Raw genomic sequence first — 72,089 nt, 5'->3', positions numbered from 1 at the left:
TGTAGGAGTCCCATCCAGTATGATGGCCCGATTGCCATTAACTTAGAGATCTTCCTTGGCTCTAGCTATCAGCACATGAGAGTGTTACATTGGTATCTTTAAAAAACAAGGAAAGTGTGCCTGGTGAGTGCGTAATGTAACTCATGTCTAGGTTGTCTTACTGCAAAGGCGGAGAGTAAATTGAGCCTCTAAATGAGAGGTAGTAGTACCACCCAAGAAGAGACACGCGAACCAAAAAGGGTCTTTCCAGCATCTAGGGGAATAGTCCACAGTAGATGCGACAGTCGTTCAAATCGAATTTCAAGGGAAAACATGTACACCATCTAGCAGAGTAGTCCACATTGATTTGATGATCATTATAACTAGAAATAAAAGATGTTCTGCAAGTATCTTGTGGAGTAGTCCACAAGGATGTGACAGCGGTGATAACCAATACAAAAAGGTGGTTTTTCTAGTACCCTGCGGAGTAGTTCATAGCGATGAGACAGTGGTGATAACCAATACAACAAATTGCCAACAATGTAAGTACTAGAAACTCGAAGTAGTTCAACTATCTTAGTACAGGTGAAACAAACATGCATTACAAATGCTGAAATAATAGTCTTACAAAGATCTACAGAACATGCATGAAAATGTGTTGGCCTCAATAGGCTTATGAATTAAGGAAAAGTCCCAAGACACATTTGTACACCATACATCACTAGTCCTAGTAGTGGGACATTGGAGCCACTCCTCGCTCCTTGAAGAACTCACTGTCTACTCTCAAGGCTATGTGGGAGGAGCCAAGGTGAAAATTCTTTTCTCATACAATGGGAGGGGCATATATAGGCAAGGGTGATGCTTGACCCTTGTGAATATTGGACTACCCTCATGAACGTTCAACTTATTATGAATTTTCAACTGAAATGACTATTCAACTTCTCGTATGCATCGATTCATCTTTCACTTTACATTAAGTTCAGTTACAATAGATTTGGCCCATGGTGGTGAAGTGGCCTTGACAACTCATGACACAACTCAACACAACACTACTGACATGTACTCACTAGTTGTGGTGTCCATGTCAAGTTGTTACATTGTTAAGTGATGGATGTAGTCTCAGGTGTGCTTTATCTTCTCCTGTGCATGGCTTGATGTAGTGGGGTCTTCGATGGTCTTCGTATTGCAAGATGATTTTGTGCATGTGTTCATTTCACTTGCTATGTTTTTTGTCCATATAGTTGCAAATAAGTCTTCTATCATCTACGCTCCTTCTTCATATTGTTTGTCATCTCGCCATGATATATTAGTATACCTATTCCTGTAATTCACTCATGATGGGATGACATCAAATCCAAAACCTCCTATTCTAGCATGGTGCATTGTTTTTTGTGTTCCAGGACAGGACAGATCACATGCTTGGAGAGGACCCAGTAACAGTGCACTGTGTAGTCCCAAGTGACAAGGAGGGGGGACTGGTCACTAGAGCTACATAGAGCATAGCTCATTCTTGGATAAGGAACTCCAGGGCACACTCTTCACTATCCGGGAAAACTTCATAGAGGCCACTGGGAGACAAGATTGTGTAGTTGAGGACACCAGTGGACGCTGTATGGTGGGACCTTCAGGAACACCTCTGCGTAGTTTCTGGAGGGAAGACGGGGAACAGAGGAACCATAGGTAATCTCTACGTATTTTTCGAGAGCAATGAGTCCCAGCTGAGGGAAGTCATTGGGGGAACATATCTTCTCAACTTATGGGAGTAGTGAAAGCTCAGGTCTCTACGCAATGTGAGGTTGCAACAAGTAGGAAGGAGGCTTGATGATTGTTCTTGCGAAGTGTGTAGTTCAGGTTGGAATGTATGGTATTTTCTATGTAGCTCTGGGAAGAAAGGAAGGCTACTCACTTCTCAGATTGCGCAGTGAAACTGACCCCGAGGATATCCTCAAGCACTGCATAGTTTTAGGCAGCAGAGCAGCACCACTAAAGGTTGAGACTGCGTAATGCAACTTAGTGGTTGTCTATTGAATTGGTGTTGTTCCTTCGAGAGATTTTCAAGGAAATGGCTAAGTGTGAGAGGCAAGTGAACTTGCGAGGACTCGACATTGTCATCAAACATTTATCATACTACGAAAATATGGCAACACAAACCACCGAGACAACATAGCAAAGCATGACCCTCTGTGGGATTGTCTAGAGCTGAAGGCAACAAGTGTGACACTTGGGATAGACCTTTGGATGACCTTCATGACACTTGTGGGACACTGCTTACAACTTTGTGTGTGAGTGCAATGGATGTTCACATAGCTAGGACAGTGCAAACACACAAAAAAAAACCTTCAAAATCATTAGAACAAGATCGCAAGCATGATAAAGAAATCAACATGCCAAAAGACGACAGTTGGTTGAGCAAGAGAAAGGGAGCAAGACACGTAGAGGAAACACATGGAATGAATTTTAGTTATTGCAACCATGCATGTCATTGAAGACAAAATGATATGACAATGATAATCATTCCTTCAAGCTACACAAAGAGGTGTGCTTCAAAAGATGTGATTTTTTTTCCATATCTTCCCTCCAAAGGGTTATGCTTCATATGGAGTCTTCATGCAGTCCTGATCTTCTATCATACATTGCGTTCCTTGTTCTTCTTATCTTCCTCCTCAGATCGTTGAGAGTCCTCTAACATGTCATCCTTCTTTTGATCAATGAGAGACACATTTGTGTAGTTTTAGTGGGAAGTGACTACTGTGAGATGAGGCACTGGGAGGACACATCTACACAGTTTCAGGATTCAAGGTAGACTGAGCAGCCGAGGGATGAAAACTATGCAGTTCTGGGATGCAAGACATTTCTATGAGATGAGGCCCTGGGAGGACACATTTGCACAGTTTCAGGATGCAAGGCAAACTAGGCAGTTGAGGGACAAAAATGCACAATTTCTAGAGATAGCGGGTTCTAGCTAAGGGAAAGACACTAGAGGAAACCACTGTGCATTTTTGAATGCTATGGGAGGCTGGGTAGATTTCCCCTTGAAGCAAAACATACTTCCCTTTGCATAACAAGCCATAATCCCCATTCCCAAAGATGACACATACTATAGAAAGATAAAATCATGAACGAATATTAATATTGAAAAGGGGAGTTTGAGATCATCAGCTTACCAATAAGTGACTAAGGAACGATTGATCACAAGATCCACAATAGGCTACAAAATTTGACTACAGGCCAAAATTTTGAGGGTGGTGCAGCTACTAAAACATAACCCTATATTTTTATCTCCAAACTTGTCGCTGCCTTCAATAGCTTAAAAAAACACTTTAGTATTTCCTTAAGATCCTCCATTATTCAACAATCCACTTCAAGGCTTCAAATCTGGAATTTATGTTCAGGAAAGCCTTGAATCTGCAGTTGTTATGAGAAAAATAAATCCAACAACCTCACTCAGCTTCAAGAACTCGAATCTACCACTAAATGCCTCAGAAACCCTCGATGGTATTAGGGTCATATATGGGATTCGATTGGTCAACCAAAGCATGTGATTGGTTGTAGAATAGCTTTAGGGATCCATTATTATGCACAAACTTGTTATAGCATACATTCCTTTGATGTTTTTGGTGAAATATTCACATAATCTCAGAGGTTCAAACGACTTGAGGAAATATTTTTAGAACTTAGAGTTGTCATGGGAGTTACTTTAATGAACTTTCTTACATAAACCTCATTAGTTTCCATAAAGAAGCTCTTAGGGACTGGAGCAATCGAACTAATATAGTTCTACTTCCTTCAGGAAATCTTGACATCAACCGATTTAACTTATCTGCATGAATAACTTGCCACTTTAAGGATTCAATCTAATCACTTCCCATATTCTTATGTCTTTCTTTGCATCCCTACTTCAGGAAAGGATCAAGGTGACTACTTCTTTACTAGTTTCCCAAAAGATACTTGCATGGTTCTACATGACATAATGAAGATTCCACTACCTGAAATAATATAGTCAAGTTTGCAATAGAGAAGAAAGGGTTTTCACTACTTGTTGTAGTGGCTACAACCATCCTCCAAAACTTTTCCTATGCTTTGATTTTGGAGCCTTCCTTCTAAACCACAAAATCTCATCTTGCACTGATCTAGGTATCCATGCTTTGACTCAGACCTATCACTTTCATTTTGGCTTGTGTTTTCTCACTTATTTTATTTTCTTACCCACAAGCCGATCTCCTGACTTGGTCCCACAACAATTCTAGGCTTGCCTCATAAAACTGTGCAATTCTTGAGGGAAATTGGCCTTGCTATTGGGAATTGCGCAGTCCTAATTGCTAGTGAGCCTTGTGTTATAGCACCATTTACAACCCTTGGTAGATTTGATGATCTATGATATGGCCTAGGGTAACCCTTTCCTACCAGACTTGGTCCATTTTAAAAAAAACAATGTTTTAAATTCCATACATGATTTTTCCCTATCTAAAGTGTGTGTACACGCGGGTCAGTCTATACCCAACCCATGTATATGTTTTAAAACATTAAAAAATGTATCATATCCCTTAATTCAAGAGCGGTTTCTGGGTTTTACCTGATACCCACCTACTATAGCTCAAGGCCCAACTGTTTCCCAAGTGAAAAAACTATTTTGGAGAAGTATAAATAAACCTCCATGGGAATGCCTAAGGGAGGAGAAAAGATTAGATATTGATATTATAGCTGATTACATCCCCAATCAAGTCTGAAGATATCCCTATGCCTTCTGCACTCCCAAGTCATAGGAAACCCATATTTCCTTCTTGAGATGCCCATCATCCCTTCATGACATGCGTGTGTATACTTATGGAGGAGGATTGTTGAGGCCTGGGCAGGACAGATTTGGAGGATGGTTTTGATTGGAGTTTGCGGACGAATCAGGTTGTGGTTCTTCCATATTTTCTTTAGCTTAAGTTAATAAAGAGGTGTTATCTTGTTCCTGATGATTATGGTATTTATACATTAATTTATGTCATGATTTTCTTATAAAATCTCAGGTTAATGCTTATTTTCTTACATGCTTATATGACCTAACACTTATATCATGAACATGCTTTCTATTACTCTTGTTGTATATGCTTTTCTTGAATGAGTTACAGGTTTTAAGGCATTGGAAGAGGCAGAGGGTTTGAGCCTGCAGGAACAACCTCAAACGTAGGACCTCCGGGTAATACCTCTTCTTCATAATTCAGTAGTTTAAGTATTAGGACTGCTTATTTGTATGTCTCTTTATGTTCTATGCCCTTCGCTCTGTTTGGGTTCTCAACAAAAGACCCTAGGGTGATTCTACTTGTAGAACCTTGAGCTCTAGAAATGCATAGTTATGGAGGGGCTACCCAGTACTGAGCCCAAAAATTGTGCAGATCTCATCATGCTCAGAAACTGCACAATGGATGAGCTGGAGAGTTGCCCACTCCTTCCCAGAGCTGGGCAATATTTTTGGGCAATAGATGGAAAGTTTCCCCAGAAAAAGAAATAAAAAAGAAATAAAAAAGAAAAAATATCCCAATGGGGATATATTTTTAGTACCCCAAAGGAGACACTTGTGTTATTTTTAGAAACTTTTGCCAAGTGTCGCTTTTTCCTTGATTTTAGGCATGGATGTCATCAACCCTAACTTGACCAAATCTATTTAATCAAAACTTCTAGATCTCATTTTCACTCTTGATCTTGGATCTCCATCATTCTCGAGGAGATCAAGGAGCCTTCGGTGTGATCATTGTTGCTTTTTTGAGTGAGTTTTGCTTTTGTTATCTTTTGTCATTATTCCTATCGCTTTTTTTTGTTTGGCTTGTGTGAGTGTTGTTTCACATTGTTTCTCTGCATGAATTCTGGCATTTTAACTTCTTTTATCTTGTAGAAGTGTTTTTTCAAGTTATGTATTGCCTTTCCCAAGTGTCGCATGACTTTTCTTATTTTTGCACCAACACCCTCTATTGAGGTGACTCTCCTCTCATGCTTCATTTTCCTTTAGTTTAATCAATTCCTACACTTGTTTCACATGCATGCATCAACACTTAGTCAAATATGCACTCATATTCACACCATATTTTAGATTTGCTTATTTTTCACACTCCCCTTAGGCAGATATGGGTCCCCTTGCCTAGATCTCAATGTGCACGACTTCCACTATGTAATTTGAAGCGTCAAGCCTCTGGCTTGGCTTCTAGAATTGCGAAGAGCATAGCCTAGCCCGACTCCAACTTCACATTGCACATTTCCAGGAGCTAGCCTCCCATCTTCGACATTGATACAGTTCAATGCACAGTCTCTCCTAGGCCTTGGCCCAGACTAAACTGTGCATTGTGCAGTTCCAGTCACCAAGCTCCCACACTGACTATTGGGACTATGTAGTACATAGTTCCAATAGTCATTCAATCATCCCTACCAGTCAAAATTGTGCAATCCTTCCCATCAAGTGCTCGTCTTGCTGCTTGAAGTTGTTTTTGTTCTTAGTTTGCATTTTATTTCCATGAGTGTCCTCTCTGTCCAACAGGTAAATTAGTTGTTGAGTTTATCTACAGCAATCAAAGTTAGCATGGCATCAAAGAGAGTTGCATCAAAGGAAACCGCTGAGAGAAGTATTGGGGAATAATTTGAGCACATATTAGTTGATTTACTACTATATGTATATACTCAATTGTTTATTGAGAAGGGAACAACACTAACATGGAAGCAGATCAAAGACACTTTTGCAGGGGACTTTAAGGTAGAGTTAGAGGAGTGACAGGTTTATCTTAGCATCTAGCTGTTAGGGTTATACAAGGTTGCATGAAGGTATCCCACGTTCCCATGTGTGGACATCATCAGCTAGATTCTCTCACATACATATGAACATACTATGACATTGAGCAGTGCCAACAGAAGGAAGCTTGCCACCTTCAGGGAAGAAGAATTTCAGTAGATGTATCAATTTCCCAAGCTCGTAAAGCTCATGGACTCACTCTTCTATGACACCCATAGCTATGTGAACATGGGATACATTGTGAAGCACTAGGTGAAAGAGTCATTGAAATTTAGATGGACACTCACCCATGTTTACAAGACAAAGATCCTCAAGAAGGCTTACTAGTTCTTAATCATCTTTACGTCCAGAATATATCGTCAAGAGGGCATAGAGACCTTCCTTGAAGGGTGGGTAGTCTTACTGGACTATTTGGTGAACGATGGGAGGCCATTCAAGTCATCAAATCTGTTGGCTCATTAATTGAAGTCCCATGTGTCTAAGATTTAGAATCTGCCCAACAATGAGCAAACAAGGTTTTACATGACCGCATACTTACTAGATGAAATATGTGCCCAACAGCAATTCCCTGACATGAGCTAGACATGGACACCACAAGAGATTGTTGTGAACATCTATTGCAAATTTTTTTCTGACTGTGGGTATTGAGGAGTGATGGCAAGGCTAACTAACCATTTTATCATCCTATTATACAAGATTATATTTGAGCAAGATCCACCTTGCATGTCCTGAGAAGCAATGGAGGTGATAGTAAACATTGCAGTTTGGTATGCCCCACCAAGTGGCAACTTCATCAAAATGTTTGGCAGAAAGAAACCTTCGCATGTCTTACCAAGGCATGCCACCGACAAACTGATCATGTAAGAAGTTTCATACCACCTCTCTACAGAGTTGTCAGTAAGACTTCATAGGAAGAAGAAAGCGCGATGGCCAACTCTTCCTTTGCGTATCAAATTATAAAAGATTAAGATCTTGAAGGATGCATATGTCGAAGCTAAGGAAATAGTGAAATTCAAGTTCGGCACCAAGGACCTTAATCTATATGATGCCCATGGTATTTTCAAAGACTAGTGTACGAGAGTTTACTTTTCATGGATCCACGGGATATTTCATTGGCCATAGGTGGATCCTTGGAGGTACTTCTACAATGCCTCCACGCTCAATGAGTTGATTAGTATAGCAAGAAATCAGAAGGCTACTCTACAAACAACAACAGCTCTAGAAGAAACAACAACAACAATAGAAGGAATTAATCTAGTGCAGGACAAGGGAAAGAGGAATATTGATGATGATCCAGGGGGAGAGAAGAGATTCAAAATGATGGCATATTATATTATAGAAAATGAATACTTGGAAGCGGAAGTGAAGAGGGATAAACTGATGAAGAGAGAAGAGGGGACGAAGAGAGAAAAGAAGGGGTTGCAGGAAGTAGAACATAAGTTGAAGGATACAGAGAAGAAGTTGAAGGAAGAATAGGAGTTGAGGAGGGGAGAAAGAGAAGAGAAGCAGAAGTAGGAAGAAGAACAAAGGCAAGGCATGATGATAGAGGAAACATCACCGATACAAGTTCATGAGTCGCAACAACCAACAACTAAGGAAGAGAGTGAACAAACCTAGGATTGGGAGCTTGCTCAATAGATTGAACAATCGATTTAAGTGACAAACATGTAGTTGGAACAAGAGTCGTGGTGGGAAGACACTGACTGGATGTCGAAAGCACTACAAATCATCTCTCAGTTTCCACCACCTCTAGTAGCAGAGTTAGCCCCAAGTGAGAAAGTATATGTTATTCTCCTTTATGATGATCTAGTCATGGATGTGTACAATCTATCATTTTATGAGTTCAAGAAGGGGATTGTACATGCACAGAGGAAGCACTTATTGGATGATCACACATCACTTTCATTTATCCAGGAAAGGCTAATAGTGTCATACATTAGGAAGCATCCAACTATCATTTCCCAAGCCAACTTGGCCTATGTAGGAGCAACAAGCTCAAATATTTAGTATCTAATGACCGAGATTGAACAACTGGTAAAGAACTTGTAGGCTGCGAAGAAAGAGGCAATAAAATCAGAGCATCACCGCATAATGTAGTTTTCACATTGGGGGTGATGAGGATAGTGATACTTACTCAAGTATCAAGAATCGGTGATACCATGTGGAATCTCTATGACATATTTTTTACCATGCATAAAGTAGTTGTTCGTTTTCATGGCCTACAACAGTGGAGGAAAGAGTTTTTTCAAACTCTCAAGAACAAACATGCTGCCATCACCCATGTACAAGAGTGGACAATGCGGTACAAGGGGGCTGCACTTGACTTAGCAAGGAAGATGAAGCCACAGGCAGAGCTGGAGAAAGCAAAGGTATGAATGTTGATTCATAACAATTGGCAGCCTGCCTCATTCATTAGGAGCACATAGGACTCATATGTGTGGTTGTACAATAGCTTGGATGTCCTATTGAGAAAACACTAGATCCCACCAATCAGTTCCCTCACCGATGCTAAACCCAAGAACCAAGTCTGTTTGGTGATCGATGAGTACTTGGAGTAGCTAAGATGAGAAACCACCAGAGAAAACTTGGATCTGAACGCATACAACATGCATAAGTACATCGGCGATCTCGTCAAGGTCAACACAATGTTTCTCATGATTCAGAACGAGTTGGACACAGGTTCTAAGACAATATACCCAGATGCCATGGAGTCTATAGTCTACTTCTAGAAAGACACCATTAATTATTTCGGGGACACCATCACATAGTACGAAGCGTGGCATTGATATGTGACCAAGGAGAAGAAATTGGAGGTTGTTGAGCTAGACTTTCTCCAAACGCTAGAAACATAGTCTCATGTTTCGTTGGGCCATATTTACCCTATTTTTGTTATATGTGTACATGTGGAAATGTAATATTATTTATAAATATGTTGTAAGTGAAATTCCAAGTGTTAATATTGGAATATGAAAATTCATCATGTAATGTAATATGTTATTTAGTGAAGACATTGAAGAGTCATGAGGGAATTCAAAGAGTCAAAAGGGGAATGTCAATGGTCACCCCACCCTTTGTTATAAATAGAGGCTCATAGCTCATAGAACAAGCTTTTGGGAGCTGGTCTTTTGGCTAGGTTTAGGCTTAGAGAAGGCTTGGGAGTATTGTGAATATCCTTGGCTTCTCCATAGCGTAGAGCGAGTATACGTCTTTGGAGGTGCAGTTTTTCTTTACTGTAACGTTCCACTATTAGGGATAGTGGTCATCAATGGTGTATGTATGGATGGAACTTTTACTTATAATAATAAAATCAGAGCCAACATGCTTTCATGCATATGTTGTTAATATAGTAGGACTATTCTTTTTGTATTGGTAATGTATGTTATTTAACTTACACATATTCTTATGAACTACTTTGTATGAATTTTTACGAATCTTGTTGAATGCATGTTGTTGGATTAACTCATCACTTTAACTTGTGGACAATTTTTAATTTTAGCTTGTGATGTCATTTCGCTCGTGTGTTCCTTTCAATATGCATATTATTACAAGATTCTATTCTAAGGGGCGCACATCCTTTCCCCCTTTGCATGTTAGAACCTTCATGCACCACACTTGACTCTCCGTCGGGTTACGCACTTTCTCTCACCCAAAGTTATCATAGTTTCCTCTGCATGCTAGCACAGTCAAGGCATTACATTACCACCCACTGCTAAGACTCTTGCTCTAAATAGTGTGAGGTCTAGTTGGGACCTCATATCGAGGAGATCCTCTAAATTTTGGCAAGTCTAGCACCATCAACACTAGCCTTTATGAATTTCACTCCTTCAGGAATGCAAGGAGCTTCTATTAATTCCAAATTATTGTCCTATTCAAAAAATCCCAATATCCCAACAATCGTTATCCAACCAGAAATCCTAGTGCCCAAGAACAAAAGAAAGAAAAAATATGTCAACTAGGGTGGAATATTTCACCACCAAAATTGACCAAAGAGAATGGGACCTTAAAACCTTAGAGCTAATGCTCAAAATTCAAAGAAATGATCCACACTTGATGCCATAAAATGAACTCAATTCTTCATTATTTATATATTTTGTAGAGGGCATCTTTCTTAAGTGATTGAGTAAACCTTACTCCAAACCCCAGTTTTGGGTTTTCTAAGCCCATGTACCCCAAAAATTTCCCAACAATTGGTATTTTGGGGTATTTTCCCATTTTGGGTGGACTATAGCCTTCAAGGATGGATAGGCTAATGAGTCCCATTTGTTCTCAATTCATAGAGGACATTACAATGAAGGGGTCAAACTTCTAGTTTCTTCCTATCACAGTAGTATCATGATTGTGACTGCACCTATACCCCCTTACAATGATGACATTAAGAGGAAATTGTTCAAGTTGATAATGGATACCTGTTAACAACTTGGATAATATTGAGGGCCTCTCCTTTGGGAAGAATCTTGAGATTCTAGAAGTCATGGCCATGGTTAGAACATATGTCATCATGTTTGACTTAGAGTGTGATGACTTGATTCTCCAAATGTTCCAATGGTTCTTTATTATTGGGAAAAATCATCCTGACACAGTCAAAACACACATGCAATCCATTTTATCTTCATGTATGGGAGACCATGAGGCCATTTAAAAAGAGTTGCAGTCTAAGTTGTTTCCCATTTGGAGGAAGGAACAAATAGCATCACCTACTTCTTAATAACACGGGAGGAGGTTGGTTGAACATAGCATTGGGTTGTTCGGAAGATAGTTGACTAGGGAGGATCTGCTTAGATTTGGTGGACCATGCAGTAATAATGAGTTAAGGAGGAAGGGTCTTTGCTTCATTTTCAAAGAACCTTTGCAGCCTTACCACTCATATTTGGATGACAATGAGGAGATGACAGAGGTAGATCAATAGAAGATTCCTTCTAAGTTTCCATATGAGTATTATTCTTTTATATTTGAGCTCATGGGATCATATGATGATACATTCGTGGAGAATGAGAAATCATGTGGAGTTGATGACAATAGCACAAATCTAAATCCATGTGTGATGGAGGAGTATGATGACCAATAGTTTGTAGCCATGATGGAAGATATTGAAGGAGCAGTCTTGCAAGATGAGTGACTGATGATTCGACATGGAGAACACATAGAGGAACATGAGTTAGTTTAGGAGGATGATATGCATGGTGTTCATGATGAGCCATTCATGGAGATCCAATTGGAGGCTCATGTGGAGCCTATGATGGAGGATGAGCAGTCAACTTTTGGATCATCTATTTATGAGGAGTAGATAAATGCATAGGCAATTGGTAAAGTTGCAGTACTTTCAGACACTAAGCCTCTCCAAGAGTACATAGATAGGGCTTGCAACACATTTCTCCCACTTTTGTCCATTAGAGGGAGAGAGGTGGGGTTTTATATATGCATCTTTTTGATTGACCAAGAAGAGTTGTGTGATTTGGGCATAATGCAACATAAGGGACTTGCTCCATATATAGGTGCATATGCATCCGATACTTCCCACAAGAATGACCAGAAAGTGATCACGAGTTGTTGTCTTATTGATGGGGAATAATTCTTAACCAAGGGCTTAGTATAGTAGGGGACCTTATATTTGAGGGATATCACACATTTCAATTAGAAATGGGATGTGGACTACTAGTTCATCAGCTTAACAGTAGCACTAGCCTAACATTAACATAGTGGGGTTAATCTCAGACTATTTTAGAGGTTGGAATAGAGAGAGGTGATGAGTTGGTATTCTATTGATGGAGCACTATCTATGGCTAGAGACAGAGCATAGCTAGAGCCATGGGGTATGGAAAAATATTATTTGTTATTGTGTCTTTGGGATCCAAGTGGAGCCATTGATAGTGGGTTGAGTCAACAACTTGTTTGGGATCCTGGTATTAAGGGAGCCATTCATGTTTGGATAGCGTGGAGGAATTCCATAACACAATGGTTTATATGGGATATTCGTATCAGTTTGTAGGTGCCTCTATAGTGGATAGATACAAATTGATTGAGGGCAAGCAATCTTGGGGTGAAAGGATTTTTTATGTCCCCGTTTTTATTTTCCTCTATAGTACAGCCAAGGTGGATTTCCAAGCCATGAGATGACTAGGTCATGGGAGCAAGATTATGTCATTAGGGTCCTGTGGGATTTTTGAGGAGCTTTTAAGGGATTCAATGGCATTCACTTCGCATATTCATCATCATGAGTAGTTTCACACAACTTGTTTGTGGTTTCATGGCTTTATGATAATTCCCATAAAATGAGGTTATTATTGGGAATAAAGTAATTAATTGCGCTCAAGGTTGCATTCCGAGAGGAATATTTCACAAAACACCTTATTCTAATAGTTTTTTGGAACCGAAATGAGGAGATATATAGGATGGGATGTTGAGAACTAATTTACAGTGGTCAAAGAGAGTATTGCTGGTAATTTACCATTTTCTCAACTTAAAAATGACTTTAATTAGTCATTTAATTAAAAATGGAAAATATTAATTATGGGGAAAGGCCCAAAAGTGAATTAAATAAATTAAAAAGTCACTTAAGATAAAGTCAACGATGAGCTTCTAGAATAATAATAAAATAATAAAATAAAATTCTTCTAGAAGTTTGGAGATCTATCCATTAAGTCTTTAAAAGGAAGCAGAGGAGATATCTTTGAGTTGATATTTTTTATTGTGGAGTGTATTGGAGAACTGAGAGTTCCCAGATTCAATTGTAGCCCCAAGATGAAAACCCTCGAGTGATTCAGTTAGAGTGGGTAAGACCCCATCTCACCCCTTGGTGAATTCATTCAGAATTCACATGTTGTATTCAATAGTTTAACTATTTTTTTGGAGGATTGATATAGTTTTTGCATGTTTCTTGGAAGGCCATCGCTTTAGCCATTTCCATATTATTGTACTAGCATGTGATATATGTTTCATATTAATAACATAATGTTAAATTCTTTTTGCATATTTATATTTTTTATTCTTTAGCTACAGTTTCTATTTGCATTTTTTGTCGCAATTTTGTGGTTAAATTTGTGTAAATTATTTATGGAGTTGATGGCTAATTTTTCTGAAGAATTTTTCTGGTAAATTTATATTTGGAACATTACAGTTAAGGCACTTAAATTCCATTTCTAACACATTAGCAAACATTGGGACCATAATGTATTAAGGAGTAGTGGAATTGGATCATAGTCTTTCAACTATATGTCCACTACCATTAAGATTATTCTCGTGATAATAAGTTTTATATTTAAATATTACATGGATAAAATTGAATATGTGAGCCTCTAACTAACTCATGCCACCCAAAGGAAATCATAATAATTTTGATTAAGTTTTTAATGAAAATGACATGGGATCAATGCCATAGAGCTTGTTGTCTTTTATGCACTTATGCATTCACTCCGCCTATCATTCAACTTTATCAGAGGATAGCTCCAGTGCAACTCACATCTGATTTCACTAGGAAGAATGTGGTCAAATTAATGTGTCTTAGGAAAGCACCGCTTCCCTCCATTTTTTGTATCAAATTGCAACCTTGGAAATATTTCAAAGGCATATTAGGCCTGGTCCACTTCGGGTGGCATTTATTATTCGCAGATAGGATGAATAGTGCAAAGTATTATCTTAAGCCCAATGGCAGTCCCTCTGTTGTATATATAATTGCATGACCTTATGTTTTGTTCCCGTAGAGAATATTAAGGAGAAGAATTAACTCTCCAGTTGTAGCCATGCTCACTCTAAATCCTCACCTATGTCTACCAAGGAATTGGTGTTCACTATGGACATGAAGTCCTTAACACTATGGCATTATGGAGAATGCAGAATGTAGGTTATTCATTGTTTGTTTCAGAGTAGGATAGCACGTGGTGATTGTTGGGGAAACTCTTGTAGGCTCGGAAAGGACTATTTGTCTTCCTAGACCTTCATCGTGAGGTTGAAGAACTAGAGAACTCGTCATTCCACTTACTAATCACTACTCAAGTTAAGTCACTACAGAGCCAGGTTGAACACATGCAATGGAAAACTCAAACCAATTTGGCAGTAATACAATTTTATCTTGAAGAATTTTGAGATAATTTCTCTAATGGCTTCATGCTAAATTTGGATGTAGTTAGACCAGTATCGGCCCAACAAGGAGAAAAGGAGCATGCAACATAAATTTAGGGAGTCAATCATGAGAAATGATGTCACCCTTTAATGTAAAGGGGTTCTAGCCCAGAATCCAACATATTTTATAATAAAAAATTTAATTGTTTTTTTGAAAAAAACATAAATATTAAAAATGGAGTTTCTTTTATTTACCTAGTTATTTATTGTTTGAATTGATAACCATTTTAATTTACTATTAATAATTTTTTATTTATTTCTTATTCCTTAAGTAGTATGCACATTTACATTTTTTCTCCAACGTTAAAGAAAACATAAATAATGGAGGGTAGTAACAACTCCTCATAAATGTATTTATTTACATCTTATTTTTATCCATTTTTTATGCAAATATATGTTTAAATTACAGTGGATAGTAATTGACGCTAAATATATTATTTTTGCAAGTATGAGTTATTTTCAAATATTTTAACTTTTGGTTGTTTCCTCGCTGGAGCCTAACAATATTATTTATGTGCGTATGAGTTATTTTCAAGAATTTTAATTTTAGGTGGTTTCCTATGAAGCCTAACAATGAAAAATCTAAAAGTATCTAAAAATCATGGCAAAACATTGCAACTCCATCAAAAAAATATGGTAGCAAAATTGAAGATGTTATCCACTTCCCATTATGTTGTGCTAAGGTTGCAATAACAATCATTATAAAATAATACCTTAATCAATCATAACTTTAAGTTTTAATAAAAAATAATAAAATTCAATCCATAATATTAAACTAAACATTTTTTTTTGGTAAAAAACAAACTAATACCGAATCAAATGTGTAATACTATGTATGCCACAAATATAATAACACATTTGTAAAGAAAATTAATAATAATGAATGAATTTATATATTTTCTGAAATATAAATACATAATTATGTTAAACCTTAGAAATATCTTCACATTCAAGTGAATACTTCTTTATAATAATATATTTTTCTTAATTTAACATTCAATTAAAAATAATACTATTATTTTATATTCAATATTTAATTAAAAGAACAATTAATCATATAAGAAAATTAATTATGTACTGTATTAACTAAATATTATTAAAAAAGGAAACAAATTTATAATTATTTTAAAACCCTATAATTAAAATGCCTCAACCAAAACAATCCATTAAATTAAAATTTTCCCAAGCCTTTGGAATACCCAACCAACAAACTAGTTAAAGGTTAAGGAAACCGTACATGACTAGAAAATGCATCAACATAACCCACTTCATGAGGTTTGGGACAACCTGAATAGTCGTTATTGGTCTCACTTTCCATAACTTCTCAATGTTAATAAATGTCCACACTTGCATTGTTATAAGGGAGAAAATCAACGCTTATAACTCGAGCCTCTTCATAAGGAATTATGTTTTATGTTAAATGGTTGTTGATCTAAGTGGACATTGTTGGCCACCTGCCAAGTCCACTTGGACCCCCACCATTGTTTCTCTCAGCATTTTCAGTTTTCTTAATTGTAGCACAACTTACTATTTTTAGCAGTTTTTCGGGTCCTGAAATTCTAGAACCATTTTGAGGCCCTAAACGACGTTTTTTGGGAAAACTAGGAGCAACATGGGTCCATGGACCCATGTTGCTCTTCCCAAAGCTGTAGTTCTCGGATAGATCTTTCTAACGAGATATTGTGCACATCAAATGGAGATCATATGCCAAAGTTACGACCCCGGGAAGTTGATATAACAATTTACCCAAATGGGGCCCACAGTTTGGTATTTCAGCTTCTAGGGTTAGGTTTTTGGATGTTTAGGGTTTTACATTGTTTCTCAACAATAAATAGGCCTTCAAGCCTCATTGTAAGACAGTCCAAAGGCATGTAGGCACCACATCTCTTCTCAGAGATAAGCTACCATCGCCCTAGCTAGTTTATTTCCATTACTGTTTGTAAGCATATGTTAGTATTTTACATTAATGAAATGAAGTATTATTTCCACTACATATCTGTGTTTATGGTTATCTCTGTAATTTGTTGCATTCCTGTTTAAATCCAGATCAGTGGTATCAGAGAGGTCTACTTTTTCTCTGTTTTTCTTTGCATGTCCCCAACAAGGTCGGGATATAAGGAGTTAGGGCTTGAACTGGTTGAACCTTTGCAAGACCAACCTCACAAATCCTGACAGCCTCCCATGGCGGATGAGAAGAAAGACAAGGGGGTAGGAGATCCTATCAAAATCTCGCTCGAAGAAGCCCTTGAGCGACAAAGGAATGCTATGATTGACAGCTTTGACCAAATCCTTCAACGGCTACCCAGAAGCAACGCATCGGCTTCCACTAACTACTCTGGAAATGCCATGTTCTTTAAGGTACAAGTTAATTTTGAAATCCCCATATCTGAGGGTCAGATAGATGCAGATGTTGTAGATAAATGGTTAAATCTGCTAGAGGGTTATTTTTCTGTTCATGAATTTTTGAGTTAGGAAAAGATTGTTTTCGTTCTTCTCAAATCAGCCCCCCACATCAAGGACTGGTGGGAAACCTACCGCGAGCAAAAGGATGAAAATACCGGCTCACTATTTTTAGCAGCACCCACTTGAAATTCATTCTGGGATTTCATCAAGGAACAGTACTACCCTATCAGAAGCTATGAGGATCAATACATAAAGTGGACCATGCTGCGGCAGGGAAGGGACCAAGACATGTCGGAGTTTACCAATCTTTTCCATACCCTTCACACAAAGTTGGGTATCAAGGATTCGGAGCAGCATTTGATACTAAAATACCGTGGCTTCCTGCACAAGTACATCTAGGAAAAAATAGAATTCCTGAACATCTCCTCGCTCGGCACGTCATACTCATATGTTGTCAAGGTCAAGCAAAAGTTTAAACGGAAGAAGCGAGACTTTGGATCTGCGAATCCGAAGCAAGGGAAAGGTGCTCCTAAATCACAGAACAAAGGACAAAGCCAAGGCGAGGTAGCCCAAGACAACCCGTCAAATCTGCAAGCAAATAACAGTGTCGTGAAGCCAAAAAAGGACACGGGAAAATGGTGTGAGTTCCATAAGAGCTTCACTCACAACACAAGTGAATGTCGAGCCAAGCAGTCACTGGTGGATGAGCTAAAGGCTTCAGAATTAGATGCATGTTCGGACTCTGAGTCAGAACCCGACAAGGGAAATGACAAAAGGAAGCAGATTATTGATGCAGAGCCCAACGCCACCGTTGCCACCACGAAGATACAGAAGGATGAACCCGAAGATCCATAGGAGGAGAAGCATCTCTTCCACTCCAAGATGTGGGTAAAGGGCTCCCCGCTACAGTTTATTATCGATAGAGGGAGCCAAAAGAACCTCATTTCGGCAGAGGTCGTGAAGCAGTTGGGCCTACTGACCACAGCACATCCACCACTGTACACCATTGGGTGGCTTCACCAAGGACGAGATCTTCATGTGAGCCAGCAGTGTCGCCTTCCATACAACATCAAGCCCTTCACGGATGAGGTATTGTGTGACATTGCTCCCCTTGAAGTTTGTGATGCATTATTAGGACAACCATACTTGTGGAAGTGACATGTTGTGTATGAATCACGACCCCGTGTTGTTATTGTTACATTGGGAAATAAGCTAGATATAGGATACTGGAGGTAGCTGCACCTACCGCCATCTCTTTGGTTACTGCAAAAAAATGCAGTAAGCTCATTTCCAAAACTGGGAAATTTATTTTCCTAATGATACGCCCTCAAGGAAAGAAGAAGATGGTGGCCACGACCTCTAGACAGGGCCCCTCGGCACGACAACTACAGATGGACAAGGTTGTGGAGGAGTACGAGGACAACTTCACCTCCCCCGCAGGGGTTCCTCTACACTGTCAGGTCAACCACTCCGTCGATCTGACCCCAGGTGTGCCACTACCCAATGGACCAATCTATCAGTGCTTTGTTTTGGAGAACGATGAAATCAAGATGCAGATTCAGGAGCTACTGCAGAAAGGTCACATTCATCTGAGTTCATCGCCTTGTGGGAGCCTGATCGTGTTGGTACAGAAGAAGGATGGGACATGGAGACTTTGTATTGACTATCAAGCGCTGAACAAGATCACTGTCTGTAATAGGTACCCAATCCCGCAGATTGATGACCTCCTAGACCAACTAAAGGGGGCAAAATATTTCAGTAAGATCGATCTAAAGTTAGGATATCACCAGGTACCAATTGAACCCTCTAATGTGTGGAAGACTGCCTTTAAAGCCAAGGAGGGCCTTTTCGAATGGTTGGTTATGCCTTTCGGATTGACGAATGCTCCTGCAAGCTTCATGAGGCTAATGGATGACATCTTGTGGCCATTCACCAACTAATTTGTAGTGGTATACTTGGATGACATTCTAATATTTAGCCAAATTTGGGAAGAGCACCTCCACCACATTTGACAGGTTCTCCAAACACTGCAGCAACACAAGCTATGTGCCAATTTGGAGAAATGTACTTTGGCATGACCCGGGTTCAGTATCTGGGATACATTATTGATGAACAGGGGGTACATGTGGATCCAGCCAAGATCCAAGTCATTCAGGATTGGCCATCTCCAACCACTCTGACAGAGCTCCGCAGCTTTCTAGGTCTTGCCAACTTCTACCACAGGTTTGTGTTGGGGTTTTCTCATATCACTTGGCCCTTGAGTCAAGTCACCAAGGGAGGAGCAAAAGAAAAATTCTTTTGGTCTAAATCTCAACAGAAGGCATTCACAGAGTTGAAAGATCGCCTCTGCACGGCACCAGTGCTCACGTTACCAGATTTGCAACAACCATTTGAGGTCGAGATAGATGCCTCTGACTATGCCATTGGGGCAGTCCTTACTCAACACGGGCATCCAGTGGCATATCACAGTGAGACACTTTCAAACACAATCCGGAAGTATCCCACTTATGAAAAAGAGATGTATTCCATTGTGCAGCCCTGGCGACAATGGAAGCATTACATTTTGGGGAAGGAAACAGTCATCCACACAGACCACCGACCTCTGCAGTTCATACAAACCCAAGGGAAATTGTAAAATGATCGCCATCAGAAGTGGTCTACATACCTGCAATAGTTCCATTTGAATATCAAGTATAAGAAGGGCAGCATCAATAACGTTGCAGATTGCCTCAGTCGACCACCGATCATGGTGTTAACCACCGTGCTCAACTCTTGTGGGCACGATACTTCTGATTGGCCACTTCTCTACAAAAGTGATCCAGAATTCGGCCACACATACCAGACAATCTTGGAGGGTCGACATGTTCCAGATTTTCACCTCCAGGATGCCCTGTTATGCCACCTGGGTCACCTTTGTGTTCCTTCAAGTGAGCGTGCCAAGATGATTTTGGAAGCACACTACAGTCGGGCTAATGGGCATTTCGGGGTCGAGAAAATGGTGGCAGTACTGCAAAAGTATTTCTATTGGCCGAATCTTCAACAGGATGTTGGGAAATACATCAGATCATGTACTACCTGCACCATTGCCAAACCGACCATCAAGAAACAAGGCCTCTATACCCCACTGCCTAGCCCTAGTCAACCTTGGGAATCCATCTCCATGGATTACATGTCAGTCTTCCTTCCACTAAGCATGGAAGTGACTGTGTTTTTGTGGTCATCGACAGGTTCTCCAAGACAGCCATTATGGTGGCCTGCAAGAAGAGTATCACAGCAAAAGCCACTGCTAAACTCTTCTTTGAATGAGTGTGGGTGCACTTTGGGATCCCACAGTCTATCATCTCAAATCGGGACAGTCAGTTCCTCAGTACATTTTGGTCCAATCTCTGGTCAATGCTGGACACCAAACTCACTAATTCCACAGCCTTCCATCCTCAAACTGATGGCCAAACAGAGGTTTTCAATAGGATGATTGTACACATTCTGCACATGTAAAACTCAAAGCATCCACACACATGGGACGAGAGCCTCCCCTATGTTCATCATAGCTACAACCGAGCTCTTCACAGATCGATTGGCCATAGCCCTTTTCAAGTGGGCTTGGGATTCCAGCCACTATGCCCCATTGATGTGGCCATGCCACTTGTAGCTACTCACACAGATTCAGCTCATGTCCAGTCCGAAACAGACAATGTAACCAGCTTCATTGAGCACATCCAACATATTCGCTAGAAGGTCCATGACATTATGGAGAAATAAAATGCCAAGTACAAGTAGCAACATGATGAACATCAGGTGCCACACAAGTTTCAGGTGGGCGACAAAGTATTGTTGCATTTGCAAAAGGAACGGTTTACTAGAGCCTATCAGAAACTGAGACCACTCTGATATGGTCCTTGCACCATTACTAAGGCTATGGGAGACAATGCATTTGAGCTCAGCATTCCCCCATTCCTTGGCCTACACCCAGTGTTCAATGTGGACCGCCTTTGACCATACTTTCCATCATTACTAGACACATCCGACATTGCAAAACAACTCACACCCACAGAATTAAATCCAGATTACATGGAACAAGATGCAACTGATCAAATCATGGATAGACATATCAAGAACACTTGCCAATAGAATATCCAACTGTATCGAGTTTTCAAAGTAGGCCAACTCCTTCACCAGGGCAAGTGGCTCACCAGGGACCAAGTTCAGCAGAAGTTTCCTCATCTCATGGAGGAACTCAACGCAATTGGGACCATTGCTTCCTAAGGGGGGAGGAATGATCCAGGTGGACATTGGTGGCCACCTACCAAGTCCACTTGGAGCCCCACCATTGTTTCTCTCAGCATTTTCAGTTTCCTTAATTGTAGCACAACTTACTATTTTTAGCAGTTTTTCGGGTCTTGAAATTCCAGAGCTGTTTTGAGGCCCTACACGACGTTTTTTTGGAAACTTGGGAGCAACATGGGTCCATGGACTGATTTTTCTCTTCCCAAAGTTGTAGTTCTCGGATATATCTTTCTAACGAGATATTGTGCATGTCAAACGGAGATCATATGCCAAAGTTACGACCCCGAGAAGTTGATGTACCAATTTACCCAAACGAGGCCCACAATTTGGCGTTTCATCTTCTAGGGTTAGGTTTTTGGAAGTTTAGGGTTTTCCATTGTTTCCCAACAATAAATAGGCCTTCAAGCCTCATTTTAAGACAGTTCAGAGGCATATAGCTGCCACATCTCTTCTCAGAGATAAGCTACCATCGCCCTAGCTGGTTTATTTCCATTACTGTTTGTAAGCATATTTCAGTATTTTACATTAATGAAATGAAGTATTATTTCCGCTGCACATCTATGTTTATGGTTATCTCTATAATTTGTTGCATTCTTGTTTAAATCTGGATCAGTTGTGTACCTTTATTTTTAAAAAGATTAAAATTAAGTTTAGTATACATAGGATATATACACCAACCTAGATCCATTTTAGCTCTAGATCTATCAAGCACCTAGAGGGGCACAACTAATACACTCGCAACATCACCAATCGCAACACTTGTAGTAGAAACACCCTCAGTAGCAGCATTGATGCCACAGAAACAACGAAAATCTCCAAGAAAGCGGAAAACTGAGGAAGAAAGATCCTAAAATAAGAAAGAAAAGAAGCCTGCCAAACTTGTCAAACCTAAGACACAATTAAAGAAAGTCACCATTGAGGAAGAAGAAGTGGAAGAAATATAGGCAGATGAAGGGGGTGCAGTGTTCATCTCACCTCTATCCTCATATATTCCACCGAGGAAGTCGAACGTTAAGCCTGTAAAGGATGCCAAAGATGCAGAGTATGGGACATTCACACCACTATTGCCAGAGGATGTGCCATTTGAAGGAGATATTTTAGGAAATATTCTGCAGCTAAAGTTTACAGACAAAGATTTTAATGACCGAAGGAAGTACCCATAGTTTGCATCGAATCGTTACTAGAAGTAGGTTCACTACCCAGACAACAGGGTGATGAGGTTGGAACCACATCGATGGGAAAACGGGTTGGCGCAGTTAGGCTTGCTCAACATGTTGAATGTTTTGAACTTCGGTAGGATTTCAGTGAACATAACATGTGTAAGCAAATTATTGGTGTTAATTCATGACAAACACCTGTGGATGGGGGACAAAATCCCCATAGACTAAATGATGATCTAGAGAATCACAAAGCTACCATACCAAGGGAGGAACCTCATGGAGGAGTTCATTGGGAAGGACCAGGACCATGCTTTGGCAGAAATCATGAAGCATAAATATGGGTTGGTCAAAGGAAATAGGGGCTATGACATAAACTCTATTAGCGACCAAGCAGTCTACTTCGTGACACATATTCTAGCTGGAAAGGTAATGAGGAAGTGTCACGCAAATGAAGTCCCTACATCGGTGGTGACTTTAGCTGCACAGTGTGCAAATGGAGTCGAGTATAACTGGACTGTATACTTATGAAAGGAATTCCTAGATGATTACCATTAGGTACAGGAAAAGGGTACCCCTTTTCACTATGCCTAGTTGATTTTACTTATCATGTTGTTAACATGGAGGGAGAGGAAGTATATACATTTCCCTTCAGTGCGTAGAGATGTTTGTGAGGTTGCGAGGTATGCTTCCCTGTGGCATACTACTCAAACATCACGAGCCTGAGAAAACAAAAAATTCTTCATATTATAATAGATGGATTTGCACATGCTTGTAAACCATCATTTGCACCTCTCACCAAGTTTATAAAAACAGTACAACCCCGTGTCGAGGTTCAAGGAGGATTTCCATAAAGTGAAAATTCAGGCACGCAGAGACACAAAGAATAAATGGAATTCATTGCCATACATGGTCAAAGAGGAGGATCTCACAACATTAGTACAAAAATGGCCCGTGGAGTGGATGACTCCATTGGAGGAAGCAGGGGATAGCGTGATAGAAGAAGAAATGGACACTTTGCACCATGGAAAATCCAGTGGAAAGTATAAAGAGCAGGAATCAGAGGAAGAAAAAGAGGAAGAGGAAGAAGAACACCACGAAGAAGAATACCATGATGAAGAATACCACGAGAAGGATCCTCAAGGAGGAAAAGATACAACTAAGGAAGCAAAGAAGGCAGAAACAGAGAAATATGCCATACAGAAAAGGAAGAGCCAAGGCGAAGCTTCCACCAAGTCCAAAAAGAAGCATAAGGAAAATAAGTCAAAGGAGTTCACACCACTGATTATCACTGAGGGTGACTTGCACCAAATTAGAGATAAGGTTTAGGAGATCACAATGGAATCTTGGAACAAGGTGTGCAGGAAAGGATCACAAAGTTTAATCTTTTGTCATTATCAATTATACATCCCACACAAATACAAGAAAGGATTACAAAAGTAAGGTCGATAGTTCCTACCGTTGCAGTGAGGCTGACACAAATAATTGCAAGGGCTCTACAATTTGAGTCAACATAAATTCAACAACAAGCTATGGAGTGGACACTTATAAACATGAACATCACAGTAGTGTCACTACCAAGGTTACATAAACTACATGAGGAGATTATAGAGGAATTAAAGATAAGGGAAGTGTGCACATTGCAACTCAACATACAGGTGGAAAACGAGTGGGATGCGTTGTCACAAAAGCTTGACCAAACAATACAAGATAAATATCACATAGAAAAAGAATATCAACAACTGAAGGACATAATAGAAACAACATGTACAGGAATTTTAGGCATGGAGGTCCGTGAAGAAGAATCAATAGAAGAAAAGATCATAAAGCTCAGCCTTGCCATCAAGGAGCAGAAAGACAAAGTTTTCGTGATACAGTTTGAATACAAACCCAAAATTAGTGAGCTGCAATTGAAGCTATAGCTAGCTACTTCGTAGGATGTAAGAGACCAAAGGAAGGCTAACCTAAAGCTAGTTATGGTTAGCATCTTTGCAGCATTGGCGAACTACAGCAAACTACTAGACGAGAGTATGCTTGTTTGGACTTCACTGCAGGAGGAGAAAGCAATAGAAGTTAGAGGAAAGTCAAGCAACTGCAAAGACATTGCCTATATCGTAGAAGGTCACAAAGATCAATGAAGTTAAGGTACTTCAGAAGAGGATCGGAGAGCTGAAGAGGGAAGCGTAGACATTGATAGATAGAAGTCATCCTTGGTAGGACAAGGCCCTTCAACTCTCCCAGACAATAGATGAGAAGCTCTAGAAGCTTCAACAAAAGGAGACAACATTGCTATAGAAGGCTACAGAGCATGTAACATAAGAATTTTTGTAGGAAGCACGCAACAAAGATAAACGTATGCCGGGACAATACAGATAGGAGTTCAGCAAACACAACATGTGTGCACCAATTATTGGTGTTAATTCATGACAGACACCTGTGGATGGGGGAAAAAATCCCCATAGACCAAATGATGATCTGGAGAATCACAAAGCTACCATACCAAGAGAGGAACCTCATGGAGGAGTTTGCTGGGAAGGACTAGGACCGTGATTTCACAGAAATCATGAAGCAGAAGTATGGGTTGCTCAAAGGAAATACGAGCTACGACATAAACTCTATCAGCGACCAAGCAGTCTGCTTCGCAGCACATATTCTGGCTGGAAAGATAATGAGGAAGGGTCATGCAAATGAAGTCCCTACACCAGTGGTGGCCTTAACTACGTAGTGTGCAAATGGAGTCGAGTATAACTGGATTTCATACATATGAAAAGCATTCCTGGATGACTTCCATTAGATATAGGAAAGAGGTACCCCTTTTCACTATTCCTAGTTGATTTTAATTATCACGTTGTTAGCATGGAGTGAGCTGGAGGATACACATTTCCCTTCGGTGCCTATAGATGTTTGTGAGGCTGCAAGGTATGCTTCATTGTGGCATAATACTTAACCATCGCTTGCCTGGGAAAACAAAATCTTCTTCATATTATACTAGATGTATATGCACATGCTCGTAAACCAGTATCTGCACCTCTCGCTAAGTTTATGCAAACAATACAACCCCGTATCGAGGTTAAAGGGGGATTTCCATAAAGTGCAAATTTAGGTGTGCAGAGACACAAAGAATAAATGACATGCATTTCCATACATGGTCAAAGAGGAGGATCTGGAAGCATTAGTACATAAATGGCCCACAGAGTGGATGACTCTGCTGAAGGAAGTAGAGGATAGTGCGATAGAAGAATAACTGGACACTTCACACAATGGCAAAGCCAGTGGAAAGAACAAAGAGAAGGAATCGGAGGAAGAAAAAGAGGAAGGGGAAGAAGAACATCACAAAGAAGAACACCATGAGGAGGAACCTCAAGGAGGGAAAGATACAACTGAGGAAGGAAAGAAGGCAGAAACAGATAAATATGTCATACAAAAAAGGAAGAACCAAGGGGAAGCTTCCGCCAAGGAAAAAAAGAAGCATAAGGTGGTTAAGTCAAAGGAGGGCACACTACTGATTCTCACTAAGGGTGACTTGGACCAGATCAGAGATAAGGTTTAGGAGTTCAAAATGGAATCTTAGAATAGGGTGGAAGATTGCTATGTCGAGCTTATCATAGGTGTGGAGGAAAGGATTGTAGATTTGAAGCTTTTGGAATTATCAATTATACATCTTGCACAAATACAAGAAAGGATTACAGAAGGAAGGCCACTAGCTCCTACCCTTACAACAAGGTTGACACAAATACCTACAGGGGCTCTATAATTTGAGTCAACGAAAATTCAGTAGGAAACCAAGGAGTGGACACATATAAACATGAACATCACAATAGTGTCACTGCCAAGGTTACATAAAATACATGAGGAGATTATAGAGGAATTAAAGCTAAGGGAAGAGCGCACATCATAGCTCAACATACAGGTGGAAAGGGAGCGGGTTGTGCTGTCATAGAATCTTGACCAGACAATAGAAGATAAAGATCAAATAGAAAAAGAATATTAGCAGCTGAAGGACGCAATAGAAACAACATGTAAGGTAATTCTGGACATGGAGGTCTGTGAAGAAGAATCGGTAGAAGAAAATGTCGCAAAGCTCAACCTTGCCATCAAGGAGCAGAAAGATAATGTTTTCGTGATACAGTTTCAATACAAAGTCAAAATTAGTGAGATGAAAATGAAGTTGCAGTGAGCTACACCGCAGGATATAAGAGACCAAGGGGAGCCTGACCTAAAGTTAGCCATGGTTAGCATCTCTGCAACATTGGCAAACTACAACAAATTATTGGACGAGAGTATGCAGATTTTGACTTCACTATAAGAAGATCCAAATGTTCACAAAGTGGAGGAGGAGATGTAGCAAAAGCAGTAGAAGTTAGAGGAACATCGAGCAACTATGAAGACATTACCTATATCACAAAAGCTCTCAAAGATCAATGAACTGAAGGCACTACAGAAGAGGATCAAAGAGTTGAAGAGGGAAGACCAGACATTGATAGACATAACTCATCCTTGGTAAGATGAGGCCCTTCAACTCTCTCGGACAGTAGATGAGAAGCTCTAGAAGCTTCAACAAAAGGAGCCAACATTGCTACAGAAGGTTGCAGAGCATGTAACATAAGCATTGTTGGAGGAAGCATGCAACAAAGATAAATAGATGACAGAAGTGCTCCAATAGTTCAACCAGACCTATAACAACATTACAGAAAAGATCAGAGGCACAACAGCTAAGTGACTCGGGATGAGTCACCGGTGAATTTTGGGGGCCTATTGGGTGCAGCCCAACTCAGCCAGATTTTGGGCAAGGAAGCCAATTTTTGGGGATAAAGCGCACAGTAAAAAGTGTGAAGTGGACCATGCAACAGAGGAGCAGAGCACAAAAGGACTGCCTAGCGAACTCACCCCGCATTATGGGGGCTTCACGGTGAAGCCCCTCCCTTTTTGTAAAAAGCATAAAATTTTCTAAAAATGATGGTTTTGGACCATAGTCCCTTGTACTTTAGAAACCATGGTATCAAGTCCATGGTAATGTAGCGATATAATCCCTCATGTAATAATATATATAGGGATCAATAATAAAGAAGGCAGACAAGTATTAGATCAAAATCTGTGTTTATGGATCTATTTTGTTGATATGTACTTTGGAGGAAGGGCGAGACTCCACAGCTGTGTGCGTGAGGCCTCGGTCTACAACTTAGTAAACAAAATGTTTGTAGCTTAGTGTGAAAACACCTTGCAACTGTGTTCGCAAGGATGAACTATTTGTTCTACAAATTCTATATTATAAGAAACAGTTCTTGTGGACGTAGTCCCACACTAGGATGAACCACAATAAAAGTTGTGTCTTCATGTGTTTTTCTTATTAACTTCATTTTATTTCAGTATTCCGAAGCTTATGTATGATTATGATATGTTTAAGTGATGAATGTAATTCTACAAGTAATATATAAGTGTGAAGTAGTTCTTGATTGCGAAGTAATTCATAGGTGTTAAAGCATAAAGAAAATACAAAAGTGCCATTCAAGTTGCAGAAACATGGTTTTGCAACCACCCATAATCACTTCGGGTGACATTGTGATCTGCTTGCAGGTTATTGCTGAGAGGGCTCGTGATTAAGGGTTTTTGTTGATGCGCAATAAAAGCCGAACCTGGGTCAGCCCAACTTAAACCAACACTAGGTCATGGTAGCAAATTTCAAAGGGAATAAAGAAATAAAGAACTGTGTTAAAGAATCTGTTATAGATAGAGTTATATGATAAATGAACAAAATACATAGGCAAAATTTATAGAATCAAACGAGAAACAATTTCCACATTAAGTAATCTTTATACAAGAAAATAAAGCATATTGATGTTCCACATTAAGCAACCATTATATAAAAAAGTTTCATAATCAATGAGATAGGCTACTCAAACCCTAACCCTATGTCTGTGATATATATATATATATATATATATATCGAGACAATGCTTACTAGTTGTGAATATGTATACACTTAAAGTGGACAAAAAGAAAAATAAAATACAATGTGTGGAAGGGGAATGAAACCAAGAGATAACAACCTTTTGGAAAATAAATTCCCACCACAAAGTTGGGACACAGTCGACCTGTGTACATGAAAATAAATATATAAGTTGAATGCTCAATAGTATATTAAGAGAAACATTAATATGTTCGGGAATTAAACACCATCATAATGTTCAGTAAACCCAAATTTTGGTGTATCAAGGAAAGCTTGTCAAAATAAAACAATATCCTAACACCCAGATATTCGTATCAAGGGTAGCATGAAATTAACAACATTGTATTAACGATCAGAAAATTTTTTGAGAGAATATCCTTTGTCAAATACACTGAGAGTAATTGTTCGAGTTTTAAATTAAAAAAATTTCAGGCCGTAACATTTTGAATTTCATTAATGATTTACAAAAACTCTATGTGAGTTTATAGCTCCAAACTACAAAACTAGAACTTTAAGAATGGAGAGATAACATTTTGTCAGGTCGACCATTGATCCTGTGCAATTTACAAGAATGAGTTAACTAGAGTCTCTGAATTAAAAAATAAGAATTGGGAAAGCAAAAATGAGCCATTGAACACTACCTATACATGACCAACGGTGTCATTAGCCGGAAGGAAACCCTAAAGTGGCTGCAAAGCCACACTAACAGAAGTGACAATGAGAGAGTCACTGAATTAAAAAATAAGAATTGGGAAAGCAAAAATGAGCCATTGAACACTACCTATACATGACTAACGGTGTCATTAGCCGAAAGGAAACCCTAAAGTGGCTGCAGAGCCACACTAATAGGAGTGACAATGAGAGTGTCTCTGAATTAAAAAATAAGAATTGGGAAAGCAAAAATGAGCCATTAAACACCACCTATACATGACCAATGGTGTCATTAGTTGGGAGGAAACCCTAAAGTGGCTGCAGAGCCACACTAATAGGAGTGACAATGAGAGAGTCTCTGAATTAAAAAATTAGAATTGGGAAAGAAAAAATGAGCCATTGAACACTACCTATACATGACCAACGGTGTCATTAGCTGGAAGGAAACGCTAAAGTGGCTGCAGAGCTACACTAACAGGAGTGACAATGAGAGAGTATATGAATTAAAAAATAAGAATTAGGAGAGCAAAAATGAGCCATTGAACACTACATATACATGACCAATGGTGTCATTAGCCAGAAGGAAACTCTAAAGTGGCTGCAGAGCCACACTAACAGGAGTGACAATGAGAGTGTGGTGGCCAAGGGTAGTTATCCCTTAACCACTCCACATGCTTGACAATCGTTATATTAGAATTTTATTCATTTAATTGTGTAGATTGTCTTTTATGTTACTTGTTGGGAAAATTTTAGGGGCTAATATTCACGGGTAGGTTAATTTTCTATGTTTTTTCCAAATAAAATATTTGCCAATTTACATTTTCTTAAAAATGATTCACCGAAATTTTATATCATAAAATTAATTTACTTTCGAAATCGCTAAAATTTTATAGAGACTATATAAAATCATTAGAAATTTGAATATTTTTACAAATATATTGCTAAACATTTTACAATTAATTTCTAAACTTTAAGATAAATTTATATCCTTAAAATTTTCCCTAATATTAAAATCTAAGTCACCTGACACGGGGATTCGGGATTCGTAGGATACAAAGATTTGAGTGTCGGATTCGGACATGTTAACCCCTCAGAACAGGACACGTAGGATTCGTTATATATATATATATATATTAAAAATTTGATATTTCTTACACAAATTCTAATTAATGATACAAATTCATTGATTTCAAACATAGATCTTCATCTATAACATGCATAGTACATACAAAATTCAAATACATGTCAGTGGTCACATAAATCATGATTCATAATTCATAAATGAAAGACAACTTACAACTACAAGTACAAGATAGTAGGATAAAGACACTGACAACTATAGTTTTCTCATTAAGTCATCAAATAAAACTGTGTTACATAGGTAGTGCTAGTGCAATGCCAATGGAAAATAGAAATAGAAAATATAAAACAACTACAGGTATACAAGCCTCAAGGTAATAGGTAGTCATCGATCCTCAAATTGATCATCAGAATCAGCATCAATGTCCTCATCATCATGGTCACCACTGCTCTCCTCTGCATCCTCCTCCTCCCTTGTATCCATAGTCGTCTCTGCATTTGTTGGTGTGGAGGATGACCCCTCTAAAATATCATCATCATCAAATCTAACAGGCTCTAGCACTGGATCATTAAGATCCATGTTGGCCAATGCTAACTCAACACTGTTGTCCAAACCCATATCATTAGGAAAGACATCCCACATCTTTGTCTTTCCCCTCAACCACTCTTCCCTCTGCCTGTAAATAAGATGAAGGTTGGTGTGCACATACACCATTGTCTCTACCCTGGACTGCTCAAGCCTGCTCTTCTTCACACCATATAAATCCCCATATGTGCTCCAATTCCTCTCACAACAAGAGGATGAAGTCACCTGAGAGAGGACCCTCATGGCTAACTGTTGAAGAGGAGGGCTTGTTGCCCTATGATTTGCCCACCAAGAATAGGGCTTCTTAGCCCCCCTATCTCTAATCACATCATATCCTGCAAATCAACCAGTGCTAGTGGAAAACTCTGCAAAGGCATCCTCCACCTCATCAAGCAATGCTCTATCCTGAAAAACCCACCTAAATGCCTCTTTCCTTCGCTGTGAGATTTCACCATCCATGTGAGGAGGGAATCTCTGGGAAGGTCCACCATTCAGCCAGTCATGGCTGTAGTATTTTGGGTTCAATGAGTGAGCCAAACAATGTAAAGGTGTACAATTCTTGTCCCATCTGCTGACAAGAATATCCTGTATAGTATCACAGAAGGCCTCTAGTGATGTCTCATAGTCGGAGCACTCACTCTGTAGAATAATTCTCTTCACAGACTCAATCATGGAATCCCATCCCTCATAAACCTCTCCTAGGATGGGTTTGTTTGTATCTATAAATCGAAGCAAAGAAATGATAGGGTCCATGATCTGAATAATTAGATCTACCCTCTCCCACCAAGCATCATCTAGCATTGTGTCCTTCACTCTTTTAGAGGCTACCTGATCTGTCTTTCTCCAAAAAAACCAAAAATCAGAAATAACCATGGACCCAAGAGCAGTCTTGACCTCCTTCAACCTCTTCAACATCATGAATGAAGAGGCAAACCATGTATCATCAATCTTCAACAATGATAGATTGGTGTACTCCTTGTAGATAGTGAGGGAATTTGTATGATTTTGCACAAAGTTACGGATATGTTGTGCATCCTCAATAATGTTACCAATCCAAAGCACATCAGAAGCAATGGACTTCAGTGCTAAGTTCAATGAGTGGACAATGCAAGGTGTCTAAAACACTTGAGGATATTTAGCTTCCACAATCATGCCAGCAGCCTTGCAAACAAGTGCACTATTTGTAATGATTTGCACACAAGAATCAACACCTACATCTTCAATAACTTTAATAAATAACTCACCAATAAATTGTGCATCCTTCTATTCTCCAAGTGTATCCACTATTTTCAAGAAAATTGGACCATTGAAGGAAGACACCATGAAGTTGATGATTGGGTGTCATGCTTGATTTGTCCATCCATTAGAAACAATGCTGACTCTAGATGTTGGCCATGATGCTACAATAGGCTCAAGCATTTTTTGCACCTCTTTTTTTGCCTTCGTCAACAATGTGGTTCTAAGCTTCTCTGAGCCAGAAGGCACATACCACGATGGAGACCCGTGAGTTAGAGCTCAACACATCTCAATAAATCAAGGCAAGCGTGCAACATTAAATGATATGAAGTTTTGATAGAAAAAGAAGGCAGTGGTGAGATCAAGCTCTTCATGTTTCTCTTTTTGAAAAATATTGTCCATTGGACCAAGTGTAATTGCTCTTCTTTTTGCTGTTTCTCCCCCAATAGAACTCTCAAATGGAAATTTGATGGTACCTTTCCTCAAAAATTGAAGGGGGTCTTCATTCTTGGTTTTTCTTGATTTTGCAGTCACATTTTCCATACCAACAGTGGACTCCTTTTCCATTTCTTTCCTTTTTTGTAAAGGAACAGTTTTACAAGCTCCAATTCCACAACCCGGTAAAGCCAACAAATGGCCTTTCACACGGAAATATGTGCTTTTGAAAGAAATGTGATAAAAGTTGCATCTCCATTGCACATTGCCTCCTCCCTTCCCCTTGGTGGTTGTTCCATCCTCTCTTATGACGTATTTCCACAAAGGATATTTCTCAATGTTGTCTTTAGGTCCTCCTCTTCCCTCAACATTACTTGCAGAAGACTCTGATGATAATGGGGGAGGAGGGGCATCTCCAATGGAGACATTCTTCACCTTCCTTTGCCCCCTAACTGCTAACTTTGATTGACCCATGAACACTGTAAAAAAAAATGAACAAAACATGCACAAATTTGTAAAAAAAAATCATATACAAATTGGTGTAATAGATATGCGAAAAAATAGAACTGAAATGCACTTACCTAGTGCTTGAATCTCCTTGCCGAATGCTCCACACCCTTAGCTCCTTGCTCCAAACCCTTACCTCCTTGCCCACAGCTCAAACTATGCAAAAGTGAATGAGAAATGAGGTGAAAATCAAAAGGAACAACACGTTTTTAGGTCCGTGGAATGCATTTTTAGGGGATTCGAATCCCAGAATCAGCGCATGAGGTGTCCGTATGGGATTCGTACGAATCCGGTACAGACACGTCGTGTCCCGATTCTGGGATTCGAATTCTTAGCGAATCGTATCCAATTCATAGGATTCGGATTCGAATCCCATACAGACACGTCGTGTCCCGTTCTAGGATTCGAATTCCTAGCAAATCGTATCCAATTCACACGATTCGGATTCGAAGGGGCTTTGGACAAATCTGGTTACTTATAATAAAATGCAAAATCAAAGTCATATAAAACAACCAACCTTTAAAAAAAAACATGATTCTCGTAAAAAGATTTACTCTTAAACCCTTCCAACCAGTGTTATAACCCTATGACCCTAGGGGAGTCGACAAGTAGACATGACGAAAAAACAATAATAACCAATCATTAAGTATAAGATGGAGGTCGCATCAGCGACCATATAAAGTTCATAACTTAAAATTGCTACATCATGACCATAGCCTAGATTCTCAAAGTATCCTAAACAATATAGCCCTTATAGTGATGACATGAAAGAAATAAAAATCTGAAGTTGGTTGCCACGGGTTTACATTTCAACCTTACAGATTAAAATGTTTACACCTTTATAATGTTGAGGCAGAATAATTGAAGTATTAATAGTCCTCTCGACAGAACAAAGATAACTGGCGCAGTCGAGCACTGTAAAACTAAGTTAATTTTGCGAATTAAATTAAATAAATAAAAATTTGCATTGGGAAGTTAGAGTATTTTAGAGTATTTAATTAAGAAAGTAGTTTATATTGGTTTGATATTTTTTCATATATATATTTTGAGTTTTATATTAGTTTTTTTTATAATTAAATTTAATAATAATAATTTAAAATAAAATTATAATTTAATTAATTTTATGATATTTTTAATTTTAACAATTTCATATACATTATGAAGTTAGTGTTTTGATATCTATTATGGATTGTGTTTTTATACATTTATCATCTATTTAATTTATATGGTTGAATTAATTTTAACATTATAATTAGAGTCTTTCTTTGTATAATTATTTGAGTCTTAAAATTTATAATTATGTACATACTCAAAACTTTATGTATTTGTAGCTTTTTAAGCACACTTAAAATATATATTCAAAACAGTAGGAAAAACACTTTACAAGAGATATTACAGATTTAGAAATATCTCAGAATCTTACAGACAGCACAAAATCAATTGTTTCTCTGAAGAGTTTCACTCATGTTCAAATCTCTAGACATCCATACGCTTTTAGTGTAGAAGGTACAAGCAATAAGAAAGCAAGTCTCATCACAACTCCAGCCTAAATTTTACTATTTAGAATCGATTTATAAAGAGTCTTAACTGTATAATCAAATACCAAAATATTCCTAAACATCAAAATTCAACTTGGTTATTATGCTAGAAAATTCTGTGAATCTAGTATAGTCCTCTGCAGACACCTGGAAGTCCCAGTGGATAAATTCGCCATCGATTGTCGAATCCACGAAACCTGAATCGACTGCGCAGCCCAGAGAACCAGTTATGTCGCTCTTTGTAACGTTATCTTTGGGGGAGCTGCTCGGTTCTGTTGTAATTTCATGGCAGGCGAGAGAATCGGAGTCTCGGACACAGATCGACTTAGCATCCTGAATACTCTTAGTATCATTGAATTCTGCAGGAAAAAGAAGAGAATGCTGTGATCTACTGTGACTTGAAGCCACTTCTTCCTGGCAGCTCATTGCTTGCTGTTCCAGCCACTTGAGAGGGGCGGCCTTTCTGTATATGCGGCAAAGCACTACTTCCTTCTGCAGAACCAGTAGAACAAACAGCAACGAACTAAGAATCAGATATGAATGATGAATTATAAATTCAAAGAAGATTTGAAGGAATTAGCCCGTGGAGAGACTAGAAATTATATTAACCATATTTACCATATTAGCCCGAATTGGCCACAAAATAAAACTCAACGATTCGATTCGAATACGTATAATTGGGTGAAATTCGTTTGAAAATTCATTGTTCTTAGTTTACCTACCCACCGGTTTGTTATTTCGTGAGCACCGATTGTTAATGGCAGTATCTGTGTTAATTACAAATGGAAAGATGCCTGCATAGCATAGAGAAGAAAGTAAAAGGAAAAGAAAAGTAACTGTGAAAATGAAATTTTCTCAACTTCATTTTTACATTTAAAAAGTAGGTGGGAGAATTGAGAAAACAAGAAAAGAGATTTAGTGAAATTTGATTATTTTTACATTTAAAAAGTAGGTAGGAGATTAGAGAAAACAAAGAAAAATGATTTAGTGAAATCTGATTAATTTTGTAAAGTGATTAATTAAGTTTGGAAAATAAAAAAAGTTTTTGAAAAAGGAGGAAAATGACTGTTTTGTTTTTTCTGAATTGTATTATTGAATTTGTTATGACTATAAACATATCTATTTTGGAATAAATCTTTCACAATTTTAATTTAATTATCAATAACTATGAGGTAGATGGTAAGGATTTAACATAATAATATAGAATATTCTCAAAAGTATACACAATCAAAAGCTGAGATTTATTTCCAAACTTATTCGTCATTTTTTTGTCATTTTAATTAAATTCTTTAATTAAAAAAATATCACATGAAAAAATGTAATATGAAACTAGTTATGAGTTTTTGATATATGGAATTGATGAACCATGTTATGGGCTATAATATTGTCTGGAAATCTTCGGCAAAATCACATAATCAATCTTTTGTCGATGCGTTTCGAACCAAATTGTCAGGACAAGTTGAAGAACTGATCTGGCTTCGAACCAACCGGTGTGGTTCATTGTCAGGACAAGTTGAAGAACTGATCTGGCTTAGCTTGATTAAATAGAGTGTGCAGAGACTCCAACGGCTAAATTGCAACGGCTAATTTTGACCAGAGGATCAAAGTCAAACCCCTGATTTTTATTAATAGAAGCAAATAATTTATTATTATTAGTTAATTGAATAATAAATTTATTGTTTAAATATAATGGTCATTATATCTTCATATTTATTAAATAACCTATATTTATTATTATCCCCAAATTATTTAAATATAAATAAATAGTATTAAATTACTATTATTCTTAGAATTTAGTTACAATAGGTACCTATAACTGTTTAAATCAAAGGGTCCAAAGGTAAACTAGAAATAATGGTCATTAATAAATTATGGTAAACTAAATGATGGTAAACTAAATATGATGGTCATTAATAAATTAAATCTCCAATTCACTTATATTTATTATCATTCCCAAATTATTTAAAAATATTAAATTACTATTATTCTTATAATATAGTTACAATAGCTAACTGTGTATTTATTTAATAATAATTATTAAAATTCAGGGTCCAAAGGTGAACTAGATCTCCTCTAAAATAAATCATTTTTATTAATTATAAAAAGTTCATACAATAATTTATGATTATTAAATAATCTATAGTTACTTACTAATTTATAATTTTAATCTTATAAATCATATTCTAGTTAAATCATTATTATGTAAATACCATAATTAAAGTACATGTTTATATTATCTAACAATCAATATTAATTACTAATTTTTTTTTTTTTTATTAAAATTAATTATGTTATTACTTACAAGGTTTAAAAAAGGGGTTTTTTTTTAATTCAATATATAGGAAATCAGTTAAAGGAAATAACTAGGTTAAAAAACAATGCAAAGAATCTAATCTAATGCTAAAATTACCCCCTGGGATAAGGTTAAAACCATAATTGGCCCGAAATTACTTAATAACATATTACTAACTCCTGCATTCCAAGACACACCCGCCAAAAACAGAATTTGAGGAGAGGGAAGACAGAAACCCTAAGACCTAACCAAAGGGGAATGAGGAGGCTAGGAAGACAAGGCTGGGACCCAGCAACTGCTAATCTTCCAGCCATCAAATTAAGAGTGAATTTACATAATTAAGAAACTTTTTACATAAATTTTTAAATGTATATATGTTTAACTAATATATTGATTATTTTCAACATTAATAAAAATAATAATTATTATTATTTTAAATAAAGTTGTAATTTAATTAATTTTTAAGATTTTTTTAATTTCAATAATTTAATTTTGGTTTTTTTTTTTTTTTTTTTTTTTAAATTTAATATTTTTTATTAATCAATTCTTATTGGTATTTACTAGTTATTTAATTTAATTTATATGATTACGTTAATTTATTTAAACTAAATTTTAAAAAAATGATGAAAAGTCATCATTGTTATCATGTTTGTCCTTCCAATTTTACTATGACGAGCCATGTCTCCTGGTGGATGGGATGGAAAACCACCAAGAGACCTGGGAAACCATCATCCCTACTATTCAAGCGAAGCACTAATGACATGGAAAATACATCACTGTTAAAGAAAGAAAAATATATATAATTAAGTCATAATAATAATAAATAATTTAATTTTGGTTTTTTTTTAATTTAATATTTTTTATTAATCGATTCTTATTGGTATTTACTAGTTATTTAATTTAATTTATATGATTATGTTAATTTATTTAAACTAAATTTAAAGAAAATGAGGAAAAGTCATCATTGTTATATTATTTTTCTAACAACAGACAAGGATGTTTGTCCTTCCAATTTTACTATGACGAGCCATGTCTCCTGGTGGATGGGATGGAAAACCACTAGGAGACATGGCAAACCATCATCCCTACTATTCAAGCGAAGCACTAGTGACATGGAAAATACATCACTGTTAAAGAAAGAAAAATATATATAACTAAGTCATAATAATAATAATAATCCAATTTTAAAGTCATAGTCAAGTTACATTCCAAATTAGTGTATAAGACCGTTTATTTATGAGACAAAGACTCATTTCCGTGACCCTGAAATTTAAGATTTTTTATTTATAAGACAAAAGCTCACCTCCTTACAGTTGGAAATTTGACTTATATAGACACATACATTTTAAAAAATAAAACATACTCTTCGCTATTAATCTCACTCAAAATGTACCATTATACCCACTCAAACTGTACAGTGTAATGTAACTTTAGATTAATCAAGACCATCGTAGAGAAACCCAGCTCACCTTAGGCTTATCAAAGTAGTCGGGCAGTCTATACTCGTTCATAAGCCAATCAGTCTTCTGCCCCCGGCGGGCTCGCCCTCTGTAAAAAACCAGCGTTTTCTTAAGCCCAATGCACTGAGCCTTGTCGTCATGAACCGAGCGATCAGACCCCGTGGCCTTCCAGTAGCCAGTTGCCGTCAGGCGATTCGGCCGGCCTCGACTGTTCTGGCACCTCTCATCTCTCGGGACGAAGAAAAACATCTCTCTTTCACCCAAACTAGCAAAGTCTGCAAAGATTCATTCAGCGAATTAATTACAAGTTACAGTAATTCAAAATCCGAACATCAAAACGTTACAGATAAAACCAATTAATCAATGCAGTGAAATTCAACCCCTAATACAGTGGGATTCAAGGACATACTGGGCAGATCCCAGGGTTCATGACGATACAATTCGAGCGTTGGTATGAAGTTGAAGTTGTGAAGCTTCCCTTGTACCATTCTCTTCAAATAAAAACCCACTAACTCCTGCTCTGTAGGGTGGAACCTGAATCCAGGCAGTCCATTAAACTTCTCTTTGATGCCCCCATGGCCAGCGTTAGTTTCCATGATCATATGAATAAGCTATCCAGGTCTGGATGCATAAAGGAAATTGCATTCCAGTTATATAGGAAGAGATTGGATGATGTTATTGATGACCTTACCCCGTAATGGCTGCCTAGCGTTAGTGTCCTTTTTGTAAACTTCCGAAACGCGTTTGCCATATATTCTGGTTATCAAGCTTCGCCGAAATTGAATTTTTCCTGATTTGATTACCAGTACTGATATTAAGCGACAAGGGCCACCACGCCCATTAACTTGAAGGTCTCAGCGGACAAGATCGTCTGTCAATGCTGCGAAGATGTAATCAATAAACACCAAACAGGTGATATTCCGAGATCAAGAAAAAGGACCAGAACTTAACAAAGAGAGGTGCTCCTCAAGAAAAAGCACCACCTTAATCCAGAGTAATTGCTTGGAAATTGAGGTGCCCCTTCCATGGTGTTGTCATGAGATGATTTTAGATTAGTAAAGATTGTTCATCCACAAACAAATTCCAACCTTTTCAAGAACTTGAAAAATGATTTTCTCAGTCTTTGTCCTCAACTCTCTTGAATTTGTGATGTATAGGACTTTCCTCTGTTCCTGGAAGTTTGCTCAAGCAGAAACAAATTCATACCAACTTTCTTGGAACATGAAAAATATTCTCTTTTATTCAGGGACATTCACCGCAATTGTCTTGTGGCTTATGTGGTGCGTATTCAGGGACATGCTCGGATATTCCCTGGGGACTTTTATAGACTTATATGTACATATTTTATTATCAAAATTATAACCGTAAAGCAATTTAATTATTTTTGTTTTTTAATAAGAATATTTTTGTGCTTTTGTTAAAAGGTAATTCAAAAATTATATAGTTTCCACATTTGTAGAAGCATATATATTAATTAATTAATTAGTGTGTTACTTTTTATAAAGGCTGAGGGAGAAAATATTTTATCATATTTATTTAAGTTAAGAATGTATTATAAATGAGGAGAAATATGATGTTTATTTATAAGATATTTATATTAAGAATTTTGTTTGCAAAAAAAGTGATATATTATTTACTACCAGCATAGATTTACTCTTAATATGAGTCTAGAGGAATCCAATTATTTCACTAGCCAATTTTTTTTATGGGCAAACATTATTTAAATGTTTTGTATAATTATTTTTAAAAAAAATTGGTTGATATGAGCAAAATTTCAACTTTGATGACGAATTGACACGGTTACACATCATATTGGGTTGTAGAATGAGCCTTTTGGCTCAATAAGTGGTAAAAAAGATAAGTATATAACTAGGAATTGCACCAGATGTTGCAATGGAAACCTCATAAAGCAATAACATATAACACTAATTAATGCTTCTTTGACAATTTTTTAAAGGCAGAAAAATATCAAGAAAACGCAAGGACCATGCTACAACGAAATCTTACATCTTGCTACCTCCGAGTAGGACCAAGCTCTAATCCTTGAACTCTACTGGAAAAGTTTAGTGAGCACATAGTTTCTCCCATGTCATTTTCATGGGGACTAATTTGTACAAACAAAGTCTTTGAGTATCCTCCTAAGTGAACATGCATCATATTGGTGTTAGAGGCAAATGAATTGAACTTGATACAACTAAATTAAATTTGAACTTCTTGTTGTAACATGGTTTTAATAAAAGTCCCGCTTTGTCTCAAAATATGATGGCTGTCAAAATCCTAAGGAAAGATATCAAATACAGAAGGGCGAAAATGTGGATGGACCAACAACAACAAAAAGACAACGTAGATTGAGGGATTGTAAGAAATTTGCATTAGTTGAAATTTCATAAACATATGATCATTGATGGTAGAAGAATAGGATCATTTTGGAGATTAATTTTTTTTTGACAAGCTACACTTTTTTTTTAATATTTGAAAAACATCAAAGCCAAATAAAATATTACCAAGAAACATGACTAAGATGTTATCTATGAACAAGCCTTTTTAGTAACTAGTTGGATTTGAGGGCAATATTATTATATGTTGTGACCGGCCCACAAAAGCATGCAAGAATACAAATTATAAAAAATATGCACAAGAATGCATGAGTGCAAGCAAAAAAGACATGGTATTGTACAACCATAAAATTGAAATAGCCATCTAAAAGAGTACCTAAGATGCCATATTTTATCTAAAACACAACACAAGATATTCTACCAACCTTTCCATTTTTAGTTATTTGAGAGAGAAATAGCCACTTGGGATGTTCTGAATCTTTCCAACAGAAGAAATGTTAAAACACTTGATGATCAATATTGATATTTGTTTTTGTCCCTGCATCTACCACTTCTCCTTCTCTGTCAGGGAAAAACATAAGTAACTAAGCAACTGTGATAAAGTAAATAAGTCAATCGAAGAAAGTAAATAAGAAACTACTATAAAATACATAATCAATACTATATTCCAAAGAATAGTACAGACTTGGGCACTGACTAATGACTGTAAAAGAAACCTTTGTTATCATGAGTCGAAGTAATGGCTGAAAATCTTACCTGTTTGCCAATTGCAAAATATGAAAATAGTTCTATATAATCAATAATTAATGGTTCAAAAAACTTATAACCACATGATATACAGAAGTTGGGTTAAAGAAACATATAATCAAAGGTTGTAGTATTGTAGGTGAATTTGCTAAGTAATATTTTTATGTGAAAAAATTTTATTATGCGAAAATGCCGGTAGCAGCTCACCACCAAATCTCAGTAATACAACAATTCTCATGTCTGTGTTGCAGTTAGCACATAAATTTTATACTCTTTGATGATATTTTATAATGCAGCACAAGGGTAGTATTTTAGCTAACGTTTAGTCTGTCTTAATGTTGTAGCTCATCTCTTGAAATGTAACTACTGCTAATTAAGGTTATGTGGCACCCTCATCTTAGAGGCAGATCTTTTCAATATCTAAATGAGATCATCTTTTGGCTGTCTCACTGACATAGTTTACTATGCTCTAACCTATCAACAACTAAAAATTCAAACATGTCATGGCCTAACTTAAGTAATTCCACTATGAGATGCAAATCCCCATTTCCAAAATAGACATTCATAACAAGAGTGTTGAAAACATTAGCATTATGTAGCCCAGTTTACACAATAGGCATGCTATCCTATCTTTTCTACATTCATCCCTTGATTTCATCACGATTTTTTATTATAGTTTCCTTAAGCCTCACAAAATAGGCATCCATGACATTGACTGTGAGAAACTGTTTGTGACCCTATTTCCACATTAGGAACACCATCCTAACTCCATGGAATTCATCCCTTGATGTCACCATGATTTTCTGACCTTAAACCTCACAAACATAATTGTGAATGCATACATTTGTGAATAAACAACTACAAAAATTAATGTCAAAACACAACTAGGCAATTTCATCTGTTGAAGGAATTCTCTGTACTCTTGGTGAAACCCAAGGATAAATACATGGAAATATGTGAACTGCAAAGTTTAATAGAAGTAATGACATGTAAATACATGATATTATCAAAAGATGTTGAGAAATGTCTCTACAGAATGTCAGCTTGACTTGCAAGCCATAGTTTTCAGCCTTGAGGCTATTCAACAATAGTACATGTTGCCAAATTCTTCTCTCAATAGACTGAGAGTATGGAATATATTATGGACTGACCATTCCAGTGGGATAAAAATGCTGTTGAGGATCTATAACTGATTTTTGTAGTCTTTTGAAGCAGTCAAACTTGGAGTTGCTTCCACTGAACAATAGTTTTGAAATATTCATGGGTACTTATAAGTGTGTTTACTGTGGAAGGCAGAAGACCAAGGGCAGAATAATGATTAAGCAAAGAGTAGAAATATTTGTCTACTAAAATTGGGGTTCATTCTGGAATGATTTTGACCTTTGCCTTGCTAACAAAATAGGTTGGCCTATTTTAATTTGCTTCTAAATAACCTTATAAATTGCCTGTTTAGGTTGAATTTCCCCTTGGGAACTCGAATTAAGTAAGAATTAGGATGTGATTATGCACAATTGTTCCTTCATGCTCTTTTTGTGACATCTTTCTTGACCTCAGTTAGAATGCCGAGAAAGTTGAAACTTGGCCCAAGGATGTTAACATGGTTTTAGAGGATGGTTTGTGTTAGGGTCCCACCCTAACCCCCTTATTTATGTAATGGGATCACGTCATAGTCAAGAGTCAATAAAGCCCATATTAATAATTGTAAGTGGTTAATCCGCAATTAATGACGGAACCACAGTTAGTTGCAAATGGGTCGTAGTATTAAATAGATGGTATTAATAAAACCCATGGTATTGGCCTGTGGTATTGCATGTATGAGTCATATATAAAGGATAGAGACTCCCTGCGAGGAGCATCGTGTCTTATTTTGTAGTCGAGCTCTGCTCTATTGGAGGTTGCCCCCTCAAAGAGGCAAGTGAACATTACTCTCTAAATAATAAAATCATTGCTATTCTGTGTTCTGGGTATCTTTTCTTCACATATTCTGTATTTGGGTATCATTTTGTAGGTTAAGAGCATAACAAGTGGTATCAGAGCACTTTCCAGGGCCGGTGGGATCTCCATTTCTTAGCAAAAAATTTTTTTGGCTAGAGACGTGTTCCGGCATCTTTAAACCATGGGATCTATCGTTGAGCACATAAACCTGCGGATTTGGGGAGGCATGCACGCAGGAAATACAAGAGGTGGTCACGTCTGTTGGACTCCCTTGTAACCCCTGTGGGTACCCCTTCGAGTAGTAGCGCATTAGACAGAACCGCGCACGGATTGTCTTCCACGTACCCTTTGGGTATATCGGAAGCCCCCTAGGCTCCCTTGAAACCTCGCCATAGATAAACCGTCGGCCGTCTTGTTGCTACAATACACCGAGAACAGCACTCGGGGAGATTTTTCGCCCGTACGATAAGGTAGTCGGGTTGTACGGCTAAGGGTACGGTCGATCCTCCTTAGTTAGAGCCCTGAAACATTGGGTCGAGTACTACTGCCAAACCCTTATGTATATTGCGATCTGTAGCACCTGACACTCCTCAAGACCTTAGTTCCCTTTTCTATCGGGGGATCACACAGCATCTCTTCCAGATCCACCTGTGCAAAGGGGTGCAACAGCAACAGACATCAGTCCCGCAGTCTAGAGTTCGCAGATCAGTCATTCTGATCTATTAGATCCGTCAGATCCACAGAAGCAGTCTGTTCCGCCATCAGATCCGCCATTTAGATCTCTTAGATCCCCCAGATCGGAGTCGTTGTGAAGAGTTCCTATACCGGGGAATAATTTTCGCAGGAATTTTGGCCGCATTGACATTTTGAGGATTTGGCCACTGCAGTATTGATAAGGAAGGAGTAAAACTCCGTTAGGAGTTTTCAGAAAAAAATAAAAATAAAAATAAAATAAAAAATAAATAAAAAAATAAAAAATAAATAAAAAATAAATAAAAATAAAAATAATTTGGGGTGCTTATTGGTGATCTAGCCCATCAGAATCAGGACAATGAGCTGAGCACGGTGGTACCATTCACTTCTTAGTGAAATTTTTTTTAGGCGGTCCCAATTTTAAAAAAACTCGGTTGGTGTATGGTAGAAACTAGAGCTCAAGCAATGGCCAATGAAAGGATGGACAAATTTGAAGAATCAATGCACAACCTCCACCTTCAGCTTACCGGACTATGTAACATGGTCGAGAAAATAGTCCTGAAGGGCAAGGAGCAAGCCCATGAGGAGGAGTATAATGGCACTGAACACAATGAGGGTGAGTCTAGCCACTCTCCTCACGTCTAGCACACCCACCCACCACCCAGTCAGCGACCTCCCAAGTTGGATATGCATAAATTTGACGGCTCTCACCCGTCGGCATGGATAGCACAAATGAAGCAGTATTTCAAACTGAATCGCATCTTCGATGATGAGACTCAGCTTATGTTGGGGAGCATATACTTGGACAATGAAAGGTGGCAATGGTGGGAATGGCATCAATGTTGCATGGACCTTTTAAGACTTGGACCAAATTCACCAAAGCTCTTCAAGACCGCTTTGACGAGGAATCATTTTTTTTGGGTCATCTTACTAAGCTCCGACAGACTGGTACAATGGATGAATATATTACAGCTTTTGAAGCCTTAGCCTTCCGCACTTGGGGTCTCTCAGATGTGTTCTACACGGAATGTTTTATCAGCGGTCTTAAAGAAGCTATCAAATCCCAAGTCCTACTGCACCACCCTCCCACATGGACGGAGGCTTGCAAGGTTGCTCATAACGTGGAACGTGCATTAGCAGCCCAATACAGTCACCCAAATTTCTCCGCTAAAGGTCGTGCCCCACAGGCTCACAACACGACTCAAACACTTAAGTTCCAAAAGGTGTCACCTGCGGAAATGGCCAAAAGAAGAAAGCAAGGCCTATGCTACTACTGTGATGAAAAATACTCCCCAGGTCATAAATGCAAGAAGCCCAAATTTTTTCAAATTGATGCCACTGACTACAGCTCAACAGAGGAAGATCCACCACTGGAGGAACATGAGCCGATAGAAGAAGACAACCAAAAGGACAATGTCTCTGATGAACCAGTTATTTCGTTGCATGCTTTGGCAGGGATTTCTTCCCCTCAAACTCTCAAAATGAGAGGTTTTATTAAACATCACCCAGTAGTAGTCTTGATTGATAGTGGAAGTACACATAATTTCATCCATCAAAAAGTCACAGAAGCAGTGCATTGTTTTGTACAAACAGTTTCTAACTTCCAAGTTCAAATTGCGGATGGATGCACAATGAAATGTGAAGGCCGCTGTGAAAATGTCAAACTTCAAATGGGGGATTATCAGTTGAAAACTCACATGTTTGCCATACACATGGGGGGTTGCGACATTGTCCTTGGCGCTGAATGGCTCCGTACTCTTGGGCCAATCACAATGGATTTCCAGGAGTTATATATGAGTTTTAAGCAGAACAACTATAAACATACCCTCCGTGGACTCCAAGTGGGAGCCCCCTCTATCATCAGCTCGCATAGGATGGAAAAATTGTTAGAAAAGGGCAATCATGGAGTTGTAGCTCAATTTAATGCCATCCAGGTAGTCGAAACCAAGCCTCTGCCAATCCATCCTGAGATGCAACAGATTTTAAATAACCATCTGCCGGTCTTTGACAAGCCTCATGAGCTTCCACCCTCGCAAGGGGAACATGATCATAGCATCACCTTGGTTCCAGGGGCCCAACCCCCAAATGTGCGCCCATACAGATATCCGTTCACCCAAAAGAATGAAATAGAAAAAATCATCAAGGAACTTTTGGAAGCAGGTGTCATTCGTCCCAGCATTAGTCCTTATTCATCCCCAGTGGTCATGGCGCTCAAGAAAGATGGGGAGTGGCGGATGTGTCCTGACTTCAGGGCCCTCAATAAGTTGACAGTCAAAGATAAATTTCCCATCCCGGTGATTGATGATTTTCTGGATGAACTCAATGGGGCTCAATTCTTCACTAAGCTGGATCTTCGCTCAGGCTACCACCAAATTCGCATGAAGGAAGTTGACATCCCCAAGACTGCTTTCCGAACTCATGAAGGCCATTATGAATTCCTGGTCATGCCATTTGGTCTTTGTAATGCCCCCTCTACTTTTTAGAGCCTTATGAACCACATTCTCAAACCATATCTCAGGAAATTTGTCCTTGTCTTCTTCGATGACATCCTCATCTATAGTTGCACTTGGGCCGCACATCTTCAGCATGTAGATCTACTCTTGCAACTGCTCCGCAAGCATAAATTATTTGTCAAGATGTCCAAGTGTTCGTTTGGCATGGCAGAAGTAGAGTATTTGGGCCACATTGTGGGGCATGAAGGTGTCAAGGTGGACCCAAAAAGATCCAGGCAATGCAGGAATGGCCTCAACCTAAGACCTTGAAGAGCTTGAGAGGATTTTTGGGTCTCACAGGCTATTATCGTAAATTTGTCCGCAACTATGGTCGCATAGCAAAGCCCCTCACCCAACTCCTAAAGAAAAATTCATTCTTCTGGAATGAGGAAGCACAACAGGCCTTTAAAGCTCTAAAAAATGGCATGTGTTCCACTCCAGTCTTAGCACTACCTGACTTCACCAAATCTTTTGTCATTGAATGTGATGCTTCAGGTACAGGTATTGGGGCGGTCTTAATGCAGGAAGGGCGACCGTTGGCCTTCACAAGCCAACAACTCAGTGGGAGGAATTTGGGCCAATCTACCTACGAGAAGGAAATGATGGCCATCTTACATGCAGTCGAGACCTGGCGACCTTACTTATTGGGGCGACGTTTCCAAATCCGCACAGATCATCACAGTCTTAAATATTTTTTGGAGCAACGCCTATCCTCCCCACAACAAAATAAATGGCTAGCCAAAATGCTGGGATATGATTATGAGATCATTTACAAGAAAGGGAAAGACAATAGTGTAGCAGATGCATTATCTTTCCAATTTGAGGAGGAAAGTACTCTGCTAGCAATTTCCCTCCCCATTCCAGAATGGATTGAAGAGGCTCGCAGGGAATGGTTTTCACACCCCGGGCTCTCCCAACTCATTTCTCAATTGCAGGTAGATCCAAATTCCACCAAGGGCTACTCGTGGCAGGATGATATTCTTCGCTACAAGGACAGAGTTGTAATATCACCAACATCCGCCCTCAAAAGTCGCATTTTGGCAGAATTGCACTCATCTCCCATTGCAGGACATTCGGGCTTTTAGAAGACGTATGCTCGCACCAGAAGATCATTTTTTTGGATAGGCATGAAAAAGGACATCCTTACTTTCGTAGCAGAATGCGATGTCTGTCAACGCCACAAAGGGGAAACCATCAACACACCAGGCACATTACAACCATTGCCCATTCCAGCATCAATTTGGACGGAGGTTTCTATGGATTTCATTACAGGTCTTCCAAAGTCAGGGAACAAGTCAGTCATCATGGTGGTTGTGGACCAATTGTCAAAGTATGCTCATTTCTGCGCCCTACCCCACCCATTTACACCAACTTTGGTCTCTCAATCTTTCATGGATCAGATCTTCAAATTGCATGGCATGCCCACTTCTATTGTGTCCGACCGCGACCCGATCTTCACCATTAATTTTTGGCAGGAACTCTTCAAAATACAAGGCACTCAACTAAAACTCAGTACTTCCTATCATCCGCAAACAGATGGTCAAACCGAAGCTGTCAACAAATGTCTAGAAACCTACCTTAGGTGTTTCACTTCAGAAAAGCAACATCTTTGGGTACAGTGGCTACCTCTGGCTAAATGGTGGTATAAGACCAACTATCATGCCACCACCAAAATGACTCCCTATGAAGCAGTATATGGTCAACTCCCGCCTTCACCTACTTCGTATCTCAAGGGATGCTCAAAAGTACAAGTAGTGGATGAACTCCTACAACACCGGGCAACCATGCTCACCCATCTTCGAGAGAATCTTCATCAAGCTTAGAACCACATGAAGCAATAGGTAGACCAGCATCGCTCAGAGCGCCAATTTCAAGAAGGGGATCAGGTCTTTTTACGGCTCCAACCATATAAGCAAACATCACTCAAAGACAAGGGGTGTCAGAAACTCTCTCCCAAATTCTACGGACCATATCAAGTACTTCAGCGCATTGGAGAAGTGGCCTACAAGTTGGCCTTGCCACCTACTACAAAAATCCATCCAGTTTTCCATGTCTCATGCCTCAAGAAAGTGATTGGGAACAATTGCAGAATTCAGACCAGTCTACCTGAATTGGACGAAGAAGGGTCCATCTGGCTTCAACCCGAACAGGTCCTAGACAGATGAGACAAGCAACTGCTCGGCCACATCATTAAGGAAGTCCTCGTCAAATGGAAAGACACCTCTCCGGAAGATGCAACTTGGGAACCAGCCACTATTCTTCAGCAGTTTCCGCAGCTTCAGCCTTGAGGACAAGGCTAGTCTTAAGGGGGAGGGCATGTTAGGGTCCCACCCTAACCCCCTTATTTATGTAATGGGATCACGTCATAGTCAAGAGTCAATAAAGCCCATATTAATAATTGTGAGTGGTTAATCCACAATTAATGACGGAACCACAGTTAGTTGCAAATGGGTTGTAGTATTAGATAGATGGTATTAATAAAATCCATGGTATTGGCCCATGGTATTGCATGTATGAGTCATATATAAAGGATAGAGACTCCCTACGAGGAGCATCGTGTCTTATTTTGTAGTCGAGCTCTGCTCTATTGGAGGTTGCCCCCTCGAAGAGGCAAGTGAACATTACTCTCTGAATAATAAAATCATTGCTATTCTGTGTTCTGGGTATCTTTTCTTCGCATATTTTGTATTTGGGTATCGTTTTGCAGGTTAAGAGCATAACAATTTGTCTTATGCTAATGTTTTTGTTCAGATCTCTCAGAAAAATTGTTCTTGCTAGATATTTTCAATTTAGAAGTTACAACTGTTGTTCAACTTCATATCTTGGCTGGAATACCAAATTTTGACTTTTTGGTTTCCCTTTAGGATGCTTACCAACATAAGCTATGACATCCCTGGACCTCAAGGTAAAATACTTTTCAGTGTAAGATGTAGAAATCGAAGGAATCACTGACAAATATCAGTCCATTGGAGACTTGTTTTATGTGCCATTGCACTCTTTTAGGTGGGATTGCTTCAAGAAACCTTTCAAACAAGAGTCTCAGATGAAATATTTTCTTATCCTATTGGAATCCTCAACAACCAATCTTTTCTTTATTCAATGTGCGTTTCTCGGGATCAATTCCTTTAATAGTTTCAACTTTTGGTTTTAGCCCACATTTTGGAACAATGGGAACTTTTCAAATCTGTTGTAGTTTTGCATGTTTCCTTCTTTAACTCACACATTAGACAACCTTTGTTGCACATAGATAGAATACTAGCATTTGATATTTGTTAGAAATATGGAATAGGTCATGAGGTAAAAGGGATAAGATATGTTCTTTTAAAAATCTATAAAACAACTACAACAAAAAGACAACGTAGATTGAGGGATTGTAAGAAATTTGCATTAGGTGAAATTTCAGAAACATATGATCATTGATGGTAGAAGAATAGGATCATTTTGGAGATTAATTTTTTTTTAACAAACTACACTTTTTTTAAATATTTGAAAAACATTAAAGCCAAATAAAATCTTGCAAAGAAACATTACCCAGATCTTATCTATGAACAAGCCTTTTTAGTAACTAGTTGGATTTGAGGGCAATATTATTATATGTTGTGACCAGCCCACAGAAGCATGCAAGAATACAAATTATAAAAAATATGCACAAGAATGCACGAGTGCAAGAGAAAAAAGACACGATATTGTACAACCATAAAATTGAAATATCCATCTAAAAGAGTACCTAAGATGCTATATTTTATCTAAAACACAACACAAGATATTCTACCAACCTTTCCATCTTCAGTTATTTGAGAGAGAAATAGCCACTTGGGATGTTCTGAATCTTTCCAGCAGAGAATATCTTCAGATTGATTAGTGCCCAAGAAATGGTAAAACACTTGATGATCAATATTGATATTTGTTTATGTCCCTGCATCTACCCTTTCTCCTTCTCTGTCAGGGAAAAACATAAGTAACTAAGCAATTGTGATAAAGTAAATAAGTCAATCGAAGAAAGTAAATAAGAAACTGCTATAAAGTACATAACCAATACTATATTCCAAAAAATAATATAGAGTTGGGCACTGAATAACGACTGTAAAAAAAACCTTTGTTGTCATGAGTCCAAGTAATGGCTGAAAATTTCACATGTTTTCCAATTGAAAAGTTTGAAAACAGTTCTATATAATCAATAACTAATGGTTCAAGAAACTTATAACCACCTGATATACAAAAGCTAGGTTAAAGAAACATATAATCAAGGGTTGTAGTATTGTAGGTGAATTTTCTAAGTAATATTTTTATGTGAAAAAATTTTATTATGCGAAAATGTTGGCAGCAACTCACCACCAAATCTCAGTAATACAACAATTCTCATGTCTTTGTTGCAGTTAGCACAAAAATTTTATACTCTTTGATGATATTTTTTAATGCAGCACAAGGGAAATATTTCTGCTAACATTTAGTTTTTCTTAATGTTGTAGCTCATCTCTTGAAATGTAACCACTGCTAATTAAGGTTATGTGGCACCCTCATCTTAGAGGCATACCTTTTCAATATCTAAATGAGATCATATTTCGGCTGTCTCACTAACATAGTTTACTATGCTCTAACCTATCAACAACTAAAAATTCAAACATGTCATGGCCTAACTTAAGTAATTCCACTATGAGATGCAAATCCCCATTTCCAAAATAGACATTCATAACAAGAGTGTTGAAAACATTAGCATTTTGTAGCCTAGTTTACACAATAGGCACGCTATCCTATCTTTGTTGCATTCATCCCTTGATGTCATCATGATTTTTTATTCTAGTTGCCTTAAGCCTCACAAAATAGGCATCCATGACATTGACTATGAGAAACTGTCTGTGACCCTATTTCCACATTAGGAACACCATCCTAACTTCATGGCATTCATCCCTTGATGTCACCATGCTTTTATGACCTTAAACCTCACAAATATAATTGTGAATGCATACATTTGTGAATAAACAACTACAAAAATTAATGCGAAAACACAACTAGGAAATTTCATTTGCTGAAGGAAGTCTACGTACTCTTGGTGAAACCCAAGGATAAATACATGGAAATATGTGAACTGTAAAATTTAACAGCAGTAATGAATGACATGTAAATACATGATATTATCAAAAGATGTTGAGAACTGTCTCTACAGAATGTCAGCTTCACTCGCAGGCCATAGTTTTCAGCCTTGAGGCTATTCAACAATAGTACATGTTGCCAAATTCTTCTCTCAATAGACTGAGAGTATGGAATATATTGTGGACTGACCATTCTAGTGGGATAAAAATACCATTGAGGATCTATAACTGATTTTTGTAGTCTTCTGAAGCAGTCAAACTTGGACTTGCTTCCACTGAACAGTAGTTTTGAAATGTGCATGGGTACTTATAAAGTGTGTTTACTGAGGAAGGCAGAAGACCGAGGGAGGAATAATGATTAAGAAAAGAGTAGAAATATTTGTCTACTAAAATTGGGGTTCATTCTGGAATGATTTTGACCTCTGCCTTGCTAACAAAATAGGTTGGCCTATTTTAATTTGCTTCTAAATATAACCTTATAAATTGCCTGCTTAAGCTGACTTTCCCCCTAGGGACTCGAATTAAGTAAGAATTAGGATGTGATTATGCACAACTGTTCCTTCATGCTCTTTTTGTGACATCTTTCTTGACCTCAATTAGAATGCCGAGAAAGCTGAAACTTGGCCCAAGGATGTTAACATGGTTTTAGAGGATTGTTTGTCGTATGCTAATGTTGTTGTTCAGATCTCTCAGAAAAATTGTTCTTGCTAGATCTTTTCAATTTAGAAGTTACAACTATTGTTCAACTTCATATCTTGGCTGGAATACCAAATTTTGACTTTTTGGTTTCCCTTTAGGATGCTTACCAACATAAGCTATGACATCCCTGGACCTCAAGGTAAAATACTTTTCAGTGTAAGATGTAGAAATCGAAGGAATCGCTGACAAATATCAGTCCATTGGAGACTTGTTTTATGTGCCATTGCACTCTTTTAGGTGGGCTTTCTTCAAGGAACCTGTCAAAGAAGAGTCTCAGATGAAATATTTTCTGATGTCAAGTCCTTTAATAGTTTCAACTTTTGGTTTTAGCCCACATTTTGGAACAATGAGCACTTTTCAAATCTGTTGTAGTTTTGCATGTTTCCTTCTTTAACTCGCACATTAGACAACCTTTGTTGCACATAGATAGAATACTAGCATTTGATAGTTGTTAGAAAGATGGAATAGGTCATGAGGTAAAAGGGCTAAGAGATGTTCTTTTAAAAATCTATAAAACAACAACGTTTATTATAGAAAAATGCAGGTTGACAGGAAACATTTTGTTTATATAGAATATTATACTTACATTTTTCTTAGCAATTTCCTTGGTTACATGTTGCATTAAATAGGGATAAGAGAAATATTGTTTTTTTTCTAACTAGGTTGAGCCTTGGCTGGGGCCCACCCCAATGTTGGATGGAAGAAAAATTTGTCCACCTATGGGATGCTATCACCAAGATTGTGTGAAACTCGAATGAGCTTGGCCACCCCTTGGGATAGTTTAATTCTCCAAATGTTCATAGAACAATACTGATTACAGAAGAAATTTCCTTATTGCTACGTATCTATCAGGAATTATGTGTTTATATGTGATCATAGAATTGGTCAAACATCTCATAATCATTCTTTAGACAGTTTGACTTCTATTTATAGAAGCAATGGTGGAGTCCTGACTACACTCTCATTATTTTCTTATTTACATTTTGTTCATGTTTTTCTCTTTTGAACAATATTTTGTAAGGTTGGAACAAAATGGTATGTGAGACAAGTTAGAAAAAGTTGATTTGTCTGATTGACAAATCACAAAAATTAAAACTATAAAAGAATATACATTTTGTTCATGTTCTGCTCTTTTGACCAATAGTTTGTGAGGTTAGAACAAAATGGTATGTGAGACAAATTAGAAAATGTTGATTTGTCTAATTGACAAATCACAAAAATTACAACTATAAAAGAATAATATATGTTCCAATTAGCTCCCTCAAAGCTACCTCAACTTACAGTTATGCTTATTTGTAGGGATGTTCTGTTCAGATTTCAAGATCCCTTTGGCCAATAGCTGTCCAATGTTTTTTACATTTTGTTCATATTTTTCTCTTTTGACCAATAGTTTGAAAGGTTGGAACAAAATGGTGTGTAAGACAAATTAGAAAATGTTGATTTGTCTGATTGACAAATCAAAAAAATTACAACTATAAAAGAATATACATTTTGTTCATGTTCTACTCTTTTGACCAATATCTTGTGAGGTTAGAACGAAATGGTATGTGATACAAATTAGAAAATGTTGATTTGTGTGATTGACAAATCACAAAAATTACAACTATAAAAGAATAATATAGGTTCCAATTAGCTCCCTCAAAGCTACCTTAGCTCACTGTTACGCTTATCTCTAGGGATGTTCTGTTCAGATTTCAAGATCCCTCCAGCCAATAGCTGCCAATGTTGGTTTGGATGTCCAGTGTTTCACCAGTGGTTATTTTGGTTAAAATTTTTAACTAAGTGTCTTGATTAGTAGCATAACTACCTTTGGCTTACCAGATTTTAATTGAATTTTTTTGTATCTTAATGCAAAACAATATGAAATCATAATTATTAATAACTATTGAGGATAAGTTTTGTTGCTTTCTATGCACAAGTAACATATGTTGCATTATTTTTGTAAAGCCCATGCCCCTTGATCGTAATATCATGACCTGGAACTGAGAAAGAAATCGGGAAATGGTGACTCATAGTACTATATGATGACTTTCAATTGATAACTTGAGCCATAAATTATGAGTTGGAATCCTCCTAGAGTTATTATAATTTATACCTCTGCCTCTCTCTAGTGCAACGCCTTCTCCACAACCTTTGTGCCTCCATTCTTGTTTGATGCTCCAGCCTCCATGCACTCACTTCCTCAGCTACCTTATGTGTGTTCTCATTTTGACATGCCTCGAGATCCACCTGCCAATCGAAAGCTTCTAGACTTTTTATTAAGGATATCTATTATCAGCTTCAAGTCCCCTTCAAAAATACTATTCTTAAATCTTACCTTAAGGCCTTCCATGATGCCACAAATTCAGCCTTATTGTGTGCCTTTCCAAGAAACTCATAATTGACTTTTAGTATAGACTTGGGTGCTGAATAACGACTATAAAAGAAACCTTTGTTTTCATGAGTCCAAGTAATGGTTGAAAAATTTCACCTGTTTTCCAATTGCAAAATTTGAAAACAATTCTATATAATCAATAATTAATGGTTCAAAAAACTTATAACCACATGATATACAGAAGCTAGGTTAAAGAAACATATTACAAAAAATAGTCCTTATATCCCATTTCTCTCTACTAGAAGATAAATGACAAATCATTTTCTGTGTCGGTTGTTAATTACAATCTATAAGGATCACGTACAAGCACCCCGTGATAGTTGTCTACTACAGACTCATCTCTCCTCACTTCTGGATAATCCAAGAATTCCTTAGCTGGCAATGAACCGATATTAAATTCAGGAGCTTGGTACAACCTAACCGAATGGTTAATAAATAAGGGAAAACTACTCTTTGTATTCAGACTGATGCCCTTCCAAACGAACCTGCATTGTGTACAGGTTAATAAATAAGGGCAAACTGCTCTTTGTATTCAGACTGATGCCCTTCCAAATGAACCTGCATTGTGTACAGAGATATGCAGTTAATAATTAGGAAAATGTTAATAAAACCCAATTTATTTCCCAAAGCGATAAGAAAAATCCGAACAGGAAGGAAAGCCAAATCCAGTAAGGTATCCAGTACTACTGAAAAATGCCCAAACAAGAGAATTAGTAATGGCTCTAAAATCTGGTAAGGTATCCAGTACTACTGAAATGCCCAAATAAGAGAATTAGTAATGGCTCTGAGATTCATACAAATAATTGAAAATGATTGTAGACCTTGCCACTGCTCCCGCACCCCAAAGTTGAAATTTTCTGGAGATCTTCCAGTGTAACTTCTTCAAGAGGAACACAAGGCAACTTGCAGGCACAATTCATGTTATGGGCTTAGGGAGTGGCTTAGAAAATGTGTCTTCCTGAGCTGGGATTGGCAACTTCAAACCCACCGTGGCTTTTCTTTCCCTTGAACCCATCTTCCGACTGAAACAGAAAGTTTGCCTTTGCCTCTATATACCCTCTTTCTCTCCACAACACTATTTCACACAAGAATTGTTTACCTTCATTCTACAACGCAAGCCCATTGCAAGCCCGTCTACCTTCATTCTGCAACCCAAGCCATGGCATGGCAGTCTACCTTCAGGGTTCGCTGGTTTTTGAAAAAGATACGGCAAGCCATGGCCGTCTACATTCACTTGCAACGCAGGCCATGGCCCTCTACCTTCACAGTTCCCTGGTTCTTGAAAATGATGATGAAGTTTAGATTGTTATTGTTATTTTTCAGTTATAACTAAATTTTTGATTAACGGTAGTAAACATTTTAATCGTCTAACATCAAATCAAACGGATCATAGTTTGACAGGTAAGATAAGAGGAGAGTGGATTTCAGAGGGAAATGCCTTACGGCGTAATTACGCTTATAAGTATTAAAAAATGAGTAAAAATGTTCTTAGAATTTATTTTATTTATTTTATTATTTATTTATTATATTGTAAAAAATAAAGTATTTTTAAAGTTAAAAATGTTGAATAAACACTTTTTTCTAAGGAAATAAAATGTTGAATAATTATATTAATTAAGAATTTACTACATGATTATTGATACGATAAATAAGTGTTACATAGTAGTATTTGATACTGTATTTAAGTTAGTGTTAAGGTTTAGAATATACTCAATCACATTTTATTGATTGGTAAATTGATTTATTATGTTAATTGTATTTGTTAAGGTTCAGAATGCAATTAATTTTGGTTTTATTGATTGGTAAATTGAGGTGTTTTGTTAATTGTAATTTTGCATTGTGGGGCTTCCCCCACAGAGGGTGTGAGATCTCGTCATCTATTGCTACCATGATAAGGACATATAGAATCAACAACCACCTCATCTTTCAATCACTCATTCCTGTGTGCTTGTACATCTCGTTAAATTCCCACAAGAAGGGAGCAATTATGTGCCCTGGATGGCAGAACGCTATACATCATCCTGATTGTTCGCTCTTGATTTTAGTCAATTATTACCTGGAAGGACTCCTCATGTTGATGGAAGGGGGTGATGTCATGATGTGGTGGCACCCTTCATTAGATGCCCCTTTGTCCTGGTGAGTAGTACTGCGCTCCTCTCAGTGTGGTTAGATATGCCTACCTTTGGCCACCATAGCTATTGTTCTTATAGTTTCTATGCATTCCTTGGTTGGTATAACTCTTAGGATTTACTAGTTCTCTCAGAGTTGCAGGGTTTGTGTTTCTCTACATTTTTCAATGGGTTCTCATCATCCTCCTGCATTTTCCTAGTCGCTCTCGAGTTTAAGTTGGCTTATAGTGTTTACTTTGATGGTTCATCTCTCCTGCATAATTTTCTTCCTTCTATCAATTCACAAATTACTTTAGCTAGGCTTATAGCTATATCTTATACCTCAGTGGTTCTTTAGATGATTTTATCCCTTATCTTTGAATTTGGCCCAATTTCGATTATCAAAAACTTCATTGTGTTTCAAATCCTATGGATGGAAGCCTCCACAGGTTTGTTTGTGAAAATTATGAAGGCCAACCATCTTTGATTTTCACTCCAATGTTCCCTCTAGAGATGTGCTTCTCCCAATAGTTCTATGGTTTTCTATCAGTCAGTCATAGACATAGTTGTGGTCACATGTTTCGTTTGGCATTTAGAGGTTCATGGCATTGGGCGCTGGTTCAGGGACTCGGGAAGATGGGTCTTTATAGCTTGTGGCTTGAGATTTCGTGGTTAGTTATTGCAACTTTCATGCATCCTAGGATTCATGTCTCCAAGTGATTCACAAATTGTTGAAGGAGATACACATCATGGCCACATCCATTCAAATCATATTTTAGTGGTTTTTCAAGTTTAGTGTAGTTCATAGAAAGTTTATTTTCTCATAGTGCCATATGGATACAATTTTTTTATATTGTGTGGCTATGTAGACCACTTCCTTTATTCCTACTGCCTCTCGTCACTCTTTGAAACTCTTAGCAACATTTTCTTTTCGTTTTATGACATGGTTAGGCAAGGCTTATGTAACATGAAGATTATAAATTTGTGCTACTGGGCTAGTTTTTGATCGGGCAGCCCAGTAGCACAGAGTACTCTCACTCATAATGCTGTTTATGGATCATCAAGTGTTGAGCTTTACACACACACAAAAAATCTACGTTGTGGAGGTGGAATTTTTTTTTTTTGAGAATGTTGTCTAGAGGGTTATACATTTTCTGTGTAAAGTATAAATAAATATATTTTAAGGGGTATTTTTTCTTGCCAGATATATCTGTGAAAGATAGGTTGAATATATTCCTTAAAAAGATATAAAGGACTGACATGATGGCAAGGGGTCTTTTTTGGCACAGATGAACAAATTGAGTTACAATATTCTTGGGGTTGGGGAAAGCAACAAATGACTAGGCATAATACTTAGCGTTATGGAAAGAATTAGAACTAGAAATAGATAGGAAAGTCACAAATATAATCATGTTTGGGGATTCATTAATTTTCATTCAACGAGCCCTCTAAATGGATTAACACTCAATTCCGCACCCCACAACACCCCCCCCCCCCCACCCCCCCACAATATTACAATGAATCTCAACTCAACTCCAACAATAAAACATAGAATTGTATCATGTATTAATATCATGCCCCCATTTTTATTTTCCTCTATAGTACAACCAGTGTTAGTTTTCAAGACACATGATGACCACGTCAGGGGAGGAGGATTATATCATCAAGGGTCCTGGGGGAGTTTTGAGGAGCTTTTATGGGATCCGATGACATTCACTTGGCATATTCATCATCATGAAAAGTTCCACACAACTTGTTTCTAGTTCTGCGGCTTTCTGATAATTCATGTTAAACAAGGTTATTATTGGGCATAACTTAATTAATTGTGCTCAAGATGACATTTCGAGAAGAATATTTGATGGAACACCTTATTGTAATAGTTCGTTGGAATCGTAATGAGAATATATATAGGACGTGATGGTGAGAATTCATTTCTAGTGGTTGGAGAGAGTATGATGGGAAATTTATCATTTTCCTATGTTAAAAATATTTTTAATTAGTCATTTAATTAAAAAGGGTAAATATTAATAAAGAAGAAATGGCCAAAAGTGTCTTAAATAAATTCAAAATTCACTTAAGACAAATTCAAGCAGGAGGTTCTAGAATAATAATAAAATAATAAAATCAAATACTTCTAGAAGTTTGGAGATCTATCTATTGAATATTTAAAAGGAGGAAGAGGAGATCATTTGAGATATCTTAGAGTTGACTATTTTCTTGTGGATAGGTTTGGACAACCGAGAGTTACTAGATTCATTTGTAATCCTAGGAAAAAATCCCTTTAGCGATTCAGTGAGAGTGGGCAAGACCCCATCTCACCCCTTAGTGAATTCATTCAGAATTGGCAGGTTTTATTCCACAATTTAGCTATTTTCTTGGAGGCCTTATATAGTTGTTGTAGATTTCTTGTGATAGCATTGCTTCAGCCATTTCCATATCATTGTATTAGCATGTGATATCTACTACATATTAATAAAATAAGGTTGAACTCTTCTGAATATTTATATTGTCTATTCTTCAGTTGCAGTTTCTATTTCTAGTTTTTTTGTTAATTTTGTGGTTTAATTTGTGTAAATTGTTTGTTGAGTTGATGACTAAATTTTCTAGAAGATATTTTGTGCTAAATTTATATTTATAACATTGTAGTGGTATCAGAGCATGATTTTGGCTAGTTGTGGGTTAAAATCAAAGTTGTCGTATTTTTCCTAAAGAATAAAGGAGCCAAGTTCATGGGTTCAATTTCTTAATCTATTTGCTGAAGAATAATTGTTGCAGATTAATTTGTTGGGCCAAAATCCATTGATTTGCAGGGCCAAAATTAGTGATATTTCTATAACGCTTTTATTTTATTCGGTTGAATTTGTTTCATTGGATTGAATTTATATTTCTTATACCAAATTTCTATTATTGGGCCTAAATTATTTTTCTTTGTTGAATTTCTATAGATGGGCTGAAATTATTTTGCTGGGATAAATTTATTTTGTCGTATCAAATTTCTTTTTTCAGGTTGAATTTATCGTATCATTAAATCATTACCTAGAGAATGAAGAGATAAAGCTCTAGGGTGGATTAGATTTTTCATTTCGTCAGGCCGACCTTTGATCCTGTGCAATTTATGAGCATGAATTAACTAGAGTCCTTGAATTAAAGGATAAGAATTGGGAAAGGAAAACTGAGCCATTGAACATTATACCTGTACATGACCATCAATGTCATGAGCCAGAAGGAAACCCTAAGGTAGTTGTAGAGCCACACTAAAAGTAGTGGGAATTGGAGTGTGGAGACAAGGGAAGGGTAGGGGGTAGTTATCCCTTAACCACCCCACATTCTTTTCAACCATTAGATTAGAACCCTAGAAATCCAACTGTGTAGATCGTCCATGGTGTTCCATGCTACTGAGACGTGAGGTCAAAATCATGTAAAACAAATAGGCTTTGAGAGAACATGATTCTCATGCAGAGGTTCACTCTTAAGCCCTTCCGACAATTCATATGACCCTAGGGGAGTCGACAGGTAGACATGAAAAAAATATATATATAATAACCAATCACTAACTATAAGACAAAGGTCCCATTAGTGACAATATAATGATCATAACTTAAAATTTCTACAAAGCATAGACTTTATATCACGAGTTTGATAAGCTAAGGTCTCAAGGTGACATAATTTAATACAATGTTCTACCCTCACTTACATCCAATATAAGAATGATAATGACACCAATATGCATTATATATGGTGAGGTTCTTCATGGTGGCACTACTTAGATTTTTCATCTTCGATTTGAAGCACATGTCTTGCCCACCTACTTCATCATCGTCCCAATAGAAATTTAACACATGAAAATTTGACTTCGTCATTGTCTCAATGAAAATCTAACACATCTCACATATGACACGTGGAGCCCCTTTAGCATGGCATTTTGCTTCTTTGTTTTCATTATGGTTGCAGTCAGTTGCTTCCTTTCCACTGAGGACTTACATAAGATCATAGACCGCCTTAACATGCCTCTCTTAATTGGATAAAACATGAAGAACAATATTAGTGCTATTGTTGTCAGCACAACTCCTCCAACTGAACAACCAGGAGCGGAATGAAAAGATTGATATGAATGTGATCTTCGTCCAACTCAAAAGAGAATATCAATGGAAACAAAATGAAAATTTAAATTAGATACACTGAATAGGCTGAAATCATATTTACCTATTATAATCTAGCTTTTTTGACCTCCTTTATCAAGGATCCACAATTTTTGGTACAAAAATGCATACTTGACAGGAAGAAAAGACATAACACAATTTAAAGGATCTGGTAGAATGGACTATTTGATTAATCTTTGTATATTTAAGAGTTGTAGAAGGTGATTGGGAAACCTACCACTGTCAGGTAATTAGTCAAGATGTGACGTGTCATCAATACAATAACAAAGAGACAGTTTGAAAATATTATAACCACAAATCCCTTTACTCTTCTGGGAAACGCCACAATTTTCATATATACTCTAGTTGACATTCTTCATGATTGAAAAGAAGGGGGAGGCTCTTATTAAATTGTAGTTTAAATGTGTCATAGAAGGGTGACCCTGTCAAGTTTAAAGGTGGATTTAAGCTACTCTAACTACCTCAATTGACCTCATTTAGCATTCAATTGACCTCATTTGACATGATCAACATCTCATCCATTAGATATTAAATAGGAAGGATAGTCCACACATGGGAAGGAGAAAGAGGAAGATTATTTTTGATTGGACCAACTCTCTTGACTTTTATTTGACTAGTGTTGACTTTTATTTTTCATCTTTGTTTGACCAAGTTATTTACTAATCGTAGTGGTCGAACAGTTCAATCATTTTTTTACTGTGGTTGACCAAAGTTTTTTTCATGTTCTTTCTCATTGAACAATGGTTGACCATAGGTCAACTTCTATGATTTGATTGATTTTTTATTGTGGTTTGTTCACTATGATTTGATTGAATTTTTTCCCACGTTGACCAATAACCTTCAGTTGAAATTTATTCTTTTGTTACAGACTTTGAATTGGATCAACATTCACTATTTATCTCTCCTTTGACTGGCATGACTTGCCATTTGTTTAAATCAGAATTTGGAATTTCGATTGGAATATCGTGATGTATATTTTGATGAATTGAACTCTTTCTCATAAGGAAAGATTCCAAGATTCCCCCCTTGTGGGTTTTTCCCTGGTCATTGACCTTAATTTTGGTGTCTCTTGTCTCATTGTTTACTCTAATATCTATTTAATTATTAAAGAAGTTCATGGTTGAAATTTTTCATGTATAATTTATTAATGATTAGAATTCTCTTGGAATTTTAATTGTGTCATTCTAAATAGTTATTAGTTTGAAAATTTGTATTAGTCTTGATTACACTAGAAAACCAACAGATCAAGGAGAATTAGGAATAATCTCATGTGAGTGATCCAAGGGATCAGTTTCATGCTCAAACCTCAAAGTGTTCAAAAGTGTTTGAAACTTGTACCAGTGCATAGATATCGGTGATCTGAATCCAACACAACTTGAGTCATTCAAAACCAATATCGTATGCTCCAAAATCGTGTTTTGATCGAATTCCTAAACAAGGAAATATGTAAAGTTGGGTTGCATGTATGCCCAGTGAACAGTTCGTATGTTGGCTTGGAATGTGACTAAGCAAGGTAACTATATTTTTATTATCCAATGGTTTTTCTCCATGTGCCTCAATCTGGTTGGTCAAATTTTCTTGAGTTTGATTGGTTGTGGGTTTGTTGAGGTGGTCCAATGGTGGAGATCCATGTCAGCCAATAGCTGACTGCCACGTAGCCTCCCAAATGTATTCTAAAATTTTGGTGTGAGGGCCAAGGGCACCTAACGGGATTCAAACCAACAACCTTCCACTAGGAAGCAATACCATCCACTAATGTGTCATCACATTGTTTCTTGTTAAACATAGGCTCTCAGGCTTAATTGTATTAGAGCACATTTCATTTTGGAGTTGGGGCCAGGGCTAAGCCCGCACCTTGGTCATTGCAGCCTTGAACTAAGGGGTGGGACCATGGGCCAAAGCTTAGCCCCAGCCCCATGGTCACAACCCTACCACAAACACCAGACTGGAGAACTATTGACGGAGTTGGAATGGCGGTCAGCCCCCATGGGGCCAGTCCAAGTAACATGATCCCCCATATAACTAAGAGCGCGACATTGGATGGGGGCCATCTCTAGGGCCTATGGCCACAATACGACCACCACTTTCGATTCTTTGGTGCACCCAAAATCTTTGGAATTTTATACAGACCTACTCGCCATCACGTGACCATGCACCAAGTGATGCAGGAGGATTTGGCACTCTTAATCAAACGAGGAATCCAAAGTGGAGCAAGAAGAAAGTGGACCATCGGTACAAAATAGGGGACATTTCTGTTAAAATAGAGCTAGTTTGATGGAAGCGATAAGTCTCTAGAAGACTTAATTAATGTAATAAATGCCCTTTTGAGTTATCTGTGTATATATGCATTGATGGATTGAATCCAGTGTTATTAGATTGTTGATCGACCATCGATCACTTAAATGATCAATGGCGATCCAATAATAAACCCAAGATGTCAAGTTGATTGTGATATGGATGTCGTAACAGAGCATGGGAGAGAACCGTGATTTTAATGTAAAATTCATCAAGGGCAAATGAGATCAAGTTAAAGGGGAAATAGACGAAGAGTGCATGAGATCCGTTGGATCTTATAAATCGATGGTCATCGCATAAATGGAAGAGCATGGAAGATAATCAGTGAAGAGCAAATTTTAAACAATGGAAGTGATATTTTGGGCGGCCTCAAACCCATAAGTGGTATTGAAGGGTGAGCACCCGATTCCACTCATCAAGTGACATGTAGTAGTGAGGAGGAGAGAGGAAACCACTTTTTGGGCGGTTAATCCTCGTGCTAATTGTGCACTCAAAATATCTGACAGTCATTGGATCTAGCACGAGAAGATTGACAGTGGAGGATTGTCACACAAGTTTGACAGATCAGGCCAGCGACAACTATCAGATCAAGCGCCAGATCAATGGTCCTAATTTGATTGGAGATCAAAGAAAGGAAGGAGCAACGCTACAGAAATGGCTTGGGAGTGCAAACCTGCAAATAATTATGGTTTCCAGTGTAATGTTTTTGAAGTCTGGTTTAAGCGCTCGGTCGAGTTTTTCCTGAGTTTCCTGTGTTTCTATATGTTATATGGTCCCAGGTTTTGAGGCCTATGCATGATTAAAATGATTCCAAAAGAGTAGTGGGCCATATCCCATAGGCATCAGGATTGAAATTCCTAAATGAAAGGAGAAATTAGTATACCCCAAAATCTCCTTTCATCATTTGGTATCAGAGCAGGAAAAGGATTTCGTGCAAGCAAGAAGAATGAGTCAAGCAAAAGGAGAAGAGGTACAGTTGTGTTGATCAAGCTGGAGAGTTATGGTCTTACTGTTGTGCAAAGAACGACAATGAAAGGTGAGAAGACTTGCAGCAACCTAGAGCAAGGTGTGCTCAATTGGTTCCAGAGGAGAGAGGCAGAAGGATGCCAAAAGACTAAGCTCAGAGGAGAAAGCTTGGTGAGGTATTGTGTAGTAGAGGAAGACTATTACTGCAGAGGTTGGTTGTAGCTCACAAAAGATCATAAGGCAGTTCCACTGAGAAGTGGGTAGAATTGCTAAGGAAAAGGAGAAGCATATGACTAGGAGTTCATAAATTTTTGTGCCTCAGGAGTTTGATGTAGGAGCATCTGGCACTCTTAATCAAATGAGGAGTCCAAAGCGGAGCAAGGAGGATGTGAACCATCGGAGCAGAACAGGGGACATTTCTGATAAAATAGAGCTAGTTTGATGGAAGCGATAAGTCTCTAGAAGACTTAATTAGTGTAACAAATTCCCTTTTGAGTTATCTATGTATATATGTGTTGATGACTTGAATCCAGTGTTAGTATATTGTTGATTTACCATCGATCACTTAAAGGATTGATGGCGATCCAATAATAAACCCAAGATGTTGAGTTGATTGTGATATGGGAATCGTAACAAAGCATGGCAGAGAATCATGATTTTAACGTAAAATCCATCAAGGGAAAATGAGATCAAGTTAAAGGGGAAATATATAGAGAGTGCATGAGATCCATTGGATCTTATAAATCGACGGTCATCACATAAGTCGAAGAGCGTGGAAGATAATCAGCGAAGAGTGGGTTTTAAATAGTGGAAGTGGTATTTCGGGCAGCCTCAAAACCATACGTGGTATTGAAGGGTCAGCACCTGGTTCCACTCATCAAGCGACACGTAGCAGCGAGGAGGAGAGAGGAAACCATTTTTCGGGTGGTTAATCCTCATGCTAATTGTGCGCCCAAAATCTCTGATAACCGTTGGATCTAGCGCAAGAAGGTCGACAGTGGAGGATTGTCATGCAAGTTTGACTGATCAGGCTAGTGACAACCATTAGATTGAGCACCAAATCAATGGTCCTGATTTGACCGGAGATCGGAGAAAGGAAGGAGCAGCACTACGGAAATGGCTTGGAAGTGCAGACCTGCCAATAATTATGGTTGCGGGTGTAATGTTTTTGAAGTCCAGTTTAAGCACTTGGTCGGGTTTTTCCTATGTTTCCTGTTTTCCGATATATTATATTGTCCTGGGTTTTGACGCTTAAGCATGATTAAACGCTTTTGAAAGAGTAGTGGGCCATAACCCACAGGCCTCAGGATTGAAATTCTAAATGAAAGGGGAAATTGGTATACCCCAAAATCTCCTTTCATCACCAAGACAGTTGGGGCTCAGTCGACGAGGGCAGGTAGTTAGCCTAGCCCCTAGGAACATGGCCCCCATATGACCTCAATTTTTGGAAACTGGGGGTTAATGGACAATTTAACTGTTTGACAGTTTCACCTGTCAGGTGGGATTGTGGGCCAGGTTTTTGTGTCAGTTACGGGTTTAGGGTGCTCAAACCAGGTTTGGGTCGAATTGGAGGATGGTTAGCTATGAAAATTGGTAAAAACTTGTAACAAGTATAAACTTCTTAGTTTTTGGCCAAATGAGGTCCAGAAAGAACCCAAATGGGATTTTTTGATAGTTATGGATCTATTGGAGACATTTTTTTCATTATAAGCATTTTAAATCCTTGAAAACACAAATTTGAGCACTTAATGAAAGAGGCCCTATATTGGAAGTTTGACTAGGAGATGTAGCCTGAGAGAGGGTTGAAATCCTTTATCACATTTGTTATTATGTGTTTCTGATATGGTATTTTTTATCTATTTTAGATGTTAGCCAAGATTAAAAATAATTACTTTATGTGTTTTGCAACTTGATCCATTACCCAAAAAAATAAAATTTTCACTTTCAATTTGTTCATCAACATCAAGTTTCAATTACAGATCATTTTGGTATCAGAGCATCAGGTTATTGTGAAGGATTAATTTTGTTTGCAAGTGTTTTTCTTATGCTTACAAGGTTGAATCTTAAAAAAGGAGAAGGATAACTTGTGGAGCCAAGATCTCAAATTGTTTCAAGGTGAAAAAACACACCTCAAGCTTCAACAGTCATGGCACATGAAGAAGGTCCTGAAGGGATGTTTGAAGATGAAAGAACTTCCAAAAACTCTTTCTTCGAGATGTATGAAATGGTAAAGATTCTTTATGAAAATAGGAATTGAAGGTTGTATGGAGAGAGATCAAAACCCCCGAATTTAGGAGATGAAGGAAAAGGAGACAATCCTCGGACAGGGAATGGAGGGAATGATGAAAAACCAACACCTTCACCTCCATCCTCATCCTCACCTTCATCCCCATCTTCTACTTCTTCTATCTTTTACAAAGACCTCCAAATTCTCTGAAAGGATATGGTAAAACTCCTTTGTTAAAGCTTGATATTAAGTTTGAATTGCCTATGTATGATGGAGAGGTAGATGCTGAGAAATTAGATAATTGGGTTCATCAGATTGAAGTGCATTGCATGATACAAAGAATCAAGGATGATGAGACAAAAATTTAGCTTGCTTCTCTTAGCTTGGAAGGTTCATCACTTATTTGGTGGGAAGTCAAAACTTAAGAGGACATGAAGAAAGATGGTAAGGTTTTATCCTCTTGGAATGATTTTGTTGTTGCAATAAGGAGATTTTATCCATTAGCATACATGCAAAAAGCTATTATGGATTGACAGAAATTTAAACAAGCTAAAGGTCAAAATGTGAAAAGCTATACTCAAGAATTTAGAAAAAGAGCTTTGATTTTGGGTATAGATTTGTCCTCTCAAGAAACTCTACTCAATACATTGGAGGATTGGGTAGTTATTTGGGACACACAATTCTCATGTTTTAGAAGCAAGAGGGAAAATTGTTTCGAAAGGAACTTGTGAGAAGTCATTCAAGTCTGGAGAAAAAGGAAAAGGGAAGTTTAAAGGAAAGGATAAAAAGAATGTTTCGGTTAAGAAAGAAGGAGAAAATCTCACATGTAAACATTGTTCTAAAGAAGGCCATGATGAAGACCATTGTTGGAAACTTCATCTTGAGATGAGACTCAAAAATTTTAATAGCAAGGAGAAAGAAAATATTATTGTGATTGCACAACAAGATCTAGGATATGATTCCAGAGATGAAACAAAATCATTGCCATGGGATTGAAAGGTAAGGGTTCAATTGCAAGTACAAGTTCTTCTAGAAAACCCATTGAAACTAAAATGAGAGAGAAAGAATAGAGTTGTTCCATATTAGAATCATCACAAAACATAACAAGGTAGATACTTTGTTTGATTGTGGTTCACAAGCAAACCTCAATTCAGAAGACACTGTTAAGAAAATAAATTTGGAAAGAATTCCTCATCTTAAACCTTATCCTTTGGGTTGGGTATGTGACAATGCCAAGTTGCAAGTGACAAGAAAATGCATACTTAGCCTTTGCAATCACTGCAAATTTTATTGATGAGGTAGAACTTGATGTGGTACCACTTGTCATTTTCGGTATTATTTTAGGAAGCCCATACTTATATGATAGGAAATCCATCTTTCTTCACCATGAGAACAAGTATCACTTGTTTAAAAATTGGATTGAGTACATTGTTAGAGCACATAGTAAGAAGTTGAATTTATCTCTTACGAATGTTGGACAAATGAAGAGGTTTGTAAATGCTTGTTAGAATTTTACATTGTTGATGATTAAACATAAACATGTTGAGGAATATAAAGCCTCTCAAGGATACGAATCAAGTTTGAAATTTGATTTCATTGAGGTTGCTAATCCATGCGATAAGATGTTTGAAGAGTTTAACATGTTTCCTGCTAAAAGAGGAAACCAAAATGAAGTGCAATTGCAACAAAATGCATCATTGTTGAACATTGGTATGAACAAGATGCCAGAAGAATGCAGGGGTCAAAAGGCAGATGCAAAAGCTATTTAACAAAGACGACATTGGTTCTAATACATATTCTTGTGAGTTTCATAAAGTTTTGGCTTTGAAGAGGGATGGTGCATGGTGATGGAATTCACATTTGGTAAAGAGTCAAGGCTAGACATGACAAATATTGTATTGACCACAATTTTTAGGTTGGAAATGGAGTAAGGCTTTGCAATAGAAAATAAAAGTTTCAAAGAGAAAGAACTTGAAATTGGGTAAGTCTCCTTTGATTAAAGACATAGGAGTGAATGTTCAGATTTTTTTAATGTAAGCTTTATCCTCTAAACATCTTGAAGAATTGTAGCAAGATCCCATCTTTGATAGATAAACAGGAACTTCAAGAAGAAGGAACGAAAAGTACCTTCATATGGGGAAAGGTGTAAAACCAAGAAAAACAAAATGGATTGAAAAGGGAAAGGTCAGGGAATTGTACCCTCATCTATTTCTTCACTGAAAATAGTCTTTTGGAGGTCCAAAAGCTTCTAGTTGGGAGGAGTGATCCAGGGGAATAGTTTAGTGCTCAAAATTCAAAGTGTTAAAAAGGTGCTCAAAACCTATAGCACTACATATATCCGAGTGATCTGAATCCAACGTAACTTGCATCGTTCAAAACCAATATTATAAGATCTCGATATCACGCTCTGATCGAATTCCTAAATAAGAAAAAAATTTAAGTTGGGTTGTAGGTATGCCCAGTCAGTAGTCTGTAAGTTGACCAGGCATGTGACTGGGTAGGGTGATTGTATTTTTATTGGCCAATGGTTTTTCTCCATGTGTCTCAGTTTGGTTGGTCAAATTTTCTTGAGTTTTGATTAGTTGTGGGTTCATTGAGGTCATCCAATGGTGGAGATCCATGTGGGCCAATGGCTGACTACCATGTTTCCTCCCAAATATATTGTGAATTTTGGTGTTAGTTCCAAGGGAACCCCATGACATTCGAGCCATTGACCTTCCACTAGGCAGTAAGACCATCCACCAACGCACCATCACATTATTTCTTGTTAAACATAGGCTCTGTGCATTAGTTGAATTAGAGCACATTTCATTTAAGAGTTGGGGTTGAGGCTAAGCCCCTGCCCTGGTCCCCATGCCATCGAACCAAGGGGCGAGACCATGGGTCAGGGCTTAGCCCCAACCCCGTGGTCACAACCCTACCATAAATACCATAATAGAGAACTGTCGACAGAATTGGAATGAGGGTCCGCTTGGGTCATGTGACCCCCCATATAACCAGGAGTACGGCACTAGATGGGGGCCAATCCCTAGGGCGCGAAGTGAGGGTTAGCCCTAAGGCCTATGGCCGCAATATTACCACTACCTCTGATTTTTTGTCACGCCCAGAATCTTTGACACTTTATATGGTTCTATGCACCAACACATGACCAAGCACTGAGGTAGTTGGGGCCTGATTGGCGAGGGCAGGTGGTTAGCCTAGGTCCGGGGCATGTGGCCCCCATATGACCTCAATTTTTGGAAACTAGGTGTTAATGGACAGTTTAACTGTCTAGAAATTTTTCTCATCAGGCGAGATTGTAGGCCAGGTTTGCTCGTTGGTTCGGGGTTTGGGGTGCTCAAGCCAAGCTTCGTCAAATTGGAGGATGATTAGCTATGAAAATTGGGAAAAACTTGTAACAAGCATAAATTTCTCATTTTTTGGGAAAATGAGGTGTAGAAAGAACCTAGATGGGGGTGTTTGATAGTTCTGGATCCATTGGAGACATATTTTTTTTTTTACATTCTAAGCATTATAAAGCCATGAAAACATAAATTTGAGCACTTAATGAAAGAGGCCTTGCATTGGAAACTGGACCAGGACATGTAGGCCACAAAAGAGGTGAACTCCTTTATCATGTTTGTTGTCATGTGTTTTTGATATGGTATTTTGTATATGTTTTGTCTGTTAACTAAGTTTATAGATAATTACTTTATGCATTTTGTAACTTTATCCATTACCCAAAATACATAAAATCTTCACTTGCAATTTTTTCATCACCTTCAAGTTTTAATTACAAATCAGTAAGTTACATGCTTGAGAATAAATCAAGTCAATTTGATGGGCATTCAAAATGGATTTCTCCTTGGTTTGGGGTCCTACCTTTGCCACATATTCAACAAGCCTAGGCAACAAGGACTTAGTGAACTTCTCACGTAATAACTCTTCAAGGAACTTGGTTCTGAAGAGACTTTGTATTCTTCTCCACTCAAGAATATAATCAGAAATGTGGTTGGAGGTGTCATGATGGAATTTAGTGAGAATTTTGATCCCAATATTGTACCTAAAAAGCAATTGATACTGGTTGAAAAAGGCCCGTGTTAAAGGAAAAAAGTTATCATAAGCGACACACTCTAAGTCAATGTACCATTTAGCAGCATTACTAGTAAGAGTCCACTAGAAAGGTGGAAACTTTATGCTATTGTCCATGAATGAGTTGGAAGAGAATCATAAGTTATAAGCAGTAATGTGGGTTATATGATCTTCTCTAGGCTTACCATCAAACATGGGAATGTTTTTTGGTAGTGAGGGACATGTGGCCATGTAATATTATGCTTATGGGATCACTCACTAACTTATATAGATCATGGAAAAAAATTGTTTCCGAGAAAGGAAAGTTAAATTATTCTTGGCGGGAGGGTTGGTGCCCTATTGTCTCCCAAGTGGAGGGTTTGCTCCACCCATAGCTTGGTTTCTAGTGTTAGGTTGAATCGTGGAAGTGGTTTGGTTAGAGTTGTTATCTGCAACACCAATGTAAATGTGCTGTTGGTTAATGCCCCCATGTTGGATGCCCCCAATGAAAAAAGGATTCTCAAATGGTTATTGACCTCCTAGGCGAAAGGATATTCTGGAATGATTACCAAGAGGATTAGAATCTCATGAATTAAACATGTTGTGAGAGAAATTTTTCCCTCCCCATTGGGAATTCCCTAGGAAAGTGGACCTAAGAAATGCAGACCCAACAAAAGATTGGCTTCCAAAAGGATTAGAGAACCCAATAGAAACAAATGTACCCCAATCTATGCTAGAAGATGACATGGACACAGTAAAATGATTCCCACGATACGTAAATCGATTATTGTTATAATCGCACTCCATACTAAGATACTAACACCCATCATGGGGCTCGAGAAACAAAATGTGAATGAGAATTTTGACCCTTTGACATTGGAAATATGTATTATATGCATGGTTGAACTAGAAATTTTGATAAATATAAACATAGATGATGTGGAGGTACCCATAATGGATGTACTATACAGGGGAAAAGAGTATCACTACATATTTTTCCAGAATGAGTAGAACGGGTTCTAAATGGACGTGGTGGGAATAAGGCGTGTGGTTGTAGATATAGATGTAATAGTTTGAATACCATCAGTCACTAAGTTGTCTACATAGTAGGTCTTGATGTGGCGGTATATGTGTTATCCATAAAGAACTTGGGTAAAGCACTGCGTACATATCTACACAAGTTAACACCCCCTCCTAGAGAGATGGGTGTAAAGGTACAGTGATGATGTGGATGGTTATGGTCAAGCACTGAGTGAGAAAAAGGTTTTTCCCCTTGAGTAGCACCCAAAGTGTCCTGATACAAAGGTGTATCCATTGTTGGGTTAATTATATGCCTACAACTAAGTGGAACATCCTCCTGTGGAGTAAGGCCCTCAAGTCAATGAGACCAATGCAAACAAAACTCTACCATGATGGTATCCAAAGGTGAGACAAAAAGTGAAAAAATAAAAATTGTACGACCACTAGATATAATCAAACAACA

At 37.8% G+C, this 72,089-nt stretch overlaps 1 pseudogene; it reads right to left on the bottom strand.

Moving 5' to 3' along the window:
- Positions 1 to 34,756: 34,756 nt before the first annotated feature.
- On the bottom strand, positions 34,757 to 39,030 carry LOC149252806 (NAC domain-containing protein 22 pseudogene; annotated as a pseudogene).
- Between the last annotated feature and the right edge of the window lie 33,059 nt (positions 39,031 to 72,089).

Source organism: Pinus tabuliformis, chromosome 7, assembly GCF_031772625.1.
Source record: "Pinus tabuliformis cultivar Carrire ecotype Pingquan chromosome 7, CPIR1, whole genome shotgun sequence".
Classification (NCBI taxonomy): domain Eukaryota; kingdom Viridiplantae; phylum Streptophyta; class Pinopsida; order Pinales; family Pinaceae; genus Pinus; species Pinus tabuliformis.
Note: the sequence above shows the minus strand (reverse complement) of the source record. Positions and strands in the feature narration are given on the sequence as shown.